At 49.6% G+C, this 72,089-nt stretch overlaps 1 pseudogene; it reads left to right on the top strand.

Moving 5' to 3' along the window:
• The first annotated feature begins 20,786 nt into the window (after positions 1–20,786).
• LOC103642364 (sucrose synthase 4-like) lies at positions 20,787–48,353 on the top strand (annotated as a pseudogene).
• The last annotated feature ends 23,736 nt before the right edge of the window (positions 48,354–72,089 follow it).

Below are 72,089 nucleotides of genomic sequence, written 5' to 3'. Positions count from 1 at the left end.
TTGAGCACTCTCCATTAAGCAGTGGGAACTTTGATTCCACCACCCTGAGCCAGACGTCAGCATCAAGCAGATCTTCCACCCTGGTGAACAACGGTGGCTGAATGCTGAGGAAGTCCTGGTAGGTTGCTGCTGCCGGGGCACGCTGGTGGTGATCACCACCCCAAAGTGCTGAGGCGGTGGTTGACGCTGCGTGAGCTGTCGTAGAATCTCATTCTACTGAGCCATTAGCTCCTGCATGGTGGGAGGTTGCGGCGGTGGTGGAGGAATGCGCTCATTCTATCCACGGCGCGCTCTTCCTGCTATTTGAAATTTAGAAGTTTATGTCGTTATATTCAAAATCCGTGGTTGCGCAATGTGATAAAATAAATAAGTAGCGAGATTTGCAGGGGTTTTCACAACATGCTCTTCCTCGCTTTTCATGACTGGTACCAACAGGATAAAATTCGATTCATATTCTTAAAAATTAAAATCATTCATCTTTCATTTTTCCCAAAAGAAGTTTCCAGGGGTTACATCAGGTTTGAAGGACTCAACTCTCTAGCCTAGTACATCCAAAGTGCAAAAGCTAAGCCATTTTGAGGAGTGCTACTTCAAAACACTTCTACCCTAACCCTAAAACTCAATGCGCAAAAGAGGCAACGCTAGACTCGGGGGAAGGTGGTCCTCCAGAGTGAGATGAGCTCGCATTGTCCAGGCTAGAAGCGGGCTCCGGCTCCTCCTCTCCCTCAATGTCTACATCCTCTCGGCCCCGTCTGCCTCCATGGCCTCTATCTCCTGATGGTGCAGGTCCATGTGCTAGTTTGCCTCCTCGAGCTGCTGCTGGGTGGTTTGGAGCTGGTCTTCCAGAACCTCGATGGTGTTATCTATCCATTTGTTCAACTTGGAGATCCTTCTCCACCAGCTCAGTAGACAAGTCTACGACAAGGTCCTCCCTGTTATCGAGGGTGATCTTGGTAGACTCCACCAGGCCCATAAGCTGGGACATCGCCTTGCCCCGTAAGGCCTGCAGACGATATAGGGCACTCATGCACCGAACCGTCAAGTGAGCGGTATGTCTAGGGTAGAGTGACCACACGTCCTTGGCATGGTCAACCCGATCCTTCCACATCGGGTCATCCTCCTTCTCAGCGGGGAACAAGCCGATGGGTGGGTTGACATTTCCAGGGGGTGAAATCCACAGAAAGTCGTCAGCACGTGCATGGTTGTGGCCTCTGTAGTGTCCTCGGCCTGGAAACCGAAGGATTCAGAGTCCAGTGAGCACCACCCTGGCTGCAGGGGATGAGGCTCCAGAATCATTCTCACCCTACAACGAGGTACACAGTATTCCTCGAACAGGTGCACCGTGTACTGGGGAGGTGTAGTGTACCCTGCTCCCTGCAGTACCTCCCACAAGATAAGGGGAAAACCCTCTCATGCGAGACCGTCCTTGTGGGAAAGTGCGTCCCCTCCATCAGTGGGTACATGGGAAGTCATATGTGCAAGGGTAAGTGTAAGCGAAAAAAAGAAAAAGAACCGAAATAAGAGGTGCTAAGTGCAAAAGACTAGAAAATTTTCAAAGGGTTTGTCCTTTCTAGGTTCAAGTTGAGATTTCCCTTATTAATTTATAATTTACTACGGGTGACTCATTGTTTATGTAATTTCCTGTTAATAATGAAATTTTTACTAAGTTGATGGTGATAATGATGCATGCATGCTCGACCTAAGCGTCCTCACATCAAGTATAGGTGTATAGAAATTCCCCACCTATATCATAGTAGCTTGTGCGACATACTTAATTAGCCACCTAGCTACCCATCTAATGTCCTAAGGTTTCACGTCCTAGGTCTATCCTGATCGTCCTAACAATCTAACCGATACTGGTTTCTAGGCAAGTTTTACTTTTGAAAAGTTGGTATTTATGATTTATTGACTTCTCTGAAGTGGTAATCGCTCCGATACCAGCTGTGGCGGAACCACCCAAATTATTTCAACTTAAGTGCCCAAGTCATGCCTTGAAAGTAGCAACACACTTAAACCGGAATAACCCGTCAGTTCCTCGTATCTAGTCCGATAAAGCCACTAACAGGATCGAGTTTTAACCTTGCAAGGTAAACCTAAACACACGACGTGGCGAGGCACTCCGTCCCCACACACATCAACCGTCCCCATCGATTCCCTGTCAACAGAAAGGGGCTCACCGCCTTGGCATACAATGCCCCACTGACCCCAGCTGCCGCCGTGCAGTGACCGCACTTGTACCCACCATATTCGGAATGGGAGACCATGTCTCAGGACGAGTGAGGAGGGCAATCTGCGATCAGGTTCACTCAGGTACTAGGCTTACCGATTTACCATATTTCTCGGCATGAGTTTAGTACGTTCAAACGCTTGACTCACGGTACCACACATTAATCCTTATTCCAATTTTTTTGTCTCGTAGACAACACAATGCCTATGGATCGTTGTCCACAGACCATCATCATTCCGATATAAAAATGGATACAACCAATTCCTGACCTCGCTCGAGTGCTAGAAAAATCACTCGACTTCTACCGAGATCCCTAATTAGCAAAGCAGCTACTCGACCTAGCATACTAGTATCCATCTCAAAAGGAATCCTGAATTCATGCAACTAGGGTTTCAGGCAACTCCTTTACTTAAGTGCATAGTACAAGCCTACAAACATTAAGTGCAGTAAAATAGCATATATAATGGTTATGCATAAAACCGGGGCTTGCCTTCAAGAGATGGGGCGGGGAGATCCTCGGTGACAGGCTCCGGTGCTGGCTCCTGGACTCCCTCCTAAGCAACTCCTTGCTACGAAATGAGCACGTACTCTCCGTCAGCGAGGTTACAATCTATCGAATGCAATGAATAAGATACATGTATGTTAATGATATGCAAATTTAGTAACTGATGCATGGTGAAGTAATACTAAGGTAGTTGGTAAACTAGGGTTTCTTTGTCGTACAAAGTTCTTAGTGGTTTATACTTACCAGTCTAGGTTTTGAGTGGATTTAGATTTTGATCATCCCTTAAAGTTTTAGTGGGCACTTAGGGAGGTATTTTTGTAGTGGTGAGTGTAACATTATTTCCTTCCACCAATTTCCCTTTCTATTCTCTATTTATGCTTTTAAGGTGGGTTTGAACTACCATGGTGATTTAAAATTTTCGAAAACTTCTATAGAAATTACCGTGGGTTAAAATTGGTCACTGTAGTCTATCCTATAAATTTGAGGTTAAAAACCATTGGGATAAATCCTAGACAAAAATAACAAAAGTTAGGGCAGAGGGTCACTTTGCACTACAACTCTTATCTAGGTGGGGGTTCTGTACTAAGAGTTATTTTTGCTGGTACCTATGTGTAATAACATGATTCTATGCCAACAATCACAGGGGGTGATCTAGTGGTTATTTAGTTGTGATTTTATAAAGTTTAGTGCCAAAAAGACACTTATAACTAACTTGCTATTTGAAAAATGTCAAACAACAGAACTTGTATTTTCCTAGATTCTTATTAGCATAAGAGTAGTCATTCCTAAGGTTGGGGTGTATTCTCCTTAGGAATATTTTTATATGACTTTTCAAAGTTCTCTCTGCCTTCATTAAATAAATTGTGGTGCATTTTCTTTGCACTAGATTAGGGCTTAGCAAATTTTTCTTATGAACTACATCACCTAGGCAGGTTAGGAAAAATATGGTTGCTCTCTGGTTCCCATTTTTAATCCCCTTTTTCATTTTCTTATGGTTTGGGAAAATACAAGTTTTAGTGAATAAACTTTCCTTAATCTAGTATACTGGGGAGTTTAATATTTTTAAACAATGTAACTACTAGTTAAGTATATCTCCAATTTTTCTCAGCCCTAGTCCAAAAGTCTTTCTATTTTTCCTCTTGTTATTAAGTTTTGGGTAGTTTGCTTATTTAAATCAAAACCCTAAAAAGTATTGCAGGAACCATGGTGTCTATTATTTTTGCTAGATAATTCATAATATGTAGGTTCTAACAAAATTTGTTTGACCAAATTTGGTTGAATATAACTCAAGTTATGAATTTTTCAAGTCCACTGCTCATTTGAAAAGAATAAATCTAAAAGTTTAAAGGAAAACAACTTTGCATCGGGGTCCCTAGAATTTTTCTTAACCGAATTGTTTAAACTGTGCCCCTGGGGAACTATTCACATGAGTCACTGACTTAGCACATAACCCCCTGGCGTTTTCCCCTCTTTAACCCGCGCTCCTTCCTTGCCGGAACAGTAGCCGAGGAGAGAAAAAGCGGTGGCGCGGCGTACAGGCGATGGTACAGGTCCGGCGAATGGTCGGGTGTTGGGACTGGCTCTCCCGAACAAGTTGATCCAACGGGGGAGTGAAAGCAACGTAAACAAGGTTTCAATTCGAGATGGCAAAAGCTCTGTTAATCTAGCCTCTCAAGGGCACAGTGCGGGGGTATTTATAGGTATCTGAGTGCCCAGCATCCTGAGTTAAGGACCCATGTGCCCTCAGGTGCCTAGGTTATTCCCAGAATATTCCCATAAAGCAGGGTTACAGACTGTAATTACAGGGAGACCTTTACAAATTAGGCCCGTAATGCGCAGCGGCCACGAAGGGCCTGTTACAATGGGCCGGATCACACGTGGGCCTCCATGCTGGACGAGGCCGCGAGATGGGACGACCTCGTCACAGGCCTTCGTCCGGTGACACGTGGGACGAAGGGTAAGTCTGCCAGTCGTCTTGTCTCCGTTGGTGCAGCGAGGCTGGCGAAGGCATCGAGCGAAGGGTGGCGTCTTCGCCTTCGCCCCAACATTTGCCCTCTGAGGGACCAGTTCGACTAAGTCATCTGGTGCCGAAGACGTCGCTAGATGGTGGAGACGCTGCCCTCGCTCGAAGTGGTTCCGCGGGGGTTTTTGACATGACCGTTGATTGACGTCGTACTGTTGGATTGCGGGTTTCCCGAAGCGCCGCGCCCTGTGTATAAAAGGGGGCTGGGGGCGGCGCGTTTTGAACTTTATCTTTCCGCGCTCCGCGACAACCCTAACTTCCTTCTCAAACCGCTCGCTGCTCGTCTTCCCTCCTTGCTCTTGCCCGTCGGAGATCTAGCCCGTGTGAAGCAGACCGCCCGCCTCCGCCGACGGTACGTAGCCATGCTGTCCTCTTCCTCTTATACTGCCGATACACCGCCGGCCGGCGCGTCGTCCGAGGAGACGATGAGCAATGTGGCGGTGGAGGAGTTGCGCACCGGCGACACAGTGGAATTCGGCGTGTCGCGGATGTCCTCGGTCCGTGTGCAAGACATGCAACAGCTTGGGTATTTTGGCGGCGGAGTGGCACGTGTCCCGGGGGCAGAGGAGGTCCTCGAGCCGGAAGGCGAGTTGGTCGTCTTCGAGGCTTTTTTCGTCGCTGGCCTTCGTCTGCCCGCGCATCGATTTGTGGGAGAAGTTCTACGTAGATTCGACGTCCAGGTCCACTAGCTGACGCCGAATGTCGTGGTGGCCCTGGCAAAATATGTATGGGCAACGACTTCGTACGGCGGGCAACCCTCGGTCGAAGTCTTCGCGAAGTATTATTGTCTGCATTGGTAGAAAAGGAAAATCGGAAATAAGATTGCTCAATTTGGATCTTGCACATTTACGCCGAAGACCGGCAAGACTTCGATGGAAGTCGTTGAGTTGGTTCCCTGCGCCCACAATAAATGGGGCAACTGGTGGGAATTTTGGTTCTACGTTGCCGAAGGCACAGTCGAAGACCATCCAGGGCTCCCCGTGGCCGTCATGTGTTCGCATTATTACTCAGCGTACCCGCAGTTTGAGGTAGCGGAGGAGGATGAAGACGAAGGGGCCCTTCGGTGCGCGGCCCGCATGAGTAGCGGACGCGATCTGGTTGAGGAGTTTGTGGGGTATGGGGTATGGCCCTTGGCGCGTGGCTGGGCGCTGGGCGAAGTATGCCCTCGCCAGATGCCTTCCCGCGACGGGATGCTGGTGCGGAGTCCTGCCTTCGCACTGGATTTGCATGGCCGAGATCCTGCCGCATTCGTGCGTGAGGCGGAGGATGGGGCGGTGCGAATTGTTGGTCGCTACGTGCCAAAGACGGAGGCCCAGCGGAGTTGGGATATACGTGGATCCAACGACCGCCTGAATAGGGTCTTCGAGTTGAATTGTTTGCCGTATGGCGGTTATCCCGGGCAAGACGTTGTCGACCACCGCGGGAAAAAACCGGCGGCTGAGACTGAAGACGACCCCGCGCCGGAGGCCGCCCCATCCACTAAGAAGAGGAAGCTAGGTACTGCGATGGGGGAACTGGGGGTCTCTGATAGTTTTGCTATGGAGTTGTTGGGGACATGCGCGGCCCCCGGGGGAAGGATGTCTTCGCCCGAGCTCCGGGAGTCTTCGGCGCGGATGCTGGAGGTTACCGGGGGTCGATGGCCTAAGAACGTTCATATCCCCTGTGCAGCCGGCGAAGACTTCTTTACGTCTCGCATGGCTCGTGACTTGAGAGTGTTTCCTTACGGACGGAATATTGCTGCTGTTGTGTCGGCAGTGATGAACAAGGATCACCAAGAAGTTGCGCAGAAGCGTCGGGCGGTCATCAGGCTCCCCGAAGCTAGGCCGAAGAGGGCGCGGGGGACTGTGAAGGCTACCGTCCCCGGCGGTAACCAGCCGACGCTGGCGACGAAGTCGGCCGCCCCTGGGTCCAGCAAGGTGTCGGAGAGCATGAAGGCGGCCGGTGCCGGCGGAACCAAGTCTGCCCCGGACGGGGCTGCGAAGGTCCGGGAATTGCCTTCGCCGGGGAAACGCGTTGCCGACTTCAGCACAAATATTAGCGTGGATGACTACCTCGTTGGTAAGTTTTTTTTAACTGGTGATGCGTTGCAGGATCGGGCGAGGGGCAACTTGCTGTTGTTCCGCCTGCGGTGGCGACCACGGTGTCTGCCGCGGTGCCTGGGGTGAAGGGTAGCGCTCTCAGCGCTGGCGGTGAGATTTCGACGGTCGCTGCCGTCAAGGACGAAGCGGGTACTGTGTCCCGCCGGCGAAGGGAGGTGTCGCAGCGGCTGAGTCAAGTAAGTGGAGCTGGACTTCGGTGTTTACCGCTTTCATGGGGATTGTGGTCTCATGTGTGTCTGTTAGGCGGCCGACTTCGCCGACCGCGTGGCGTCGGGGGCCCTTACTGCAGATGTGTCTGCCGAAGTCGAGAGACTTTGGGCGCAGCATGCTGACATCGTCCGGGAAAAGTCGGTTGCGGATAGCAAGTGCCGCAAGCTGGCGAAGAAGGTGGCCGCCCTGGAGGGCGAGAGGACGGACCTCCGGCGCCAGCTGGTGGAGGAGAGGAGGGAGGCCAACCAGGCCATCGCCAAGGCGCAGGCGGCGCAGGCGGAGGCCAATTTGGCGCAGGTGGAGGGGAGTCTCGCCAGCCAGCGCGCCGAGGAATGGGAGGTGCGGTTCCACGCTCTGCAGGCCCGCATGGAGAGGCCAGAGGCCTCTACGCGCTCGGAAGTTGAGCGGACGTGCAAACAGCTCGTGGACTCATATCGCGAGCTGGGCGTGCGGACTGCTGACTTCGAAGTGCCCGACCGAGAGGCGGGCCTTCGCTTCCTCGAGTGGCTGCAAGAGGAATTGTTGGCGCTCCTGACCATTGTGGAGGGATTTATGTCCTTTGCCTCCCTCGTCACCTGCGAAGGGGCGATGAACGCGCTCTCCCGCGAGGGGTGCAGTCACTATGAGGTCTTCGACCGATCTGATGAAGATTTTGAGCGCGAGATTTTTAAGGTCGAAGACCCTGTGGTGAAGGACTCTGCGGGGGCCCTCTTCGACCGAATGTGGGGGCCTTACTGTCGGGAGGTGGTTAGGGAGCGGTCCGACCGGGCGAGGGATCAGGTAAAGTTTGTCTTTTGTTTAGTGTCGTTGAATGTGCGTATACATGGGCTTGCTGAATCGGTGTGCTGTGTTTGTAGGCGGCGCGTGCCGAGGACGTGGAGGACTTCGGACCCCTGAACAGCGCGCGGCCCGAAGCGGAGGCCAACCCGGTGGTGGCCGAGGCTGAGGTCGACCCGGCACCGCCCCCAAAAACCGGTGAAGGCTCCCTCGCTGCCCCTGCGGCTACTGTGTCCGGTGGTGGCTCGTCGCCATCTGCTGTGCCGAGGGCGGAGGATCCCTCGAAGGCGGCGACGGAGCTGGCAGCGGAGGATCCCCCGAAGGTGGCGACGGGGCCGGCAGCGGAGGATCCCATGGCGGCGGCTGGGTCTTCGCAGGTGGCGTAGTGGGTGTGGGGTAGTTAGAGAATTTTGTCTATGTTACTGAACCTTGGTTGCTGCGCAGGTTCAGGATTTTGGGCCTGCGCACGCAACCGCTACTGCTAATTTTGTGGCGGCTTCGACCGTGGTCGCTGGGAATGAATCGGATGAGTCTACGTCTAAGTTTTCTGATTTTGGTGACTCTTGGAGTTCGGTTGAGTGGACGGAAGAGTCTTCGGATGAGGACTTGGATTACTTTGCGGCCTTGGATGTGGCTGCGGCGGAGGCTTCGCCGCGTGTTGCGGATGCTGAAGTTTTGCCTGGTCCGAGTGCTGGGCGTAGGCGGCGAAGGGCGGTGGCGAAGCGTAGAGTGAGTGAAGTGGATGGCGGTCGGCTTCGTGTCGGCAGGGCTGGCAAGCAGGAATTGTTGTCCTCGCCGGTTGGGGCGAGTGTAGGTGAGGGGGAGTTGCGAAGTCTTTTTGAGGGTGAGGAGCTTAGGATAATGCTATTTAACTATAGGGAGATGGGAATCATTCTGAAGGTTGAACCAATGTAAGGTGTGATGCCCTCGCTGTACGTGTGTAACTATAGTTTGTATGATGAGGCTGTGCGCCTTCGCGCATCCGACTATGTCCATAGGGGCGTTGCGCGCTTGGTCTAGCACATTTATTATGTTGGTCCGGCTGCGCCTGTAGTTGGTCTGTGCGCGGACAGTTTCCTGGTGTAGACTTTTGCACGTATGTGATGCGCTTGCGATTTGGCGCGCTTGTTCAGCTAGTCCGGCTGCACCCTTAGGCAACTTTTGCACGGATAGTCTTTTGAGGAAGACTTCGATTTTGTGCAATTGTTGTGCTAGTCCGGCTGCACCCTTAGGCGACTTTTGCTCGGATAGTCTTTTGAGGAAGACTTCGATTTTGCGCACTTGTTGTGCTAGTCCGGCTGCACCCTTAGGCGACTTTTGTGTGGAGTGTCGCACGCGAGGGTAGCTAGCGCTGCCCCTCTCGGTGACTTTGTATTGGTTGAATGTCGAAGACCGTCGACGCGGTCTTTTTTCGACGTAGGTTTTTGCGGGGGATTTTTCGCTTGTATATTACATGGCTCCGCCTCGTTAAAAACCTCACCCCCCGGGAGGAAAAGAGTGCGGGCCAGAATAAAATTGTTTTGTGAATTACAAGGGCGAGCTGGCCCTGAGGAGTCAAATAAAAAATTTGCGGAGATTATAAATGTTCCAAGAATGCTCCAAGTCCTCGCCGGATGGCGTTGTGAGCCTGTACGCGCTGGGGGACGCCTTCGTCTTGACGATGAAAGGGCCCTCCCACTTGGGCTCCAGCTTGCCCCTGGACTCTGTCCGAGCTGTCCGGACGAGTACGAGGTCTCCTTCGCTGAATTCCCTCAGGATGACTGTGTGGTCGCACCATGCTTTTGTTTGGGCTTGGTATTTGTTTAGAGCCTGTAGGGCGAAGACGCGGTCTCCGTCGATGAGGTCCTTCGAAGTGGGCTCGTCCACGTCGGGGACGGCTGACGGGACTGTCCATGGTGACCCATGTTTTATTCCTTGCAGGGTCATGGCCTCCGATCCATATAGAAGGCGGAAAGGGGTGAACCCGGTCGCCCTGCACTCAGTCGTGTTTAATGCCCAGACCTCTTCAGGTAACAAATCGGCCCACTTGCCCTTTTTATCGTCGAGGAGCATCTTCTTGACAGCTGTGAAAATTTTGCCATTTGCGCGTTCCACAACTCCGTTGGATTGCGGGTGGTATACTGAGGCGAAGGCAAGCTTGGTGCCAATGGAGAAGCAGAAATCTTTGAAGTCTTGGCTGTCAAATTGCTTGTCGTTGTCAACTGTGAGTTCGGACGGGACTCCGAAGCGGCAAACGATGTTTTGCCAGAAGAATTTCTGGGCAGTCTTGGATGTTATTTTGGACACAGCCCTCGCCTCGATCCATTTGGTAAAATACTCGACAGCGACGAAGGTGAACTTGAGGTTCCCCTGGGCCGTGGGTAGGGGCCCGACAATGTCCAGGCCCCAGCGTTGAAGAGGCCATGTGTGGGCGATTAGCTTCGTGAATTGCGAAGGGCTTCCCGAGCGTGGGGAAAATTTCTGGCAGGCTTCGCAGGACCTTGTGACCCGATTTGCGGCGCAAATCATGGCGGGCCAGTAGAAACCTTGATGGATTACCTTTGCGGCTAGTTCCCTAGGCCCTGCGTGAGAGCCGCAAGTCCCGATGTGGACTTCATGCAGAATTTGGACGCCTTCGGTCTCGGTGACACATTTAAGCATGGGTTGACTGACCCCCTTCTTGTAAAGTTGTCCTTCGATTAGTGCGAAGTCCCAGCTTCGATGTTTGAGGCGCTTGGCCTCATTGATGTCGGTTGGATGATAGTACCCCTGCAGGAACAGGGTTATTGGTGCCTGCCAGTCTTCGGTCATGATAAGGTTGACTATGCGGTGGCCCTCGCTATCATTGGTTATTTGGAGCCCCTCTGGGCTGCGGACGGCTGGCATGCCGATGACATGGTAGAATACGTCGAAGGGCAGGGCCTCGCCTCTGGCGGCTGCCTTGGCCAACGCGTCGGCCTCCTCATTCTTGGCACGGTCCACATGCTGCAAGGTGAAACCTTTGAATTGCCTCTCGAGACTACGGATAGCTGCGAGGTACTGCATAAGTGCGGGGTCCTTCGCTGCGTAGTCTTTCTCGACTTGGCCGGCGACTACCTTGGAGTCCGTTCTGATGATGCAGGTGGTGACGCCAAGGGCCCTTAGCTTGCAAAGGCCGAGGATGACAGCTTCGTATTCTGCTATGTTATTGGTGCATCTGTCAGACTCGAAAGCAAAGCTGAGGCATGCTGTGTATCTGTGCTTGACCCCTGTGGGTGAAGTAATGACTGCAGCGGCTCCTGCCCCCGCATGGCACCATGCGTCGTCGCAATGGATTGTCCACACCTTCTCTGCGGACGGGTCCGGCTGTGTTATTGGCCCAGTCCAGTCGACGACGAAGTCTGCTAGGACTTGTGACTTGATGGCTGTCCTGGGTTCAAATGTGATGTGGTAGCCGGAGAGTTCGGATGCCCATTTGGCAATCCGGACTGATGCCTCCGAGTTTCTGAATAATTCACCGAGTCCCCTATCTGAGGTGACCCGGACCTTGAATGCTTCAAAATAATGGCGCAATTTGCGCGAGGCCATAACAACTGCATAGGCTATTTTCTCCAGTTCCGTCATATTACATTTGGATGTCGTAAGTACTTCGGAGACATAATAAACTGGATATTGCCTGATTGTGACCTCTCTGCTCTGCTCTTGAACCAGCGCTGCGCTGACCGCATGCGGCGAAGCCGCGACGTAGAGCAACAGGGGTAGCGAGGGGTCGGGGCTTGTAAGAATCGCCAATTCTGATAGGTACTGCTTCAATGAAGCGAAGGCCGCTGCCTGCTCTGGCCCCCATTCGAAGTCTTTTGCGCCGCGGAGTGTTTTGAGGAAAGGGAGGCTTCGCTCTGCGGATTTGGAGATGAATTTGTTGAGGGCAGCCAACCTGCCTGTCAGTCATTGCACATCTCTGGCTGACTTTTGGATTGGCTTCAATCCCGCGGTGTGACACCAGGTAGCCCAAGATTTTCCCCTGGCGAACACCGAAAACGCACTTTTCGGGGTTCAGGCGAAGTCGTGCGTCCAGCATGTTCGCAAAAGTTTCGGTGAGGTCGGCCAGATGGTCTTCCTTGCTTCTGTTGGCCACGACGATGTCGTCCACATACGTGAATATATTTCTGCCAACTTGGCCCTCGAGCACCGTTTTGGTGAGCCGAGAGAAAGTGGACCCGGCGTTCTTAAGTCCCTCCGGTATTCTGATGAAGCAATACGTGCCGAAGGGTGTTATGAAGCCGGTGCTCGCCTTGTCCTCCTCCTTCATGTATATTTGATGGTAGCCGGAGAAGCAATTGAGGAGTGACATGACTTCGCACCCGGCCGCACTATCGACGATTTTGTCGATCCGAGGCAGTGGGAAGTTGTCCTTGGGGCAGGCCTTGTTAAGACTGGTGAAATCGATACACATTCGCCATTTGCCACTCTTCTTCTGTACCATCACTACGTTGGCGAGCCATGTAGGGTAGGCAATTGGCTCGATAAATTTGGCCTCCAGCAGGCGATGTACCTCGGCCTTGGCGGCCTCTGTCTTCTCGTCGGACATCTTGCACAGCCGCTATTTCTTCGGCCTTACCGAAGGGTCAATTCCCAAGCTGTGCTCGATGATGGAGCGACTGACTCCGACCAGGTCGAGAGCGGACCAGGCGAAGACGTCTTTATTCTTGTACAGACAGCAGAGGAGTCTCTCCTCGTCATGCGAAGTGAGGTCTTCACTGATGGTGACAGTTTGCTTGGGTGTTGCCTTGTCGAGGGGTACAGTCTTGGTTCCGTCGTTGCTTTGCAACTGTGCTTTGTCATGTTCTTTGGCGGTTGGGCTGGCAGATTCGGGGACCTCGCGCTGGGCCGTGAGGCAGTGTACGTTTCTTTGTCCGGGAACGAAGTCTCTTTCTATGTTACGCGTAGCCTGCTGGTTGCCGTAGACTGTGATGGCGCCTTGCGGACCTGGGATCTTCATGCACAGATAAAGTCCGTGAATGGCTGCCTCGAACTTGTTGATGGAGCCCCGTGCCATTATGGCGTTGTACGGGTACACCATGTCGACGATGTCGAATGTGACTTGCTCACTCTGGGCATTGGGTGCTACACCGAAGGAGAGAGGTAACTCTATTTTGCCGACAGGAAAGGTGCCCTTGCCGCTGAAGCCGTACAGCGGGTTGTCCGAAGGTTTGAGCAGACTGTGGCTTATGCCCATGCGATCGAAGGCATGGAGGAAAATGATATCTGCCTGGCTGCCATTGTCGACTAAGACATTGTGCAGATCCCATCCTGCCACGCTGCAGTTGATAACCATGGCGTCGATGTGTGGTGCGCTGCGCAGGTCGACGTCGCGGGCGTCGAAGGTCAATGGTACATGGGACCACTTTGTCTGCACGACTGGACCAGTGACGGCGACGTGGTTGACGCTGCGGTAATGGTCCCTCTTCTGCCGCTTTGTGTCGAAGTCTGCGCTGGACCCCCCAGTGATCATGTGAATGACTCCGCGATGCGGTTGATCGGCGAAGTCTTCTTGCTTTGGGGCTTGGGGTGGTTATGGTGGTGGACGTTTTGCTGTTGTTGGTGTGGGGGTGGTTGTGGGGGAGGTACGATTTGTACCTCCTGGTGATGTTGGTATGCGTGGTGCGGTGGGTGCGGAGCGGGGCCGTGGTTGTATGGCTGAAGGGGTTGCTGGTATGTGTGCGCGACAACTCTAGGGTTGTCGGCTGGTTGCGCTCGTGCCATCCTGTCTCTGGTTGCCTTCGTTTCTGGGCAGTCTCTTGTAGGGTGGGCGCAGTCTTCGCCGTGGAACAGGTAGTAAAATCTGCGCGGCTGCTGCGCGCGTCCCCGGCCCCGACCGCGAGTTTCGTTTCCGCGACCCTAGGGGGATACTCCTGGCGGCGAAGGGCCTCGCCAGCGGGGCTCTGGTTGGCGATGTTGTGCACCTGTTGTTGATTGCGGCCGTCCCGACCGGAGTCTGCCTGCGAGGTCCTCGTCCACGTGCGGCTGGGCTGTGGAGCGTCTTTGGGTTTCCTCTGAGACTCGACTTTGCGTTGTTGGAGCTCCTCGGATCTGGCGTATTTTTCAAATAGCTGATACAGATCCTGGAGGTTCTTGGGCGGATCCCTGATGCAGTGGCTGTAAAGGACGCCGGCCCGAAGGCCTCTGATGGCGTAGTGGATGGCAATCTGGTCATCGACCAAAGGTAGTTGTGACTTGAGGGTCAGAAACTTGCGGTAGTACTCCCGCAGAGTCTCTTTTTCCATCTGCTTGCAGAGTGAAAGCTCAGCCAAGGCATCGGTGTCTGGGCGGTACCCTTGGAAGTTGAGTAAGAATTTGTCCCGGAGACTTCTCCAGGAGTCGATGGACAGTGGGGGCAACCTGGTGTACCAGGTGAGGGCTGGGCCTTCGAGGGCGATGATGAATGACTTGGCCATGGTGGCGTCGTCCCCTCCGGATGATGCAACGGCGACCTGATAACTCATGATGTACCGTGTCGGGTCAGTGCTGCCGTTGTACTTGGGATAAGTCCCTGCCCTGAAGTTGGCGGGCCATGGTGACACTTGTAGGTGTGGCGCCAGGGGACTTCGCTCGTCAAGGTAGTTGACACCTTGGAATGCCGCGGCGTGCGGGATGGTGTGACCGTGCTGAGGGAAGTACAGGTCTTCGACTTGTGCGCGCTGCTGTATGGGAGGGCCGTGTTGTAGGCCGAGGTGGCCTTCGCGCTGCATGAGCGCAATCCCTTGTTCGAGCTCCTGGGCTTTCTGCTCTTCGTCGCGTATCATCTGTCGTACCTTAGCTTGCGCAGACACACGTTGGCGCTTGGCCTCAAGGATTTCTTTTTGCTTTTGGAGGTTGCGGTTCTTGATGCGCAAGGCGCGCAGCTGTAGCTGCTCCTCCGCTGAAACGCCGATGACTTCGCCGTCCTCGATTACGTCCGCGCCCTCCGGTGGAGCGAAGCCTGGGGGAAGTTGCGGTTGTCCTCCAGAGCTGCAGGTGCGGAGACTGCCTTCGGGAGTGGGTTGATCGTTGCGCTGCCTCTTGCTGAGAGCGTCGTCTTCGGTGGCCTCTTGGTGGGTGGTGTTGACGAGGGCCTTGCCCTTTTTCTCGGCCAACAGTGCTGCCTTCGTAGCCTCGTCAGCCTTCGAGCTAGCTCTCTTGGGTGCCATCGCGGGTGGGTTTTCTGTAGCACGAACGGTGGGCGCCAAATGTTGGGACTAGCTCTCCCGAACAAGTTGATCCAATAGGGGAGTGAAAGCAATGTAAACAAGGTTTCAATTCGAGATGGCAAAAGCTCTGTTAATCTAGCCTCTCAAGGGCACAGTGCGGGGGTATTTATAGGTATCTGAGTGCCCAACATCCTGAGTTAAGGACGCATGTGCCCTCAGGTGCCTAGGTTATCCCCAGAATATTCCCATAAAGCAGGGTTACAGACTGTAATTACAGGGAGACCTTTACAAATTAGGCCCGTAATGCGCAGCGGCCACGCATGGCCTGTTACAATGGGCCGGATCACACGTGGGCCTCCATGCTGGACGAGGCCGCGAGATGGGACGACCTCGTCACAGGCCTTCGTCCAGTGACACGTGGGACAAAGGGTAAGTCTGCCAGTCGTCTTGTCTCCGTTGGTGCAGCGAGGCTGGCGAAGGCATCGAGCGAAGGGTGGCGTCTTCGCCTTCGCCCCAACATCGGGCGAGGTCCGGGGGTCTCTGGTGGTCGCGTCGAGGTGCGGATCACCGGCGGTGGTGACCGGAGGAGGGCTGGCCGCGTGCGCAGGCAGTCGGGCTCGTCGGCGGCGCATTCTCCGGCCTGCTCACGACGATAGAGCTCAATCAAAGTGCTCGGGGAGCTTCACGGGAAGTCAGTGGTGTCGTGGGTGCAAGGAATTGGAATGTGGCTCACCGTGCAGTTCGGTCCACGCCGGCGGCGGTCGGCTGGAGTCCGGCGATGACAATTCGGGGCCTCCGGCGAAAAGGTGTTCGGTCTGAGGGCTCAAGAAGCTTTACGGGGCTCTAGGGAAGCTAGCCGAGGAGTTAGATTGAATGAAGGTTGGCCGGAGTGGCCGGTCCACGGTGGGCGGGCTCGGGCGGCCGATGGCACGCCATGCTCAGGGAGAACTCCGGCGAACTCGTGCTCGGGCAGGGCTGAGGGCGTGCGAGGGAGTACGGTCGTGGCCTTGGGCTGCTTTATAGGCGTGGGCACGAGCGAGGGCGCGGGGTCGGGCGTCGCTTGGCGCGGGCGCGCGGGGCCGAGCGCCGGGGCATGCTCTGGCGCGCCAGGACAGGTCGAACACGTGTACGTTTGTTTCTACCCTTGTTCAAACGTCTGCTGGTCGACCAAACGTGCAAATCTTGCCAAAAATCCTGTGTAAAGTCTCTTCTGTATGCCTAGGGCTATCTGTCTTGTGTGAGTTCCAAGTGAAGATATGGTCGGGTGTAGGAGATATGGTGGCGCCAAGTCAGGATATGCCTTCTAGTATGATCAACACTTGGTTAAGACATTGCTTCTCAATTTTGGTGCGTCTTTCTCAAACTAGGACACATGTGATAATAGGTCACAGGTGTATGTGTTGAGCAAAGGCCTTGAGTAACACCTGAGGTGTTAAAGTAGTGCATGTGGAGTAGTTATCTATCTAAATATATTTTATACATTTAGATGTAATTATGGACATTACTCCACAACTCATCGCACTCAATCAAAGAACCAAATCAAATTGTTATCATAAGAACAAACATTCAAGCGTATAGATACCTACAAGAATAGTTTTGTTTTTGTTCCTAAGATTAGGTCTCCTATTCCTAAGGGTCACTTTTGGTATAGGATTTCAATGTGTGAAATACATGTTTGTCTTTAGAACGGAAAAGGTAAGAGTAATCAGAGTAAAGCAGCAATAGATGAGAAAAGTTTAAGGAAAATTTAGAAAGAATTAGAGTAGCAAAGGTAAGTAGGTATGGGTTTTGTTCAGTTCTATCTAGGTTACGTCCTACAGTCAACATTCCTCTGATACCACGTCACACCTGGATTTAGGGGTCCAAACCCAGGCGCGACTCACATGTGTGCTAGGATCAAGTCTCACACATATGATGACTCATGGTACAGAAACGAATGTCCCATCTTTAATATATAACGGAGTTCTATACAAAATAGTTAAATAATTACATCATACAAAGACAACGATCCAGCAACCATAGTTGACTAGGAGACGATGGCCTAGATCTCTCACGAACTCATCACAGCATCCTTCATGCTCCTCATCCTGTGGTACCTATTGACCTGGGGGATGTGAGTACAGCAAGGGTGAGCTCAAATACATTCATCGCTCAACAAGTTGTGGGGAATAATGTGCATGAGCTCACTTACAGTGGGCTCATGTGAAGTGTAAGGCTTACCAAAGGAGATGGTTAAAGCTGAGCATTGCTTTTAAAGTTGGTCAAAATTTTATTAGCAGATACTAAGTGTAAGTAGATACCAACCCAAATAAATAAGAGATCAAATTAATAATAACGCCCATGATGCAATGCAAATGACAAATTAAGTTTAGTTCCATAAATTACTCATGTGAGGGTCCGAGCTGCTAATGACCGCGAGCACGGCTGATATACCAGTTTTGCACTGTGCAAAGGTTGTGCATCTTTACCCACAAGTCGTGTTACCCATTTGCTAAGGGATCGTGACTTCCCATTCATCTCTTCCGAGGAGACGAGGCAGGGTAGCACTACGAGGCCTTTACAAAGCTTCACTAGCTTCAGAAAACCCGCTACGGTTCTGAGAAGGGCAATATAGGAATCCCTCATCCGAAAAGCGATCGTAGCATGACCGACCCGAGAACCTCCCTATATGACAGCTCCTCTACCGCCCTTGCCCCTTTCGGGTAAGGTAGTCCTCCACTAGCTTTCTTAATTAGTCAGCCTAGGGCTTCCCATACCACCCTTGTGGTAGCACTGTTTTCCCAGGTGGTTCTCCATGTTCCAATTAACAGAATGATGTTATCATGAATAATAATTAAAACAACAACAAATTTGGAACATGATCATAATATAACATTAATTTCCCAAAACTATGTAGAGCAATAGCAAATCTACCCAATAGTTCTTTTTTGCAAGGTGTGGGATAAACAATGCTAGGGTAAATATTGGGTCCCATCAAATTAATCTGAGCATGTCACAGTGATTAACATGAATATTATTAGGTAGAGAAAAGAGATCAAGGGCACAACTTGCCTTAGACTCGAGATTCTAAGTACCAAGTTAGTCTTCGGGTTTCATGTAACTTCGCTGCTACTCGTAGCAATACATACAAATAGACAAGAAACACATAAAAATAACAGTACACCAACCATGAGAACAAACAACGTAAGAATATTCTACGCGCCGCTGAGATCGTGGGTTCGAGAACCACTAAAATCGGAGTTACGGTGAAAAAGATATGTTTTTCTTAAGTTTTAGGAGATTAAATAGTAAGAATATAATCTATGTTAATTAATAATATGTGAAATAATTATTTTAAAGAAATAACTAATCCAAATTATAACCTGATTAGAAGTCATATTTTAGTCAAATTAAGGATAGATCAAGTTAACTCTTGATTAGAATAGATAATCTAGTCAACATAAGCCATACCAACTAGTTATCTATTTTTGAAAACATATTATACGATAGCATAAGGTTACTGAAGTGTAGGCAAGATTATTATGAAGATAACACATTTTGAATTGACTAAAAAGGATTTAAAATGAGAATGTTGTGAGTTATGCAAGTTTCTATTCACTTATATAAATTTTATACTCCAAAATAGAGTCTATGGGTTAAACTGCAAATTCTAGAGATCAAACCGTAATCGTATTCCACCAGAGAGGGATGGCGAGTTTATTTTTCAAAACGGCTAGGGGCTCTTTGGCAATATTACCCCGACTCTTTACACACGCGCGATCCCAAGCCCTTAGATCATCATCGGACGACCCAAAACACATCCCGAAACGGTATGCGTCGCTGGTTGTTTGATTTCGGATCAGTGATCGAATTTTTATGAAGCCTGATCCACTCTCATCCCTCGGATCCAATCTCAACAGTCTGTGTTCAGTCCAAGCGAAGGGGTATCTCATTCTAATCTCAGGCGTTTATCTCAATTCGGACGACCCATGCTCATCTTCAACCTCATGCCTACCTAGCACTCTCTCTCTCTCTCCCTCTCGTCTATACTCAGACGATCGTGTTCATCACCGGCAGCGGCGGTGCCACGCGGCGAATACGACACAAGTGCCCCGATGACGAAAACTAAACACGGACAAGTTCTATGTGTAACAAAGAATAAATCTAGTTAGGGCGGTAAAAGCTCACCAACATCTGGGCGACAACGATGCTATCCATGGCGCTCAGTAGCTTCGGCGGCAAATTAGGCCGACACATTGTCACCCATGGACCAACCGTGAATTCGCCTGGGTGCAGAGCTCCCCTGTGATTCTCCCCGGATGCTCCCTGGTTGCTCATCGGCGGTGCGAAGTCGGATCACAGTGGTGGCCGCAACCCTCCATCACTTGGCACGCTTATCGACTAGTGATCGTCCCGGCGATGTAAAGTAGATAAAGGGAGGGCCGCGACTAGTTTATATAGGAGAGTTTTTTTCCTAGAGTTATAGCAACAACCCGGCGATCTAGGTGGGGGCTGCACCAAGGACAGTCGTGCCCGGGTTTCTCTCCGTTCGGTACAGTGGAGGAGGAGCTGACGCCAAGTCCCACCCAACAGGAGGCAGGAGTGGGCACGCGGGGTTGAGGGGCTACCATGGTAGGACCCACATGTACGTGGTATGAGCACGGGTGGGCTAGCGGGGAACAGCTGAGATGGGCCAAAATGTAGCAGAAACGGCCCATCAGGCTTCCTTCTCTTTCTCTTTCTCTTTTCTTTTATTTTCTATTTTCCATTTTCTATCTCAATTCTGAATTCAAATTTGATTCTGGTTTTGAATTTCAACTTTAAGTAAAATGCACATTCAGAAACCGGGAATGATGCAAGATATATATATTTATATTAATTACTTTACTCATTTTCCTACACAAATGTTGCAATTATGCAAAACACACATATTATTCGTTTTAGGAAAACATTATTTTGAATGTGTAGTTATATTACGAGTATATTCAAAAGTTCATATCCCTTTTTTGATAGAAAATATTTTCCACTGTCTAATCTTTATTAAGATACAATTTAACTAACATTGTTTTATTATGACCATTTATATTAGAAAGGGTGAATTCCAAAGTTTAATTATTCATAATTATTAAGAGTGTAAGAGTAGTCTGCCTCCTCTGGTTCTGCCGTTCTGCCATCCTGCAACCTCAACCGTCCATTCTGTTGTTCTGCAATTTCAACTGTTCGATCTCGCCCACCAGCCGCACGATCCCACCCCCGATCCTGCCGCCCGGAGCCCCGAATTCATCACGACCCTCCCTTTCTTCCTTCCCCGATTTCACCGTCGCCCGCCGTCTGATCCCGCCGCCCGACCCCCGCCCCGGAGGTTGGAGGTGCGAGGGATGGCCCCTGCCTCGGCGCCACCACCCCCGTTACTCCCGCCGCGATGCTCGCGTTCGTGAGGCATCATGCGCACATCGCGCAACCCAACCCCCTTCCCCACCCCACCCGCGATGCACCAAACCCCACTCAACACCATCCACCACTCCCCCGCGTGGAGGTCGGAGGTGTGAGGGATGGCCTGGGCCAGCACCGCCGCGACGAGTGATGCGTGCGCCGTGGCCAGCTGGAGATCTCGCCAGCCAACTCTCGGGCTTCCTCTCCTCCATCCCCGAGATCGTCGCTCGTGGAGATCTCGCCAGCCAATGCCCGGGCTCCCTCTCATACATCCCTGAGAGCGACGCTCGATCTGCAGCCCGGGGGGAAGGGAAAAGAGGCAGATATACAAACACGAAACCCTACCAAGGAAGCCCTCCACGCATAGGCATGAAGGGAAGGGGAGGCGATGGAGTACCCAGCGGCGGCCGCTGGATCGGGGGGCCACAAGTATTACTACCCGCAACAGCACTCGCACTCACAGTCGTCGTCCGCCGCGCCCCCGTCGCTCGGTGGCTCAAGCGATGGTGCGTTCTTGGCTTCCCTCCTTCCTGAAAGAAGAGAATTTCCGCTTCTTCTGACTGGAATTAACCTGAGCTAATCCATTGCTTGCACTGCATTGATTTTGATTACGCTTGTTCCCTAGGATCCCGCGGGATCTCGTGTCATTCGGCGGCAAATGCTCGCTCTTAAAGTGGGTCATAGGTACTAGCTGCCTGATTCCTACTAAATCTCCCTCCCCTTTTTTCTCCCCTCCCTTAGTTGAATCCCAACTCTCATTGTATGATATATTATTTTATTGCATCTGTGACAAGAGTGTAAGAGTGTAAGAGTAATAGTAGGATCCTCTTCCTCTGCAGCTACGAGAACTGCGGCAAGACCTTTGTTGATGTCAACGCACTCTGCAAGCATGCTCATGTGCATAATAAGAAGCAGTATATCTAACATCAGTACCACATACTTTTTGTTTGTTGTTGCAATAAAAATGCACTTGGGCCTTACTGTACTTGTCTGTTCTAAAACACAAAACATCTTGAGATGTTCTTGTTTAACTGAGTATGTTTACCACTCCCTGTTCCTTATATTGTCTACCACTTAGGATGTACCCGTCCAGTGTGTATATTTAGTTCCTGAGCAGTCCTGCTATTTATAATTGTATTGTTTCTCTAAGATTTACTTCTTAATTACATTGAAACCTATGGCAAAGTAAATCATAACTGAATTTGACGGTACATATCGTACTACGAAACCATAAATAGAACTATGCATTCAACTTTTCAGCCCTTCAGCCTTTTTCGTTTTCCACTGACATGGTACTCAAGTTCATAGCTTTATACCTTTGAGTAGTTTAAATTCAAGTATTAATTTAATGTCTATCACTTGGAGTATAAACTTTCCATGGAATACTTATATGATTATATTTATTATTCATTAGGTTACAGTTTTTTTCAGATTCTCCTGCAGCCACTGGATGGTGGCGGCCTTCGCGCGACAGCGTGGCTCAAGGAGTACCACGAGAAGGTGTTGGTGGAGATCTACAGGTCACCTCTCCTTCTCTCTGCCTAGATCCAGATCCATCCTATACCTCTGCAGCGCCACCCCTCTCTTTGCCTCGACGCACATCTATCCCATACCTCTGCGGCGCCACCCCTCTCCCTCCTCTCCCTTCTCTGTTTTCTCCAGTAAAAAAATCTTTGCTTGCCTGACTTACTATGCTATTGCGATCTCTTTAAGATCAATTTTTTTTTGAGTGCATACATTTTATTTCATCTTGGTTTCATGGTTGGGTACCTGCTATTCAATGGGTAAATAATTGTAGAATGGTATTATCAGATGTATGCATGAACAAACATATATACTCATGTTAAGTATTAGGCAAATGAGGATGTATAATAGGATGAATAAACTAAACCACGGAACCCCTTAACAAAAAAGCTCCCTCCATCTCAAAAAACAAGGCTCATAAAATTTTAGTTTTTGTCCCAAAAAACAAGGCGTACTACTACTTTTATCCTACTGTGGACGCATGTGCCCTTCTTCATTTTCCTACCAGTGCATACACGTTTCTTTATATGGCTGGAGACAAGGTGACACATGATTATTTGTCCCGGTCGAGTAGACGAGGAAACAAGATTTTTCTCCATGCACCCAATACCACAATGCGCAATGTCTGAAACACAATTAAAGCCGAAAATAATTACCTTACATTCCATGCAGCATGTGTGGTACCACCTGCTGAACCGTTAAGCCAAAACATAGGGCACCGAAGGAAAGATAAGTACTATAAAGAGCTGCACTAATATTCGTGAAAAAATATACGCCTTATTTTTTGGGATAAAAGGAGTATTGCATTCTACTCCACCTAAAAGTAGCTTTAGTTACATAGATAATTGGGTTTCGACGCCTGACTGTTCCTCAAGCTGAAGTGTCTTAGCTAAACCATCTAATGAGTGTGTTAGATTGACTGAGAAATAGCTCCAATTGAATATGCCTTAGATATATAATTATTTGAGCAGTAGGATGACTTGGACTGTTCAGTTTAAATTATGGATATTATGTGGATGGTATTGTCGTAGAGGTAACTGTTGTTTTGCTGTGATTGAATCTTGATGTTGGGAGTGAATTATGTGTAAGTTGTACATTGTGAAATTTGAACACTTTTGAGCTCTTAGATATAGCAAGTTATTAGGATGAGTGCGACATGGTAATTTAAGGTATTACGACTGATATCCATGTTTGCAATCTAAAATAGATGTTGATGCTTCAGATTACGTTATGCATGTGTTGATCCCAAGTCAATAGTGTGTGAGTCCTTCAAGGCTGGCCAGTGCCAGAAGTGTTTTAAGTGCAAATTCTCTCATGACCTGAATGAATGTCCAGAAGAAGGGTGAAAAGGTTGATATCTATACAGACAAGTGTGATGCAGGTAATAAATAAACATGATTAGATATCACCTTATGTGCAAGTTCTTATAATCGGTTTGTTTGAATTTAAGTTTGCAATTTGGTTCTCTACTGGAGATAAGTAATGCATATAAATCATGTATTGTGTACTTAAGAGCATAAACAAATTCTTTTTGCAAAGGAGAACTCGAGCACAATGAAATTTAGTGCCAGGTGAGGATTAGAGGTACATGAACCATGTGCTTATCCTTGGAGTTAATAAGGTTGGCAAAACCATATCCATCCATGAACTAATTGCATCAGAACCAAACTACATAAGAGTGATGGTTATTAGGGACATGTGAAACATTAGTGTTATTCATAGTCCTGCACGTAAACATGTGTATCCCCTACCCACCATTGATTATTCAAAAATGTCGATATTTACTCTACTTGACAAAAAATGCACAATAAAAGATAGTTTTGGTATCCTATATAGTTTTACTCTACTTAACATCGAATTCTAAAGGTATGTTGCAGCATTAGTTTGGTTTGTTTCAGATTGAAAACAATAAAAAGAGATGGAAAATCAATTAGAACTATCTCAAAAAAGATGGAAAAGAGATGTGATTGGAAACCTGTTTGTGTCAAGAAAGGTGAGTTGATTATGGTGTCAGGAAGGGGTAAATCTCTTACTAATACTATCCAACAACATAAATAGCTATTGTCAATCTGAACCTGTTATCATATTTGTTTCAGTACAACAAGCGGTAAATGGACTGGCTTTTTTGAATTATAAATAGGGGGTTTCTGTTTATCTCTCACATAAACTTTTTCACAAATTGTCTTGATGATTCCAAAACCTGTTAAACCTTGTCACATATTGCCCCGACGCTTCCAAAACATGAAAGCATGAAACCAAGAACGCACAACTGAACACAGACCTGAAGTAACAACTATTGTAATAAAAGGGTCTCATGAACACAGACTGCAAGAGGTCGTGGATAGTATTGTGATATTAAGATCGATAATAATGTGTATCATTATTTTTATTTAATCATTGTGAACTAATACTTTATCAAATATTTGTGTGCCATTGCAATGCACGGGAATTATACTATGTGGTCTAATGTGTTAGATTTGATCCATCCATAATCAATTTCTAGAATTTTCCCTTATACCATCTGCTTGAACGTTTGGGAGTGCTAAGTTACTTATGGTAGAGTTAAATATGTGGATTTTATGATAGTTGCAAAGGAGTTCATGGACATGGAAAAAGCACACCACAAAGTGGAACACTCAGGTCCTTCCCCGTTTTCTCTCCTTTGCAGTTTTTGGTTCCTGAATTATGCACTGTCAAACCCAAGCTATACATAAACAACTGATGGCTCAATATGCTAAGCAATTCTTTACATTGGGTATAATCAATATAGGGGCATTACAGGATATTAATTATTTTGGTTATATTTGATTGTTTGGAAATATTGTTGTTCTTTACATTCAGGGCTTGGTTGAGCGTATGTTTAGTGACAAAAAAGCATTGATCAGAGAAGCTTCAAATGTCCAAGTCATCCTCTTTCAGGGGAACATTTGCAGGTAGAGGATGTACTGCTTAATGGTTCTATTTACCAGTGCATTTGGCAGTTCTATTTGTCAGAGGCAAATGTGGGTGATTTCTCATATCTACTTGCTATACATCTTGTCAAAGCACTGCTAATAGAAGAAGGGGACCATCTTATGTCAAAAAAGAAGGGGGCTATCTAAGAATTATATGGTCAATTACAGCTAGCATCCAGTTTTACACAATTGGTCCTTGACATTATCTAAGTCACCTCATTGGACATGAAGGCGAGGGGTCCATCTTCCATATTATAAAGGAACTAGGTAAGTTTACTTCCACAAATGGTTGTTGTACTTACGATTTTGCTAACCTTATCTACTCGAGTATAGTCATGTCATCCTTTACTCGTCAACTTGTAACATATCTAATCTAACTACTATAGGATGGGTCGTTAACTTAATGCTAGAGAGAGCAATGGCAATAATGAGTTTTTTTTCTCAGCAAGCATGAGGCTCACTAATGCTGGTGATGGTCAGGTTTGATCCATATTATCTTAGTTGAGCTAGCATAACCATTTTCATTGGAGACACTTTGATATTACTTACGCCTTTTATGCTACAATTATTTTAGTATAATGTAGCACACATGGAGGATATTGTTCGGTTGATCTCCAAATATCTTCATCTGTTAAAGGAAGTCCGTTAGTGGATATTTAATGAGGTAATGGAAAGGGCCATGGTTTACATATCACGAGAAGCAAATGGTAAGTCAGAAGACCTGAAATATGTAACTAACTTGGACAAATTGCAAGAGGAGACTGGTGGTAGGAGCTTACAAAAGCAATCAAAGCCTTAGAGGGCTTGATGGAAGCAAATAGGGACTTTGAAGAACTAAAAGTATGTGTTCCAGTCTATATAATGTTTATTTTTCTTAGATTTTCATGTACGTACTTCTTTTGGGCACAAATCAAACCAGCTCCTGAACTGCTAGATGAGCTGTTGTCACACCCGGTTTTAGAAGGCAAACCGAATGCGATCCATGTACGTGCCAGGATCAGTTATTCACGTACACAGCAGTTACATAACATGGACATCATCACACAGTGCTCAAAATAGTATTAATAAGGGAAATAGTAGTCGATTATATCATACGTCTGAGACGTCCATATAGTCCTTACAATAAATCAAAGTGCGGAAAAGAAACGTAGATAACCGCGGCCTTCACAGGCAGCCGACTGGGGGTTGCCGCTAACCCACACCTAGAACTCGTCGTAGTCTTGAAACTCCTGGAAGTCTCCTTCCACAACTTCATCTTCGCCTGAGCAGTGGTTGCAATGCTGACAACCTGGGGATGGGGGGGTTTGGTGTGTAGAGCAAGGGTGAGTACACATCAAGATACTCAGCAAGTATCCTGTTTGGCTGTAGTGGACTAGCTGTATGTGGGGATAAGTCAAGCAGTTGCTTTTAGTTGGTCAGATTATTACTTACTAGTAGAAAGCCAAGTTTTAGCATTAACCCAAGTTATTAACCCAAATGTACTCCTTTCCAAACGGAAAGAGTACCACTTACCAGCATCATAGTCATAACCAAAACCATCAATCTCATAACCACCTGTACCAAAGTATCTCTGATCAAGTACCACTAATCACTGGAGCTCCCTTGGCCGCTCATAACCGCGAGCACGGCTGATATATCAGTTTTCAAACACTCTGCAGAGGTTGTGCACTTTACCCACAAGCCGTGATTCCCATTCTACCCGGAGATCATGACTCTCCATTGATCACTACCAAGGTGACCCAGCAGGGCATCACTACGTAGCCTTTACAAAGATTCCCCGGGACTGTAGCCACCCGTTAGGTTTCCTAAATGCACCGCACTCCTCCCCAAGGGGCGAACCCAAACTTGGCAGAGCGAGCCGCATACACCGAGCCCCATTGACGGCACGACGGCTAAGTGAACTACACCCCGGATCCTCTAATTATTCAGCTAAGGGCACCCCATTCCACCCTCATGGTTGCACTGTTTTCCCGGGCGGTCATCCATAGAACAGGTCCTTACGGAGAGGCACTCGAGAAACCGCTCGAGCCCCCTTGATGACCACAAGCATAACATCATAATAAGAGAGGGGAAAACAGCGTATCATAGATAATCTCATCATGTTCATTGATTAGAGTTTGAGCAATAGCATAAAGCTAAGCAGTAATAATCCAACCCAGATAGGTAAACAAGGACATGGATAACAAAAGCTAGTCAATCCTTAGGCATAAGTGTGTAATGCGGGAGGTGAATTAAATAATGAATAGGACATAGATAGGTCAAGGGACACTTGCCTCCACCAACTGACTGCTGCTCAGGGGCTTCTCCTGCGAGTTCCTCGGGCTCTTCAACCGGATCGTTCTCTATGCGATTGCAAACATACATACATCCACACATTTAATACAAAAGAACAGTACACCATACAATAGAATGCAATAAGTAAACAGACGTTCCATGCGGGCTCGCGAGTACGGTTAAGAGAGAAAGAGAAAAAGACAGTCGAGAAACGATCACGTTACATGATTATAAATTAACCACTCGCTTAATAGAAGGAAATTTAATGTAGACACTATGTTTAGCGTAAAGTAAAGTCATGTTTCATGTCTAATTATTATAAGCAGGTGGAGATAAATAAAAGGATGGTCGCGCGGCGAGACGCGCGACAAAGCTCTCTAAAACAAATTAAAAGTTAACGACTCGTCGCGCGACCGAGCACGCAACGAGACACTTTGCCTTAGTTTAAGAGGAGACGTTAAGCGTGGCACGACGAAGCGCACGACGGCATACGTCGACTAAACTGAGTCCAAAGTGGAACGTCGCGTGAATACACACGCGGCGTTACACCTTAAACAACCTGAAACAAAAATGGATCGTCGCGCGACGAAGCGCACGACGCAACACAAGATAGAATCTGAATTTAGACAAATTCGTCGTGCGACGAAGCGCGCGACGCAACACGCTAATTAACGAATAATCACCGCGAGCGCGGGCGAGCGAAGATACGGTCGGGCGAGGCCGGGACGGGGGAACGGGCGGGCGAGCTGGGGCCAGGGCGGTTGAACCGGCCAGGGGGGCGGTTGAACCGGCCAAGGGCGGGGGCGCGCGGGCGAGCGGGGCTCGCCGCGCCGCGGAGGGCGCCGGGCCACCACGGCCGGCCGAGCCGAGGGGCGGGGCCGCGCGAGGGGAGGCCGGGGACGGGCGCCGCCGCGCCGGGGAGGGCCGAGCGGGGGCCGAACGCCGCCGCGGGGAGGGGCCGAGCGGGGGGGCCGAGCGGGGGCCGAGCGCCGCCGGGGAGGCCGGGCGGGGGGCCGGGGCGCCGCCGCGGGCAGGGGGAGAAAGGGGCGCGCGTGGGGAGGAAGGAGAGGAGGGAGAGAGAGAGAGGAGAAGGGGAGGGGAGGGGAGCTCACCTCGGGGTCCAAAATCCGGTGATCGCCGTCTCCAAACCCTAGGGCACCACGGGGAGAGAGAGGTGGAAGAGGGAGAGGAGAGGTTGTTGCGCGGGAGATCCAAATGAGAGAGAGATAGAGGAAGGGGGGGGGGCGCATGGGGGGTTTAGGCGCCAGGGGCGCGCAGGCCGGGGCGGGCCGGGCCGGTTGGGCTGGGCTGGACTAGGTTGGGCTGGGCCGGGCCACTTCGCGGATCGAAAACCCACGACGAGCGCAGACCACTAAACGGAATTAAACTGCGAACCGAAATCCGGAACGGAACGAGACGAACACTCAACATCAGACAAAGAAATGCGCTTCAGCATGATGCAACACCCATGACACTTAGGTTTTGGTTTATACATGACACGGACACCTGCCGCTATACTGGTTTGAAATTGGGAGGAAGAGCAAAAGGGGAAAGAGAAAAGAGAGTAACGCCCGAATTTGGTGAGAGAAAAGAAGAAAAAATTCTACCCCCAAATTCAGGGCGTTACAAACCTATCCCCCTTAAAAGAATCTCGCCCTCGAGATTCAGGGTTGGCTAGCAAAGAGCTCAGGGTATTTAGCCATCAGATCATCTTCACGCTCCCAGGTTGCTTCTTCCTCAGAGTGGTGATCCCATCTGACTTTGCACATTCTGATGGTCTTCCTTCGGGTGACTCTGTCTGCAACCTCAAGGATTTGCACTGGCTTCTCAACGTAGGTCAAGTCCTCCTGGACTTCAAGACCTTCCACTGGCAACTGCTCTTCTGGCACACGCAAGCACTTCTTCAACTGAGACACATGAAAGACATCATGCACAGCAGACAAATTCTCGGGCAAACTGAGTTGATAGGCCACTTCTCCACGTCTTGCAAGAATCTGATACGGACCAATGTAGCGGGGTGCTAGCTTGCCTTTCACTCCGAATCTTCTGACTCCTCTGATCGGTGACACTTTGAGATAGACAAAGTCTCCAACTTCGAAACTCAGCTCTCTTCTTCTCGTGTCTGCATAGCTTCGCTGCCTTGATTGCGCTATCTTCAGATTCTCTCGGACCATCTTGATGTTCTCTTCGGCTTCAAGCAAAATGTCTGGCCCAAACACTTGCTTCTCTCCAGGCTGATCCCATTGCAACGGAGTTCTACAACTCCTTCCATAAAGCGCCTGAAATGGTGACATCTTCAAACTGGCCTGGTAACTGTTGTTATAGGAAAACTCTGCATAAGGCAATCTCTTGTCCCATCCGGACTGATCTTGCAACGCACAGGCTCTCAACATATCTTCAAGAATTTGATTGGTCCTTTCGGTCTGGCCATCTGTCTGCGGATGATAAGCTGAACTGAAATTCAGATGCGTGCCCAAAGCTTCATGCAACTGCTGCCAGAAATGAGAGGTGAACTGCGTTCCTCTGTCTGACACTATCTTCTTTGGCACACCATGAAGACAAAGGATCCGAGACATATACAATTCTGCCAATACTGCACTGCTGTAGTTGGTCTTGACAGGTATGAAGTGGGCTGACTTGGTCAAGCGGTCCACTACTACCCAAATGGAATCGTAGCCGGCTCGAGTGCGAGGCAATCCGACTATGAAATCCATACCGATTTCATCCCATTTCCACTGAGGGATCTGCAACGGTTGCAACAATCCAGCAGGTCTCTGGTGCTCTGCCTTAATTCTTCGGCAACTATCGCACATAGCCACATGCTCTGCGATTTCCCTCTTCATTCCGTACCACCAGAATTTCTTCTTCAGATCCTGATACATCTTCTCACTGCCAGGGTGAATCGAATAGGCTGTTTCATGAGCTTCCTTAAGAATCAACTCCCGAATGGACTGGACATTGGGAACACACAAGCGGTCTTTGAACCATATCACGCCTTCTGCATCTTCTCGAAAATCTTTGCCTTTGCCTTCTAGAATCAGTCGCCGGATCTCACTGATCTTCTCATCATTCTTCTGCGCTTCTTTGATTTCGCGCTCCAAGGTAGGTTCCAGCTCAACTGTGACCCCTCGCGAATTGTTCAGAAATCCGAGACTCAACCTGTCAAACTCCTTGGCCAACTCATAAGGCATCGGACGAGCGACCATCAGATTGACTTGACTCTTTCTGCTCAAAGCATCTGCCACTACATTTGCTTTGCCTGGATGGTAATGAATCTCCAATTCATAATCTTTGATCAACTCTAACCATCTTCGTTGCCTCATGTTCAACTCTGACTGAGTGAATATGTACTTCAGACTCTTGTGATCTGTGTAAACATCACATCTCTGTCCATACAGATAGTGCCTCCATGTCTTCAGTGCGTGAACCACTGCTGCCAACTCTAGATCATGGATTGGGTAATTCTTCTCATGAACCTTCAACTGACGGGACGAGTAAGCCACAACTCTTCCCTCTTGCATCAACACACATCCCAAACCTGTGTAGCAAGCATCACAATACACCGAGAAGGGCTTGTGCACATCAGGCAAGACTAGGACAGGCGGTGTAGTCAACTTCTCTTTCAGCGCTTCAAAGGCCTCTTGGCATTTCTGGGTCCACTTGAACTCAACTTTGTTGCCTAGCAACGCTGTCATTGGTTTCGCAATCTTCGAAAACCCTTCAATGAATCGCCGATAATATCCGGCCATTCCAATGAAACTCTTGATTCCTCTAGCATCTGTTGGCGCTTTCCAGTTCAAAATGTCTGCCACTTTCTTCGGATCCACAGCCAATCCTTCTTTGTTGATTATGTGACCCAAGAACAGGACTTCACTGATCCAGAACTCACACTTGCTCAACTTTGCATACAACTGGTGCTCTCGCAATCGCTGCAATACCATCCTCAAATGATCTGCATGCTCTTCTTCGCTTTGAGAATAAACCAGAATGTCATCAATGAATACCACCACAAACTTATAAGGTAATCCATGAATACACTGTTCATCAAGTTCATAAAGAACGCTGGCGCATTGGTCAAACCAAAAGACATCACTGTGAACTCATACAAACCATACTTGGAAATGAATGCCGTCTTCGGAATGTCCGAAGGTCGGATTCTGAGCTGATGATAACCTGACCTCAGATCAATCTTGGAGAACACACTGGCTCCTCTCAACTGGTCGAACAGATCTTCAATTCTAGGCAAAGGGTACTTGTTCTTGATCGTGACCTCATTCAAAGCTCGGTAATCGATACACATCCTTTTGGTGCCATCTTTCTTTTCCACAAATAGGACAGGGGCGGCCCAAGGCGAGGTGCTTGGCCGGATGTAACCTTTCTCTGACAGCTCATCAATCTGCTCCTTAAGTTCAACCAACTCTGGTCCGGATATTCTGTAAGCTCTCTTATAGATAGGGGCGGTTCCGGGAAGAAGCTCTATGGCAAACTCAACTTTCCGCTCTGGTGGCATACCCGGTAAGTCCTTTGGAAACACATCTGGGAACTCGGACACAACCTTGATACTCTCGATAGGGTCTGCTCCACTGCTATCAACAGCTATCTGATAACAACTTCCTTTCTTTGGCTCAGGCGGGACTAACTCGGTCACCACTTCCTCTCCTAGTGGGGACACCAACTTGATTGTCCTTTTATCACAACTGATAACTGCCTGATACTTATCTAGCCAATTCATCCCTAGGATGACATCTATTCCCTGAGTACCCATTACTATAAGGTTGGCGGGAAACGCTATCCCCCTTATTTCCACACTTATATTCAAACAAATGCTATCGGCTCGAATTCTACCACCGGCTGAGTCAATTTGAATGGGGGTTGACATGGTAGTAATTGGAAGATTATGTGCTTCTACCCATGATGCAGTAATGAAAGAATGCGTTGCTCCAGTATCAAATAACACTTCTGCAATATGGGAGTCGACTGGGAACATACCTACTATCATGCCGGGGGTCTCCTGAACTGCTTCAGCCTCCAAGTGGTTCAGTCTTCCATGATTATAGCGCGGCTGAGAGCGATTGCCTGCTCCAGGCTGAGGCACATTCTGCTTTGCTGGGGCATTGGGGCCTGACTGCTGCTGGGTTGCCTTCTTCGGACATTGCATCACCCAGTGGCCTTGCTCTCCACAGTGGAAACACGCTCTGTTTCCAACCTGAGCTGGTGCTGCCTGACTGTTCTGCTGGGCTGCTGGGGCAGGAAGACGAGGTGCCTGCTGATTCTGCCTTTGAAACTGACCTCCTGACTAATTGCTCTGACGGTTCTGATACTGATTCTGAGGGTACTGCCTTTGAAATTGCTGATGCTGAGGTGGACGCTGGTTCTGCCTGAACTGCTGAGGTTGATTGCCTGAGAAACGAGGACGATTGCTGCTTCCAGGCTGGGGTCCACTGATCTTGCGCTTACGATCTTCCATCTCCTTCCTCTTTCTCTCTGTCATGATTGCTCTGTCAATCAGGTGCTGAAATGTCGGGAAGGTGTGATTCATCAGTTGGTACTGCAGAGGGTCAACCAAGCCTCTCAGGAAACGGTACTGTCGCTTGGCGTCGGTGTTGACATCTTCAGGAGCATAGCGAGACAATTGCAGAAACTTGTCCCGGTACTCACTGACAGACAATGGCCCTTGCTTGAGAGCCAGGAATTCCTCCTTCTTCACTGTCATCAGACCTGCAGGGACATGGTACTGACGAAAGCTACCTCTGAACTCTTCCCAGGTGATGGCGTCAGGGTGGGCATGGGTGGCGAGGTAAGACTCCCACCATGACTGGGCTGCTCCTCTCAACAGACGGGGACCATACAGGACTTTCTCCCTGTCATCGCACTGAGCGGTATGCAACTCCCGCTCCACAGTGCGCAGCCAGTCTTCAGCATCCATAGGGTCAGAAGAATGAGCGAACGTTGGTGGATGACCTCTCATGAATTCAGCACGCTTGTCTCTGGGCATCTGAGGCATCTGAGGCTGAGGTGGGGCCTGCTGCTGCTGCTGCTGAATGGCGGCCAAAGTCTGACCGATGGCTTGAACTGCCTGAGTCTGCATCAGAAACATCTGCTCGATGGACATCGGGGGCGGGGGCGGTAGGTGCTGCTGCTGGGGCACCTCATCCTGTTGAGCGGCTCGCTCCTGCTGAGCACGCCTTCCTCCTCTGCGCCTGTTCTCTGACATCTGCAGAATGCAACCACACATCAGAACTGATCTGGCAAATCTTGCAGCATAAGGAAAGAGTATAGAATTCTTCAACAGCACTGAACAGATGAGCATCTTCACTGATCTCCAACACAGACCACACAGCTTCTCAGATAAAGAGGAAAGTGGAATAAAAGGTTTCCCAACTATATAACTAGCTCCATTAACATAATAGATAAACCAAAATGCAGGGGATACCCACACTCTGGTAACAGTCATTACAAAGATCCAAATCAAACATAGTTCATCATGACAAACATAAATGCACAGGATATAGCAAACTACCCTGTCTAACTAAGACTAACTAAGACCGAGACTAACGCTAAGACTGTAGCTTCTATGTATATATTTCGTATTAATTACAAGATCTAACTCTGACGATCTATGGTTCTAGAGTTATCTTGGTCTTGCAGTCGGGATTGCCATAAGACTGGTGTCCACGCTGAGGTGAGCGGTACGGGTGCTGAGTCCCGACGGGAGCGGGGGAACCACCATCCAGGTGACGACGTTCCGCGCGCTCAGCCCGCAGCAGGGCGATCTGAGCACGAGCCCTACTCAGCTCGTCTAGTGCATGGTCCAGCTCCGTGTTTAGCACGGCGGCTAGGTTGACTGTGCTGCTCAACCTAGGATTGCCCTCACCGACAGGTGAGACAATCACGCCTCCTGTGCTGCCAGATGGACGGCGGGGGTAATACTTCAGGTCAAGACCATCAGCTGCCCCACCGAAAACCGAGCAGTAGTGCGAAAGCGCACGCCGTGCAGCATCTTGCATGGCTGCCTCAGCTGAGTCCCGCTCAGAGATAGAATAGTGCTCTGAGCAGGCCTCCGCACCCTGGAGACTGTTCTCCGGGCAGCGCACCAAGCAAGTCGCCTCCCAGCGGTCCGGGTAGACCCCGCGACTGTGCTGGTAGACCACACAGCGATACTCGACGGACCAAGTATGCCGGTTAAATGCCTGACGTAGCAGGGTGTCGAGCGCATCGTGGAAGTGACACCCGCGAGCAGCGTCGCGAGTGATGGGTCGAGCAACCCATCCTTCCGGCTCAGGGTTAGCAGAGAAGTCGGTGTTGTGGCTCGAGCTGTCGTCGCCACCTCCGTTGTCTGGGTCTCCTCCAGCAGCTACTCCAGAAGCTGGGGCGCCCAGTGGTGGTGCAGGGGGCGCCTCCAGAGGAAGCACAGGGGAGCAACTCCTCACAGACTCTATCTCCTGGTGGAGCGAGAAGGAAGAGCTCTGCTGCTCCTGTCGTCGACGTTCCTGCTCCTCACGCAGGCGGTGGTGTAGTCTCTCCAAGTGGCTGGACTGTCCGGCCACGGGACGGCGAAGCGGACGCTCAGCAAGGCGGGAGGGTAAGAAGGGGATGACTGACTTTCGTGCAGTGTGTCTAAGTCGAGCCATCTACAAAAGACGTCGCAAGCAAAAGGGTGAGAACAGAACTAATATGACCAGCAAATAATGAATCATAAGTAAATGAAGGATTAGAATAAAACATGATTTTCAGCAAGGTATAATATATAGTAGAACATAGGTTTGGTCGGTATGACCAACTTTTGAAGGGATATCAAAGTCAAGGCAGAGACAGAGGTCTATAGTCCTTAGAACGACCATTCTACTCTAGGTTAGCGGTCCTACAGTCAGCACGGCTTTGATACCACTTATGTCACACCCGGTTTTAGAAGGCAAACCGAATGCGAACCATGTACGTGCCAGGATCAGTTATTCACGTACACAGCAGTTACATAACATGGACATCATCACACAGTGCTCAAAATAGTATTAATAAGGGAAATAGTAGTCGATTACATCATACGTCTGAGACGTCCATATAGTCCTTACAATAAATCAAAGTGCGGAAAAGAAACGTAGATAACCGCGGCCTTCACAGGCAGCCGACTGGGGGTTGCCGCTAACCCACACGTAGAACTCGTCGTAGTCTTGAAACTCCTGGAAGTCTCCTTCCACAACTTCATCTTCGCCTGAGCAGTGGTTGCAATGCTGACAACCTGGGGATGGGGGGGTTTGGTGTGTAGAGCAAGGGTGAGTACACATCAACATACTCAGCAAGTATCTTGTTTGGCTGTCGTGGACTAGCTGTATGTGGGGATAAGTCAAGCAGTTGCTTTTAGTTGGTCAGATTATTACTTACTAGTAGAAAGCCAAGTTTTAGCATTAACCCAAGCTATTAACCCAAACGTACTCCTTTCCAAACGGAAAGAGTACCACTTACCAGCATCATAGTCATAACCAAAACCATCAATCTCATAACCACCTGTACCAAAGTATCTCTGATCAAGTACCACTAATCACTGGAGCTCCCTTGGCCGCTCATAACCGCGAGCACGGCTGATATATCAGTTTTCAAACACTCTGCAGAGGTTGTGCACTTTACCCACAAGCCGTGATTCCCATTCTGCCCGGAGATCATGACTCTCCATTGATCACTACCAAGGTGACCCAGCAGGGCATCACTACGTAGCCTTTACAAAGATTCCCCGGGACTGTAGCCACCCGTTAGGTTTCCTAAATGCACCGCACTCCTCCCCAAGGGGCGAACCCAAACTTGGCAGAGCGAGCCGCATACACCGAGCCCCATTGACGGCACGACGGCTAAGTGAACTACACCCCGGATCCTCTAATTATTCAGCTAAGGGCACCCCATTCCACCCTCATGGTTGCACTGTTTTCCCGGGCGGTCATCCATAGAACAGGTCCTTACGGAGAGGCACTCGAGAAACCGCTCGAGCCCCCTTGATGACCACAAGCATAACATCATAATAAGAGAGGGGAAAACAGCGTATCATAGATAATCTCATCATGTTCATTGATTAGAGTTTGAGCAATAGCATAAAGCTAAACAGTAATAATCCAACCCAGATAGGTAAACAAGGACATGGATAACAAAAGCTAGTCAATCCTTAGGCATAAGTGTGTAATGCGGGAGGTGAATTAAATAATGAATAGGACATAGATAGGTCAAGGGACACTTGCCTCCACCAACTGACTGCTGCTCAGGGGCTTCTCCTGCGAGTTCCTCGGGCTCTTCAACCGGATCGTTCTCTATGCGATTGCAAACATACATACATCCACACATTTAATACAAAAGAACAGTACACCATACAATAGAATGCAATAAGTAAACAGACGTTCCACGCGGGCTCGCGAGTACGGTTAAGAGAGAAAGAGAAAAAGACAGTCGAGAAACGATCACGTTACATGATTATAAATTAACCACTCGCTTAATAGAAGGAAATTTAATGTAGACACTATGTTTAGCGTAAAGTAAAGTCATGTTTCATGTCTAATTATTATAAGCAGGTGGAGATAAATAAAAGGATGGTCGCGCGGCGAGACGCGCGACAAAGCTCTCTAAAACAAATTAAAAGTTAACGACTCGTCGCGCGACCGAGCACTCAACGAGACACTTTGCCTTAGTTTAAGAGGAGACGTTAAGCGTGGCGCGACGAAGCGCACGACGGCATACGTCGACTAAACTGAGTCCAAAGTGGAACGTCGCGTGAATACACACGCGGCGTTACACCTTAAACAACCTGAAACAAAAATGGATCGTCGCGCGACGAAGCGCACCACGCAACACAAGATAGAATCTGAATTTAGACAAATTCGTCGCGCGACGAAGCGCGTGACGCAACACGCTAATTAACGAATAATCACCGCGAGCGCGGGCGAGCGAAGATACGGTCGGGCGAGGCCGGGACGGGGGAACGGGCGGGCGAGCTGGGGCCAGGGCGGTTGAACCGGCCAGGGGGGCGGTTGAACCGGCCAAGGGCGGGGGCGCGCGGGCGAGCGGGGCTCGCCGCGCCGCGGGAGGGCGCCGGGCCACCACGGCCGGCCGAGCCGAGGGGCGGGGCCGCGCGAGGGGAGGCCGGGGACGGGCGCCGCCGCGCCGGGGAGGGCCGAGCGGGGGCCGAACGCCGCCGCGGGGAGGGGCCGAGCGGGGGGGCCGAGCGGGGGCCGAGCGCCGCCGGGGAGGCCGGGCGGGGGGCCGGGGCGCCGCCGCGGGCAGGGGGAGAAAGGGGCGCGCGTGGGGAGGAAGGAGAGGAGGGAGAGAGAGAGAGGAGAAGGGGAGGGGAGGGGAGCTCACCTCGGGGTCCAAAATCCGGTGAGCGCCATCTCCAAACCCTAGGGCACCACGTGGAGAGAGAGGTGGAAGAGGGAGAGGAGAGGTTGTTGCGCGGGAGATCCAAATGAGAGAGAGATAGAGGAAGGGGGGCGCATGGGGGGTTTAGGCGCCAGGGGCGCGCAGGCCGGGGCGGGCCGGGCCGGTTGGGCTGGGCTGGACTAGGTTGGGCTGGGCCGGGCCACTTCGCGGATCGAAAACCCACGACGAGCGCGGACCACTAAACGGAATTAAACTGCGAACCGAAATCCGGAACGGAACGAGACGAACACTCAACATCAGACAAAGAAATGCGCTTCAGCATGATGCAACACCCATGACACTTAGGTTTTGGTTTATACATGACACGGACACCTGCCGCTATACTGGTTTGAAATTGGGAGGAAGAGCAAAAGGGGAAAGAGAAAAGAGAGTAACGCCCGAATTTGGTGAGAGAAAAGAAGAAAAAATTCTACCCCCAAATTCAGGGCGTTACAGCTGTGCATTGTGGTTCGTTATAGCTGAAGCACATTTCATGAATAAGGTATAAAATTGATCATTCTATTTCCAGTCTATAAGATATTGGGTTTTCAGGATGGTTATGCCTTGCTTTCTAGGTTGAAGCCTTATCGAGGGTAAACCATAAAAATCTTATGAACCTTGTGGGTTATTGTGAAGATGAAAACCCTTCATCTGGATGATGGTCTTCGAGTATGTTTCAAATGGATCACTATTCGAGCGATTGCATGGTAAGTTTAATTGTGGGGTTACCTTTATCTATTTTGATGTGTACATCACATGGTACTGCGAATCCGAAACACCCTGGTTAACCGCTATTAACAATTTTCAATTTATTGGTATTTTCAATTTATATCTTGAAATAGCATATATCTAAACCTAAGTGTCGGTAATTTGATATGACACAAACTAAACTTCAGTTTGATTATAAATCTAATTACACAGATGAACACTAAAGTAGAAGACATATTTATTAAACATATATTTAATATATATAATTAATATTCAAACATTTGATATGACATGAACTAAACTTCAGTCAGGGGAACCAAACACTGGCTAACAAGTAGAGTAGTTGCACAGACGATGTTCTTTTCTGGTCACATGCATGGAAGCGCGTGCACAAACTGGCCTAGGTTTCCAGTGAGATGGGATGTCGTCCACCTAAAATTAGGGGATTTGTTTTTATTTTATTGGTATTTGCTTTTGTGGTCTCTTAGTTATTTTGGTTCATAATTTTCAAAAATCAATGGCCACGATTTGTTCGAGATATTACTTTTTATGGGGTATCAGACCCTAGCAAGGCTCATTTAATTATTTACTTATTTGTTTTAGGTTACTCGGCTGATACCAGATGCAAAAGGAACATCATGCAATCAACGGCTTGAGAGAATTAGTGGAACACAACATACTTACATTTTACGAGTTCCCTTCAGAAATGAAAACGGGATACTTAAGAAATGGATATCAAGATTTGATGTGTGGCCATATCTGGAAACATTTGTTGAGCTTCTTTTAATGAAAAAAAATCTGAGGAAAGTACCTTATGACTTCATGGTACAATGTAAAATTTGTGAATAGTTAGTTAGGAGACGATATTTGATACCCCTCAATTTCAAATTGTAATTCGGTTTTTTTTCTAGATTTGTAGTTTTACTATGTGTTGGGGACTTGTTCTCAAATGCTAAGAGTTAAGAACAAGGCAACATAAAAAGTGTTAAATATCAAAGTCCTTCGTCCTTATAAACATTATGTCCCTTCGGATATAATGAATTCTGGACGAAGGTTACAAGGGAAAAGACCTTCGTAAGTTCGATAGATGATGAAGAAGAACACATATATGAAATACAAATAATAATACAGATATTATCATCAACTTATTTTTACTATCAAATTCATGAAAACAAATTATAAATGTACCTTCGGACTGATGAAAAGTAAAGGTACAGGCGTGATGCAAAAAGCGAATGCCGAGTCAGCGTGAACAGTACGGGAGTACTGTTCATCTATTTATAGGCGCGGGACGCAGCCCGTGTAGAATTTCATTAATGCCCTTTACATTTATCAATAACTCTATAATAATTCTTCGAGGTCTAATTTGGCTTTTCATCTTTAAGTCGGTTCCTCTTTTCTGCCGTCATACCGAAGCTTTTCTGCACATAGCTTCGTGATCATCTTATCCTTCATCATGATCGCCTTCCGTCCCGCTTAAGCTTCGTCTTGACCAGACACTTGTATACCCGTAACCTGATTCCGAAGATACCTGTTCACATATTTCACTTGGAAAACATTGTCAAATCATGTTTTTGAGGACCTTCAGAAGCCGAACGCCCCCAACAGTAGCCCCTCGCAATATTAATTTGCTGTAATGATAAATTCATATTGCAACATGGACGAAGGCTTTAAGCCGAAGGTCCGAAAAAACACCTTCCCTTTGCTAGAATAGCAACAATCATTGACAGGCGGGACCCTCCTGATCTCGACGCACTGGGTGTATAAATAAGAGCTCAACATGATTTTATTTGGCACGCTCTCTTGCCATCTGCTCTTGCTTACCCAACTTTTAGCCTGTGCGTAACAACACTTGCTTGGCTTTTTAAATTTTTAAGCTTCAGTTTCGAGAGCACTTTTCTCAGCGTTTGTGAAGATGTCTGAAGATAAGAAATCTGTTGCTGAATCAAAGCTGAGCCTTTCTGAGGAGATGCATCTCGGCTTTCTTCAGTCAATAGCAAAGACCAATACGGAAAAGATCACTAGGGAGACCTTGGAGGGTTTATCTGAAGATACTGGTGACAATGACAGTTATGATGTAGAAAGTGGGGGTGAAGACTCCGAAGATCGACCGTGGCGACCAAGTCACACAATCTTCGGTAAATCGAGTATTAAGCAGAGTCATCTTGATTCCATGAAGGGAAGGTATTTTCGAGATATGTCTATTGTGAGGGCAGATGATGGGGAGAAAATTGTGCCTACTCCCGAAGAGAATGAAGTCGTAATCTTCCAAAGCTTCTTGAAGGCTGGACTGCGATTTCCCTTGAGCAATTTTTTTGTGGAAGTACTGAAGGTATTTGAAGTCTACCTTCACCAACTTACTCCCGAATCAATCATAAGAATGGGCATCTTCGTCTGGGCCGTGAAGAGCCAAGGTTTAGAACCAAATGCAAAAAGTTTCTGCAATATACATGAGTTATTGTACGAGACGAAACCTTGGGGTAAAGAGCAGTATCACAACAATTTTGGCTGCTACAGCTTCGGCGCCCGATCTGGGTCAAGTTGTCCCGTGCCAACTTTTCGGAAAAGATGGCCCGACAATTGGATGACAGAATGGTTTTATGTGAAGAATGATTTAAAAATTCGGGAAGATATTAAAGGTATTATTATGCGCCCTGTTTGGCAACGCTTCGGCCTTCGGAGGCCGAAGGTGGAGATGGATAAAACAGCCGAAGAATGCCAAAGAGCCTTCGGCGCAGTGTGCTCTTTTATTGGGACAAGGGATTTAATGCAAGAACACATTGCCTTCAGAGTATGGCCACTTGCAGATAACTGGGAAATGGCGAGGGAAACCGTTAAGGAACCTGACGAAGGTGGACTAGTTAGGCTAAAATACACATTCAAGTACGGAGATAAATTCGTTTAGCCAGATGATGACTGGCTAAAAAGCATTGAGACTGTAAGTGATGAATTGCTTGGGGTATACTCAAAGGCCGAACATACTGCATTATCAGCGGCCTTCGGAGGCCAAAAGAAGAAGAGGCTCAACCGAGTATTTGATGCAATTGGGTTTGTCTACCCCGACTACCGTTATCCAGCGCGGGGTCAAAAAAGAAAGAATACATCTTCTGCGAAGGAAACTGCTTCAGCCGCTCCTAGCGAGCCGGCGCCGAAGAGAAAAAGGGTAAAGGTTCTTACACACCGGCCACGTTATATTGAACCGGCCACAGTGCCTGAGTTTGCCGGTGAGACCTCTTCGGCCACCGAAGCTAAAGAACCAATTCCGCTGCCAAAAATCGAAGAACTGGCCGAAGTGCCAGCGACAGAAAAGATAGAAGAACCAAGGACTGAAGAAACTAAAGCGTTAGAAGTTTTAAGTCCTTCAGCAAAAATTGAGGCAGTAAAAAGCCAAAAGGGTCCAGCAGTGACCCCGAAAAGAAAAAGGATGGTTAACGTGCTGGATGTTTTGGAGACAATTAAATCTTCAAGCACAACTCCGAAGCAAACTGTGAAAACTTCTGAAGTGCATACTGAAGCCTTTACTGCTGAAGCTTCAAAGCAACAATCTGAAACTGAAGCTGGGCCTTCAGATCCCACCAAGGTAAAACCCTTGGAAGCCGAAAAAATAAAAATGGCAGAGCCAACTTTGGTTGAAGAAACTGACACTGCTGCCCCCGAAGCATCCTCCTTAGCCCTTGATTATATTGTACGACATGCTTCGGGAAAAAGATTATCTGAAGAAGAGATTTTTGAAGCTAATCATTATGCCCGAGAATTGAAGTATCCAAAGGGGGCCTTAGTATTCAATGGCACAGACGAAGATGACTTCTTATACTGCCTCCCAGACAACAAAGAATTATCTGTCTGCCGGGAGATGGCCAGGAGTATGGGGTTTTCGAAGCTTGAAGCTGGCCTCTGCGCTATGACAAAGGACGATCTTGCAGATAGCCTTGCATATAATAGTCTGAAGGTATACAAATTGTATATTTGGAAATTTATAATTTTTGAATTATTCTTTTATTCTTATACTAATTCTTTTCATATAGGGTTTAATACTTAACAATGCTTTGAGAGCGCAAAAGAATGCTGAAGACGAGAGCTATAATATTGCTTTTAACAACCTACGAACAGAGGTTATTAAGCTAAGAAACGAAGCTTTGGAAAAAGATAAAATTCTACTTACATTGGTGGATAAGATAAAGGAAGACAAAGCTACTTCTAAGGCTCAAGCTGAGGCTCAGAAGCTCGAAATTGAAGATCTTCGGAAACAGTTAGCCAGAGCTAAAGAAGAGCGCATACTTGAAGAGACAAAACGAGAACTTAGCGATCAGTGGGCAAATCATTTAGAAGGAAACGTTCAAGAGCTTCGGGCATCCAAGAAAAGGTGCTATGACAAATCTATAGAGTGCGCTAAGAAAATAAAAACTAGCTTTGCCAGCGTCGGCGCATTCTCGAGCGAGGAAAACTTCACAAGGGGTAACCCCGAAGGCCCGATTGAATGGATCAGTCACGAAGCTGAGGCCTTTGAGGAAATTTTGAATAGTCACGGAGACATATGCGCCTTTTCGGGTGCCAGGGGGATTGCTACTATTTTGGAGAGGAAAGGCTGCGAGCATGTGAAATCTTTAGCACGATCTGAAGCTGCCTTATCCTTCGAAGATATTAAAGACCCTTCAGCCGAAGCAAGCCTGGTCGGTGGAAAATTTTTCACCGACATCTGGGACAATGGCGGCCGGGAAATGGCCCAAGAAATTATTCAAAAGAGCGAAAAAGGCATCCATGATGCTAGAAAAGTAGCAGAGGCTGCTGAGAAAAGCGCAGAGCCCGAAGGGTAAATAGGTATTAATTAGTGGTTTTTGACTCTTTTGTTGTAATTTCTTGATTTCGAACTTGTTCATGGTTTGTAATAGTAATATATATGTATCTTCTCTTCCCTTAGAACCTGCTGAGCTATCTCCGGGCCCCCATATGAAGGGGGATGATGAAATTAGACAGATGGCCGAAGCCATAATGGATAAAGTAGTTGATCAGCTTCTAAACGAAGCTGCAGAAGTAGTCTTAAGGGAAGATTAAATGCTGCTGTAAAAACATTTAGATTGTAATGCTTGTTGAGAATCATGTGTAATATTGTGTAACTTTGGATGTAATATATTAGCTGTTTATAATTCTATTCTTTACGATGCATGAAACATTAGATACATACCGTTTTTGAGCCTTTGGTGAAAAAACACCTTCCCTTCTTTTCGTGCTTCGTAAATAATATCCATGCTCTTATAAAATCAGTAACCAATCCTCGTAAAATCAATAATCAATAGATCTTTCAATTTCAGTGTTTTGACGAGGATATAACTCTCCAATGGCTATTGTTTGTGCCGTGTCGCTATTTCTTCAAAAACGATCTTCGAATAACAATTTTGAGACCCCCCTTCTTGCGTTGTTGATGCACTATGATGTATGATGTTATGCTATGCAAATGATGTAATGATGTGATGTTATGCAAAATGATATTTGCCGAAGGTCGACATCTATTTTTCATTGTAAGCCTCCCTTAGGAGCTTCTTTGCCTTTTACTTCAACGGAATCAGCGTTTATTTTTCGCTGTAAGCCTCCCTTAGGAGCTTCTTCGCCTTTTACTTTCAGCGGAATCAGCGTTTATTTTTCGCTGTAAGCCTCCCTTAGGAGGTTCTTCGCCTTTTACTTTCAGCGGAATCAGCGTTTATTTTTCGTTGTAAGCTCTGCATTCCCTTCGGAACGACTTTTGAGCAGAAAACTTACACTGCGCTCCCTTAGGAACGACTTTTTACTACTTCGAAGAAATTACACTGCGTTCCTTAGAACAATTTTTTGATAATTCGAAGGTCCTCCGTGCCACCATAAATTCTTATGCTTCGGCCACTCAAGCCTATGGAGAAGATATATTTTCATTATGATAAAAAGCGAAACTATTACAAGAGATTGAAAAACAATAAAAGACACTTAAACTTCCCATAATTGTTCCTTACTAAAAAGAAAGTAATACTGAATGCGAAAATGCGAAAAGCTGCTGTCGAGGTAGGATATTTGTCAGTAAATGTGCTTCGACTCTGGCACATTGCTATTGACTATGCGAGCTTCGGACTCCTCTCTGAAGTCTCACTGGAGGTGAGTGTGCTGACTCCCTTCTGGCTGCTGACCTCGTTGTGTTGGTGGTGGCGGTGGAGGCTGTTGCCAAGATGCTTGGGGTTGGCTTGCCGAAGCGACAGAAGCTGCAGGGTGATTGCCTACGTATTCTGGAATGTAAGGCGAATGGTACGAAGCAGTATGCATGACCTGCTTCGGCTGACTCTGTTGTGCTGCAGCGTCTGCTATCTCCTTTTGCTTCTGGATGGTAACATGGCACATCCTGGTGGTATGGCCCTTGTCTTCACCACAGAATAGGCAGTAAAGTTTTCTTGGCTGATCCCCAAATCTTCCCCCGAAGCCCCTGGCGCCTCTGCCCCTTGGCGCTGGTGGCCGGAAAGAGCTTTGCTGCTGCCCCGAACCTTGCGAGGAGTATTGTGGTCTTTGCTGTTGACTCCCTCTATCATCAGTTTGAGTAGAATTGTGAATTGACCTGACATGCCTCGGATGGAATCTGCCTCCGAAGCCCCTGGTCATTTCAGAGAACCTGAATGCTTCCTCCCTTCTTTGGCGAAAGTCATTGTCAGCTCGAATATATTCGTCCATCTTCTGGAGCAGCTTCTTCAAAGTTTGAGGAGGCTTCCTGGCAAAGTATTGAGCTAAAGGTCCCGGCCGAAGTCCTTTAATCATGGCCTCAATGACAATTTCATTGGGCACTGTTGGCGCCTGTGCCCTCAGACGCAGGAACCTTCGGACATACGCCTGAAGGTACTCTTCGTGGTCCTGGGTGCACTGGAATAAGGCTTGAGTAGTGACCGGCTTCGTCTGAAACCCTTGGAAGCTGGTTATCAACATGTCCTTCATCTTCTGCCATGAAGTGATTGTTCCTCGCCGAAGAGAAGAGTACCAGGTTTGCGCAACACTCTTGACGGCCATGACGAAAGACTTTGCCATGACTGCAGTATTGCCACCATACGAAGATATGGTTGCTTCATAGCTCATCAAGAATTGCTTCGGGTCTGAATGACCGTCATACATGGGGAGCTGGGGGGGGCTTATAAGACTGGGGCCATGGTGCAGCCTGCAGTTCTGTTGACAGGGGAGAAGCATCATCAAAAGCAAAATTTCCATGATGGAAATCTTCATACCAGTCGTCCTCGTTGTAGAAGCCCTTCTGATGAAGCTCTCTACGCGGAGGCCTTCGGTTCTGGTCATCTTGAGCAAGATGGCGAACTTCTTCCGAAGCTTCATCTATCTGCCTCTATAGGTTAGCTAGACGAGCCATCTTTTCCTTCTTTCGTTGAACCTGTTGGTGGAGCATCTCCAAGTTTTGGATTTCTTGATCCAAATCATCCTCCGGAGGCGTCGGACTAGTGGCCTTCCTCTTCTGGCTTCAGGCCTCCCTAAGAGAAAGGACATCCTGATTGGGATCCAGCGGCTGCAGAGTGGCAGCCCCTATGGCTGAAGCTTTCTTCGGCGGCATGACGAAGGTGATGCTAGCCGAAGGTGTTCAAAACTCAAGAAATGGACGTGAGTTCACCGGAGGTGGGCGCCAATGTTGGGGACTTGTTCTCAAATGCTAAGAGTTAAGAACAAGGCAACATAAAAAGTGTTAAATATCAAAGTTCTTCGTCCTTATAAACATTATGTCCCTTCAGATATAATGAATTCTGGACAAAGGTTACAAGGGAAAAGACCTTCGTAAGTTCGATAGATGATGAAGAAGAACACATATATGAAATACAAATAATAATACAGATATTATCATCAACTTATTTTTACTATCAAATTCATGAAAACAAATTATAAATGTACCTTCGGACTGATGAAAAGTAAAGGTACAGGCGTGATGCAAAAAGCGAATGCCGAGTCAGCGTGAACAGTACGGGAGTACTGTTCATCTATTTATAGGCGCGGGACACAGCCCGTGTAGAATTACATTAATGCCCTTTACATTTATCAATAACTCTATAATAATTCTTCGAGGTCTAATTTGGCTTTTCATCTTTAAGTCGGTTCCTCTTTTCTGGCGTCATACCGAAGCTTTTCTGCACATAGCTTCGTTATCATCTTATCCTTCGTCATGATCGCCTTCCGTCCCGCTTAAGCTTCGTCTTGACCAGACACTTGTATACCCGTAACCTGATTCCGAAGATACCTGTTCACATATTTCACTTGGAAAACATTGTCAAATCATGTTTTTGAGGACCTTCGGAAGCCGAAGGCCCCCAACACTATGTAACTCAGTGAAAATTATATACCTAGAAAGCAAGACAACTTACAACTTGTAATGGAGAGAGTGCATATTAAGAAAAGGTCCAACACTCAAAAGGTAAGAATCCAAATTATTTCCAGTAGAGTTGCATGAAAAAGCAACATTTCTGCCTTTGCAAGTGTTGATTTCTTATATGCAAATTTTCTGTGTACCGGTTCTTTTTTTACATGACATTTTCTACTTCAATGGTCTTCCCCATTTGACAAAAGCTGTATTTTCCTTTGTTATATAGGATGTTGCTGGTGAAATTGCTGCTGAATTACAAGGTACTCCAGACTTCATAATTGGAAACTACAGTGATGGAAATCTTATGGCATCGTTGCTATCTTACAAGATGGGAATTACCCATGTATGCCCTGTTAATCATACTTGAGGTCTTACATTTGTTTCGTTACTAACCATATATGCATGGTCCTTGCAGTGCAACATTGCTCATGCTCTGGAAAAGACTAAGTATCCAGATTCAGACATATTTTGGAAGAATTTTGATGAGAAGTACCATTTCTCCTGTCAGTTCACTACTGATATAGTTGCTATGAACAATGCTGATTTTATCATCACCAGCACATACCAAGAAATTGCTGGAAGGTTTTTATTCTGTTTCCGTCTTGTTGGCCACTGTAGATTTCTTCTGGGACTTAGCATTCACCAATTAATTTGCATGCACACTGAATCATGTTTACCTCGCTCATGCATATACTGTTCTGATGTTAAGTTACTGTATTGATTGTAATTATGGTAACATGCAATCCATGCTTTTTCATGCATTAATCTTGCATGGACTGTGATCACATATGGATAATAGCTATTCTAAATTTCCTACAAGACGCTCATATATATACGTATTCTAATTTTTTTCTCATCAAAAATACTGTTGGACAGTATGAGAGTCATATTGCCTTTACTCTGCCTGGTCTGTACCGAGTTGTCCATGGGATCGATGTCTTCAATCCAAAGTTCAATATAGTCTCTCCTGGAGCTGACATGTCCATATACTTTCCACATACCGAGAAGGCCAAGCGACTCACCTCTCCATGGTTCAATCGAAAATTTGATTTATGACCCGGAGCAAAACGATGAACACATGTGAGTACTTTCTGCTATCCTGCCTGGTCCTTTGAGGCCTTTTGGGTTGTGACATGGACGTCCTTCGCAGTATTCTCTTCTAATTCGATTCAAGCTTGGAAATTTCTGCTGATGATATTGTTATCACTAATTCGCAGTGGGCATCTGGATGACCGGTCAAAGCCCATCCTCTTCTCCATGGCAAGACTCGACAGGGTGAAGGACATAACAGGGCTGGTCGAAGCTTTTGCTAAGTGCGCTAAGCTGAGGGAGCTGGTAAACCTTGTTGTCGTTGCCGGGTACAATGATGTCAAGAAGTCCAAGGACAGGGAAGAGATCGTGGAGATAGAGAAGATGCATGAACTCATCAAGACCCACAAATTGTTCGGGCAGTTCCGCTGGATCTCTGCCCAGACAAACAGGGCCCGTAACGGTGAGCTCTATCGCTACATCGCTCATACCCATGGTGCTTTCGTACAGGTGTATATATATGGCTTTGGATTACAATCTAGATTATATAGAGGTTTCATTCCATACCTGGCATATGTATGGTCCGGTCGTTGTCCAGCAACAGCGGCTTACGTACCGACTTTAATCTTGGCATGTTAACTACAACCGACCTTCTATGAAGCGTTCGGTCTCACTGATATAGCTGAATATTTGATTTAATATGTAGGCAATGTGATACTGTCCATACTACAATAATGAGTTGTTTTATGTAATGCTAATACTTAACATAACTACCTCACATGCCTGATCTATTAATATGTGCATTGTATATGTTTGGTTTTTCTTTGCTATGTCCATATTCAGTTTTTTTAAAAAATCTCATGAAATGAGACAATTAGTGTGGACATAGGATTGTATTTTGTTGGTTCTTGTTGTGATCTCCAGATATATTCTTGAACCATCTTTTTCCCCTTGTTAATAATTTCTATTTAGAGTCATTAATCTAGGACACCTGTAACATCATCAAGTTACTCCTTGTGTCGATGACTTTCTGTATTTTGATTTTTGCATGCTTAATGATATTGGTGTTACTCTAATGACTATAGAAAATGGCATCGGATTTCCTGGGTACTTCTAGATTTGGGTTGATGCGACTTGGTTTGTCTATACAATTTATGTATGGATAGGATAACAAATGTATTAAGAAACCTTTTCTCATAGCAGTACCGTGGTATTATGTGTTTCCGTTGCAACGCACGGGTACTCAGCTATTATTCATAAAGAACACTCTTTTATTTCTTTTTCCAATCCCAAAATCAGGATTTTGGGTGTTACACCAGGTGCCCACATTAAATTCTTAATAGATAGATATAGATATAGATATAGATATAGATATAGAAGTATAGACTATTGTTTTTCTAAACACTAAGGTATGTGTGGTGTGGTGGTTAACCCAAATTTCTGAAGCAAGGGTGGGGTTCGAGTGCTCGTTTTGCACTATTTTTTGCGCAGTGTGGTGGGTGCGCCCAGAGTGTCAACGCGGAGGGTGAAGCCGTGGTATCACCAGGTGCCCACATTATGTTCTTAATAGATTACTAGGTATATGTCCGTGCGTTGCCACGTGGTGGGGGAGCAGGTGGAGTGGCGCCTAGACTGCAAATATAATTATAGTTTATTTATAAACACTAAGGATAGCCCCAAATTTCTAGAGCAGTGGATGTGGGTTCGAGTGATCGCTCTTCAATAATTTTTGCACGAGCTGTGCGGGCGCTGGGCGTGGGGATGGTAAAGCCGCGTGGTAGCACTAGGTGCCCACATTAGGTTCTTAACAGAGTAGTATAGATTAGTATATATTGTTTATTTATAAACACTATGGTATGTGTGGTCTGATGATTACCCCAAATGTTTAGAGAGGGGGTGTGGGTTCGAGTGATCGTTTTGCACTATTTTTTGCACGGTTTGGTAGCGCGGAGGGTGAAGTCGTGGTATCACTAGTGCCCATATTAGGTTAGATTACTAGCCAGTTGCCCGTGATTTGCTACGGTTTATATATATATCATATAAATAGGTATTAAGATATTTATTCAAATATAATTATTGTTTATTTATAAACACTAAGGTTTGTGTGGTCTGGTGTTTAGCCCTAAATTTCTGGAGCTGGAGGTGTGAGTTCGAGTGCTCGCTCTGCACTTTTTTACGCGGTGTGGTAGCTGCGTGGGTGGGGTTGGGTGCTGAGCTGGTGCAGTAGATAGCTATGTGGGCATTGGGATCTGTCGGTGTTTTAGGTCCGACCGTGCACCCAGGGTTACCCCTCAAGGTGCTTTTAGGAGTAGGACGATGTTACCGACTGTAGCTCGATGGTTTGTGCTGGGCGCATGAGAAATAGTAGACAATGATGTACAGGTTTGGGCCGCTTTGAGATGCGTAACACCCTACGTCCTGGCGAGAGTGCTTTATGTGATGGGTTACAAGAGAGTTCTCTAGTGCTGGAAAACGTAGAGAGCGGGGTGGACGGCTAAGTAATGAATGATGTCGATCGTCTTGAAGGGGTGCCCCCTAGGCCTTATATACTCGACCGTGGGGCATTACATGCGGATACGATAACAACGTGTGCCAAAGTAATAGTGAACTAACTGAGTCTATCTTCCTATAGTTCAGCCGACTCATCCTCGCTCAGTTCCGATGTACGGGGCCCCTGCGTGGAAGGTCGGGTCACTGTTGCGATTACTGCTCGAATTTGGTGGGCCGTCTGGGCTTGCGCCGACCCGGCCTTGTGTTAATCCGTTCCACTGGTCGTTCCTACAAGGCCCACAGGGGGATGACCTTACGAATTATGGGGCCCTTGGGCCTTTCGTGAGGTCTTTTATCCCTCTAGTGGACCCAGGGGATATCTGTCCCCCACAAGCCCCCGATCTTTGTGCTGATTTTGAAATAAACGGCCCAAAGATCCTAGGTCCAACTTGCATTGTTTGATTTTAACAGGGAATGCTTTGGAAATAAGTCTGCCGGGTCACTGCTTCTGAATTCTGAGTGATCCGGTTAACACGTTTTCTTTTTACTGTCTTCTTCTGCTATTATTCCTCGAAATTTGGTGTTCTGTCTCAGGTTCATGCTTCGGAGGTCAGCATTTTGCACTGTTGAACTTCGAACTTCATTGGGTGCACCCCAATGGGTGTAGCCCCCGAGCTTCGAGTGGATTTTCGCAAACAATCCACTCGAAGGTCTTCACTTCAAGTATTATCAGAAATCACTTTCATCTTCCACTTTTGCTTTTTCAGAGGTCAGCTTTGTCTTAATTTTGCCTTGTGCTTTAGTGGTCAGCATTTTGCTTCTTTAGGGATGATGATTTATTGGGTGCACCAAAAGTGCACCCAATGGGTGTAGCCCCCGAGCTTCGAGTGGATTTTTGAAAATAATCCACTCGAAGGTCTTCATTTCGTGCCTTTTCTTGGGAATCATCCTTTCCTTTTGTCGAATGCCTTCGGAGATCCGCATTATATTATTAACACTATGCTTTAGAGGTCAGCACACATTTTTGTCTTTGAGGCTGAGTACGCGATCTGTCCATATCTTGCTAGGTCCTGCAATTTATTTGATCTGCGACTGATTGGACGTTTGATAGATGGCCCTTGACTAGTCTTCATGTCACTTCGTGCTTTGATGCTTCTGTCGATTAGACTTGTACCTTATCGGCTATATTTGGCTTTCCTTTGATCCTTGCTGATATCTCTCTTCTGTCTTGGAGTATTCATTGCATATACTGTACGGATGTGACAGTTTTGGAAAATATACTGATAATTTCTGGGCGTCCCCCCCAATGGGTGTAGGCAAGGGACGACTTGGTACGCTGAGCGTTTAGCAGACTGCTTCTAAGTAGTAACTTGATGTGACCGCGGGTGTAATCATTGTTGGGGAGGAGGCGAAGACGCCACCCTTCGCTCGAGGCCTTCACCGTGGTCGTTGGTCCAACGGAGACAAGACAACGGGCAGGGACACCCTTCGCCCCATACGACATCGGACGAAGACCTATGACGAGGTCATCCCACCGTGCGGCCTCGTCCAGCATGGAGGCCCACGTGTGATCCGGCCCATTGCAACAGGCCCTGCGTGGCCGCTGCATGTTACGGGCCTAATTTGTAAAGGCATCTCTGTAATTACAGTCTGTAACCCCGCTTTATGGGAATATTCTGGGGATAACCTAGGTGTCTGAGGGCACATATGTCCTTAACACAAGACGCTGGGCGCTCAGATACCTATAAATACCCCCGCACAGTGCCCTTGAGAGGCGAGATTAACAGAGCCATTGCCATCTTGCGCGAGAACCCTGTTTACGTCACCACACAGCATGGAGGCCCACGTGTGATCCGGCCCATTGCAACAGGCCCTGCGTGGCCGCTGCGTGTTACGGGCCTAATTTGTAAAGGCATCTCTGTAATTACAGTCTGTAACTCCGCTTTATGGGAATATTCTGGGGATAACCTAGGTGTCTGAGGGCACATGCGTCCTTAACACAAGACGTTGGGCGCTCAGATACCTATAAATACCCCCGCACAGTGCCCTTGAGAGGCGAGATTAATAGAGCCATTGCCATCTTGCGCGAGAACCTTGTTTACGTCACCACACCTCTCGTTGGATCCCCTTGCAACAGAGAGCCAGTTCCAACATTTGGCGCCCACCGTTCGTGCGATGAAAAAACCACCCGCGATGGCACCCAAGAATGTTAACTCGAAGGCTGACGAGGCTGCGAAGGCAGCACTGCTGGCCGCAAAAAAAGGCAAGGCCCTCGCCCTCACCCACTCCACTCACCACGAGGCTACTGAAGACGATGTTCTCCGCACCTGCGAAGACGATGCTCTCCGCACCTGCGGCCCTGAAGGACAATCGCAACCCCCCAAGGCTTCGCCCCACCGGAGGGCGCGGACCTCACCGAGGACGGCGAGGTCCTCGGCGTCTCGGCGGAAGAACAGCTACAGCTGCGCGCCCTACGCCTCAAGAACCGCAATCTCCAGAGGCAAAAAGAGATACTGGAGGCCAAGCACCAGCGCGTGTCCGCACTAGCCAAGGTGCGGCAAATGATACGCGACGAAGAGCAGAAGGCCCAGGACCTCGAGCGGGAGATCGCGCTGATGCAGCGCGAAGGCCACCTTGGCCTGCAGCATGGGCCACCCCTGCAACAGCGCGCACAACTGGAAGACACGCGCGAAGGCCACCTTGGCCTGCAGCATGGGCCACCCCTGCAACAGCGTGCACAACTCGAAGACACTCGCGAAGGCCACCTTGGCCTGCAGCATGGGCCACCCCTGCAACAGCGCGCACAACTGGAAGACCCGCGTTTCCCCCAGCGTGACCACACCTTCCCGCACGCCCCGCCATTCCAAGGGGTCAACTACCTCGACGAGCGAAGTCCCCTGGCACCACATCTGCAAGTGATGCCTTGGCCCACCAACTTCCGGGCAGGGACCTATCCCAAGTACAACGGCAGCACTGACCCAGCACAATACATAATGAGTTATCAGTTCGCCGTTGCATCTTCCGGAGGGGACGACGCCACGATGGCCAAGTCTTTCATCATCGCCCTTGAAGGCCCAGCTCTCACCTGGTTCACCAGGTTGCCTCCGCTGTCCATTGATTCCTGGAGAAGCCTTCGGGACAAGTTCCTGCTCAACTTCCAAGGGTACCGCCCAGACACCGACGCCTTGGCCGAACTCTCGCTCTGCAAGCAGCTGGAAAAGGAGACTCTGCGGGAGTATTACCGCAAATTTCTAACACTCAAGTCGCAGCTGCCCTCAGTCGATGACCAGATCGCCATCCACTACGCCATCAGTGGCCTTCGCGCCGGCGTCCTCTATAGCCACTGCATCAGAGATCCGCCCAAGAACCTCTAGGAATTATATCAGCTATTTGAAAAATACACCAAATCCGAAGAGCTCCACCAGCGCAAGGTTGAGTCTCAAAGGAAGCCCAAAGAGGCTCCACAGTCCAGCCGCACGTGGACGAGGACTCCGCAGCAAGACTCCGGTCGAGACGGCCGCAATCAACAGCAAGTGCACAACATCGCCAACCAGCACCCCGCTGCTGACGCCCCTTGCCGCCAGGAATATCCCCCCAGGGCCGCGGAAATGGAACTCGCGGTAGGGCCCGGGGGCGTGCGCAGCCGCCGCGCCGATTCTACTGTCTCTTCCATGGCAAAGACTGCGCCCACCAAACCAAAGACTGCCCAGAAACGAAGGCCACCAAAGACAGGATGGCACGGGCGCAGCCAGCCGACAACCCTAGAGTTGTCGTGCACACTTATCAGCAACCCCCTCCACCCTACATCCACGCCCCCGCTCCGCATCCACTGCACCACGCATACCAACACCACCAGGAAGTACAAATCGTACCTCCTCCACCGCCACCTCCACACCAGCAGCATCAGAACATCCCCCACCCACACACCCCAAAACAAGAAGACTTCGCCGATCAGCCGTATCGTGGAGTCATTCATATGATCACTGGGGGGTCCAGCACCGACTTCGACACAAAGCGGCAGAAGCGGGACCACTACCGCAGCATCAACCACGTCGCCATCACCGGCCCAGTCGTGCAGACGAAATGGTCCCACGTACCGCTAACCTTCGACGCACGAGACGTCGACCTGCGCAGCGCCCCCCACATCGACGCCATGGTTATCAACTGCAGTGTGGCAGGCTGGGATCTGCACAAAGTCCTAGTCGACAATGGCAGTCAAGCAGACATCATTTTCCTCCATGCCTTCGACCGCATGGGCATAAGCCACAGCCTGCTCAAGCCTTCGGACAACCCGTTGTATGGCTTCGGCGGCAAGGGCACTTTTCCTGTCGGCAAAATAGAGCTGCCTCTCTCCTTCGGTGTATCACCCAATGCCCGAAGTGAGCAAGTGACCTTTGATATTGTGGACATGGTATATCCGTACAACGCCATCATGGGCCGGGGCTCCATCAACAAGTTTGAGGCAGCTATTCACGGACTGTACCTGTGCATGAAGATACCAGGTCCGTTAGGCGCCATTGCGGTCTACGGCAATCAACAGACCGCGCGCAACATAGAGCAGGACTTCGTCCCCGGACAAAGAAACGTGCACTGCCTCACGACCCAGCGCGAGCTCCCTGCGTCCGTCAGCCCAACCGACAAAGAGCACGACAAGGCACAGCTGCAGAGCAACGACGGGACCAAGACTGTCCCCCTCGACCAGGCCACGCCCAAGCAGACAGTCACTATCAGCGAAGACCTCACTTCTCATGAAGAGGAGAAACTCCTCTGCTGCCTGTCCAAGAACAAAGATGTCTTCGCCTGGTCAGCCCTCGACCTGGTCGGGGTCAGCCGATCCATAATTGAGCACAGCTTGGGAATCGACCCTTCGGTGAGACCGAGAAAACAGCGGCTTCGCAAAATGTCCGACGAGAAGACAGAGGCTGCCAAGGTAGAGGTGCACCGCCTCCTGGAAGCCAAATTCATCGAGCCGGTGGCTTACCCCACGTGGCTCTCCAACGTTGTGATGGTGCAGAAAAAGAGCGGCAAGTGGCGAATGTGCATCGACTTCACCAGTCTCAACAAGGCCTGCCCAAAGGACAACTTCCCGTTGCCGCGAATCGACAAAATAGTCGATAGCGCGGCCGGATGCGAAGTCATGTCACTCCTCGACTGCTTCTCCGGTTACCACCAGATATACATGAAGGAGGAAGACAAGGCTAGCACCAGCTTTATAACACCCTTCGGCACATATTTCTTCATCAGAATGCCGGAGGGACTCAAGAACGCTGGGTCCACCTTCTCCAGGCTTACCAAAACAGTGCTCGAAGGGCAAGTTGGCAGAAATATATTCACATATGTGGACGACATCATCGTCGCCAGCAAGAGCAAGGAGGACCATCTCGCTGACCTCGCCGAGACATTCGTGAACATGCGAGACGCACGACTCCGCCTAAACCCGGAAAAGTGCATCTTCGGCGTTCGCCAAGGCAAAATATTGGGCTACCTGGTATCACACCGCGGCATCGAGGCCAACCTAACCAAAATTCAGGCCATCATAAACATGACGCCTCCGCAGTCTGCCCGAGACGTCCAACGCCTGACGGGCAGATTGGCTGCCCTCAACAGATTCATCTCCAGATCCGCTGAGCGAAGTCTTCCTTTCCTCAAAACTCTCCGCGGCGCAAAAGACTTCGCTTGGGGACCAGAGCAGGCAGCGGCCTTCGCCTCATTAAAACAGTACCTGTCGGAGTTGGCAGTCCTTACAAGCCCCGACTCTTCGCTACCCCTGTTGCTCTATGTTGCGGCTTCGCCGCATGCGGTCAGCGCGGCACTGGTGCAGGAGCAGACAGTTGAGGGCGTGATCAGGCAGTGCCCAGTTTATTACGTCTCCGAAGTGCTGACACCGTCCAAATGCAACATGACAGAACTGGAGAAGATTGCCTACGCAGTCGTTATGTCTTCGCGCAAATTGCGCCATTATTTTGAAGCATTCAAGGTCCGAGTCACCTCAGACAGGAGACTTGGCGAATTGTTCAGAAACTCGAAAGCATCGGTGAGGATTGCCAAGTGGGCGGCCGAACTCTCCGGCTACCACATTAATTTCGAGCCCAGGACAGCCATCAAGTCACAAGTCCTGGCAGACTTCGTCGTCGACTGGACTGGGCCAATAACACAGCCGGACCCGTCTGCAGAGAAGGTTTGGACGATCCACTGTGACGGCGCATGGTGCCATGCGGGGGCAGGCGCCGCTGCAGTCATCACCTCACCAGCCGAGGTCAAGCACAGATATGCAACACGCCTCAGCTTCGCTCTGGAATCTGACAGATGCACAAATAACATAGCAAAATATGAAGCAGTCATCCTCGGCCTCCGCAAGCTGAGGGCCCTTGGGGTCACCACCTGCATCATCAGAACAGACTCCAAGGTAGTTGCCGGCCAAGTCGAGAAAGACTATGCAGCAAAGGACCCCGCACTTATGCAATACCTCGCGGCCATCCGAAGTCTCGAGAAACAATTCAAGGGATTCACCTTGCAGCATGTGGATCGGGCCAAGAATGAAGAGGCCGACGCATTGGCCAAGGCTGCCGCCAGAAGCGAGTCCCTGCCCTCCGACGTGTTCTTCCATGTCATCGGCACGCCAGCCGTCCGGAGCCCCGAGGGGCTCCAAATAACCAATGACAGCGAGGGCCACCGCATAGTCAACCTTATCATGATCGAAGACTGGCGGGCACCAATAACTCTGTTCCTACAGGGGTACTATCACCCAACCGACATCAACGAGGCCAAGCGCCTCAAACATCGAAGCCGGGACTTCGCACTGATTGAGGGCCAACTTTACAAGAAGGGGGTCAGTCAGCCAATGCTTAAATGCGTCACCGAAACCGAAGGTGTCCATATCCTACGCGAAGTCCACAGTGGTACCTGCGGTTCTCACGCAGGGCAAAGGGCCCTAGCTGCTAAGGTGATCCGCCAAGGTTTCTACTGGCCCGCAATGATCTGCGCCGCAAATCGGGTCACAAGGTCCTGCGAAGCCTGCCATAAGTTTTCTCCTCGATCAGGCAGCCCCTCGCAATTTACAAAGTTGATCGCCCACACATGGCCTCTCCAGCGCTGGGGCCTGGACATCGTCGGGCCCCTGCCCACGGCTTAGGGGAACCTTAAGTTCGCCTTCGTCGCTGTCGAATACTTCACCAAATGGATCGAGGCAAGGGCTGTTTCCACAATAACATCAAAGACTGCCCAAAAATTCTTTTGGCAAAACATTGTTTGCCGCTTCGGAGTACCGTCCGAACTAACAGTTGACAACGGCAAGCAGTTTGACAGCCAAGACTTCAAGGATTTTTGCTTCTCCATTGGCACCAAACTTGCCTTCGCCTCAGTCTATCACCCGCAGTCCAACGGAGTTGTGGAACGCGCCAATGGAAAAATCTTCACAGCTGTCAAAAAGATGCTCCTCGACGAAAAAAAGGGCAGGTGGGCCGATTTGTTACCCGAGGCGGTCTGGGCGCTAAACACGACTGAGTGCAGGGCGATCGGGTTCACTCCTTTCCGCCTTCTATATGGATCGGAGGCCATGACCCCACAAGAAATAAAACATGGGTCCCCGCGAACAGTTCCGTCAGCCGTCCACGACGTGGACGAGCCCACTTCGAAGGATCTCATCGATGGAGACCGAGTCTTCGCCCTACAGGCTCTAAATAAATACCAAGCCCAGACAAAAGCATGGCGCGACCATGCAGTCATCCCGAGGGAATTCAGCGAAGGGGACCTCGTACTCGTCCGAACAGCTCGGACAGAATCCAGGGGCAAGCTGGAGCCCAAAAGGGAGGGCCCCTTCATTGTCAAGACGAAAGCTTCCCCCAGCGCTTACAGGCTCGCAACGCCAAACGACGAAGACCTGGAGCACTCCTGGAACATCGACAATCTCCGCTTATTTTGTGTTTGACTCATCAGGGCCGATTCGCCCTTGTAATCGCAACAACAATTTTATTCTGGCCTGCACTCTTTTCCTCCCGGGGGGTGAGGTTTTTAACGAGGCGGAGCCATGTAATATACAAGTGAAAAATCCCCCGCAAAAACATGTGTCGAAAAAAGACCGCGACGACGGTCTTCGACATTCGACCAATACAAAGTCACCGCGAGGCTCAGCGCTAGCCACCCTCGCGTGCGACAACTCCGTGCAGAAGTCGCCTAAGGGTGCAGCCGGACTAGCACAACAAGTGCGAAAAATCGAAGTCTACCACGAAGACTATCCGTGCAGAAGTCGCCTAAGGGTGCAGCCGGACTAGCACAACAAGTGCGAAAAATCGAAGTCTACCGCGAAGACTATCCGTGCAGAAGTCGCCTAAGGGTGCAGCCGGACTAACACAACAAGTGTGAAAAACTGAAGTCTACCGCGGAGACTATCCGTGCAGAAGTCGCCTACGGGTGCAGCCGGACTAGCACAACAAGTGCGAAAAATCGAAGTCCTCCGCGACGACTATCCGTGCAGAAGTCGCCTAAGGGTGCAGCCGGACTAGCACAACAAGTGCGAAAAACCAAAGTCTACCGCGGAGACTATCCATGCAGAAGTCGCCTACGGGTGGAGCCGGGCTAGCGCAACAAGTGCGAAAAATCGAAGTCCTCCGCGAAGACTATCCGTGCAACAGTTGCCCAAAGGCGCAGCCGGACGAAGCGTAACGAAAGCGAAAACGACTACACCAAACTGTCCGCGCAAAAACCGACTACATGCGCACCAGTCCAGCATAACAAATACACCTGACCAAGTACATAACGCCTTTGCGAGCATAGCCGAATGTGCGAGGGCACACAACTTCATCATACAAGACATTACACATGTACAAGCGAGGGCATCACACTCTACATCGGCTCAACCTTCGGAATAATTCCCATCTCCCTATAGTTAAATAACATTATCCTAAGCTCCTCACCCGCAAAAAGACTCCGCAATTCCCCCTCACCTGCACTCACGGCGGCCGGCAAGGACAACAGTTCCTGCCGGCCAGCCCTACTCACACGAAGCCGACCGCTGTCCGCCCCACTCACTCTACGCTTCGCAACCGACCTTCGCCGCCTACGCCCAGTACTCAGATCGGGCACAACTTCAGCATCCGCAGCGTGCGGCGAAGCCTCCGCCGCTGCCACATCCAAGGCCGCAAAGTAGTCCAAGTCCTCATCCGACGACTCCTCAGTCCACTCAACCGAGCTCCCAGAGTCACCAAAATCAGAAAACTCAGATGCAGACCCATCCGATTTATTACCATCATCCACGGTCAAAGCCGCCAAAAAATTAGTATTAGTGGTTGCGTGCGCAGGCCCAAAATCTTGAACCTGCGCAGCAACCAAGATTCAGCAACATATCCAAAATTCCCTAACTACCCACACCCACTACGCCACCTGCGAAGACCCAGCCGTCGCAGGCTCCTCCACTGTCGACTCCGCCGCCACCTTCACAGGATCCTCAGCCCTCGGCGCGGCAGTTGGCGACGGGCCTCCGCCGGCTGCAGTGGCTGCGGGGGCATCAGGAGCGCCTTCGGCGGTTTCCGAAGGCGGCTGCAGGGTGGCCTCGGGCACAGCCTCCGTCGGGTTCGGCTCTGGGTCAGGCAGCACGCTGTTCAAAGCCCCAAAGTCATCCACCCTCTCGCCACGCGCCGCCTGAGACACATCACACAAATTCAGCAAACCCATACATAGCCCACATTCAACAAACACCAAACAAAAGCCAAACATTACGTGACCCCTCGCCGTCTCGGTCCGCTCCCTGACCACCTCCCGACCGTAGGGCCCCACATCCGGTCGTAGAGGGCTCCGGCGGATTCCTTCACTATAGGGTCCTCAACCTTGTAGATATCACGCTCGAAATCCTCATCAGCTTGGTCGAAGACCTCATAGTGTCGGCACCCTTCACGAGAGATCGCGTTCATCGCCCCCTCGCAGGTGACCAGGGAAGCATAAGACATAAACCCCTCCACGATGGTGGGGAGCGCCTGCAACTCCTCCTGTACCCACTCCAGGCAGCGAAGTCCGGGCTCTCGGTCCGGCACTTCGAAGTCAGCGGTCCGCGCGCCCAGCTCATGGTATGAATCCATAAGCTGTTTGCGTGTCCGCTCAGCCTCCGTGCGCGTCGCGGCCTCGGCCCTCTCCACACGGCTCTGCAGAGCGCTGAGCCGCTCCTCCAACTGCTCGGCGCGCTCCCTGGCAAGGCTGCCCTCCACCCGCGCCAAATTGGCCTCCGCCTACGCAGCCTGCGCCTTGGCGAGGGCCTCATTGGCCTCCTTCCTCTCCTCCGCCAGTTGGCACCGGAGGTCAGTCTTCTCCCCCTCCAGCGTGGCCACCTTGTCCGCCAGCTTGCGGCACTTACTGTCGGCGGCCGACTTCTCCCGGACGACGTCAGCATGTTGCGTCTGAAGTCTCTCGACTTCGGCAGACACAACTGCCGTCAGGGCCCCCGACGCCGCGCGGTCTGCGAAGTCAGCCGCCTACAAGACACACATAAGACCACAGCCCCGGCGAAGCCGGTAAAAAAAAACAAGGTCTACCTCAACGTACCTGACTCAGTGCCTCCTTCATCTCCTTCAGCCGGCGGGACACAGCACCCGCCTTGTCCCTGACGGCAGTGAGTGCCGGCATCTCGCCGCCGGCACTAAGAGCACCGCCCTTCGCCCTTGGCACCACGGCAGCCGCGGTGGTCGCCACGGCAGGCGGAACAACAACAAGTTGGCCTTCGTCCGACCCTGCGACGTATCAACAAATTAAAAAAAAATCGAGCCAATGACTTACCAACAAGATAATCGTCCACACTAATGTCGGTGGCGAAGTCGGCGACGCGCTTGCCCGGCGGCGGCAACTCTTGGGCCGCCTTCGCGGCCTCCGGCACCCTGCTGGACGCCGGTGCAGCGTTCGCAGCCGCAGCCTCCGACGCCTTGCTGGATATAGAGATGGCCGACTTCGCCGCCAGCGGCAGCTTGCCTCCGCCGGGGGCAGCAGCCTTCGCAACCCCTCGCTGCCTCTTAGGCCTGGCTTCATGAAGCCTGACGACCGCCTGGCGCTTCTGTGCAGCTCCCTGGCGATCCTTGTCCATCATTGCCGACACAACAGCAGCAATATTCCGCCCGTAAGGAAACACTTTCCATTCACGAACCATGCGAGATGTAAAAAAGTCTTCGCCGGCCGCGCGGGGGATAGGAACATTCTTAGGCCACCAACCCCCGGTAACCCTCAGCATCCGCGCCGAAGACTCCCAGAGCTCGGGCGAAGACATCCTTCCCCCCGGGGCCGCGCATGTCCTCATCAATTCTCTAGCAAAACCATCGGAAACCCCAAGTCCTCCCATAGCAGTACCTAGTTTCCTCTTCTTAGAGGACGGGGCGGCCGCCGGCGCGGGGTCGTCTCCAGACTCTACCACCGGTTTCTTCCCGCGACGATCCACATCGTCTTGGTCGGGATAACCGCCATACGGCAGACGATTCAACTAAAAAACCCTGTTCAAGCGGTCATTCGACCCACGAATATCCCAGCTACGCTGGCCCTCTGTCCTCAGCACGTACCGACCAACGATCCGCACCGCCCCATCCTCCGCCTCACGCACAAAGGCGGTCGGACCGTGGCTATGCAGATCAAGCGCGAAGGCAGGACTTCGCACCAGCTTCCCACCATGGGAAGGCATCTAGCGAGGGCACACTTCGCCCAATGCCCAGCCATGCGCCAAAGGCCATACCCCTTACGCCACAAATTCCTCAACCAAATCGCGCCTGCTGCTCAGGCCGGCGGCGCACCGAAGGGCCCCTTCGTCCGCATCCTCCTCCGCCACTTCAAAAGGCGGGTATGCTGAGTAAAAATGCGAGCACATCTCGGACACGGGGAGCCCCGGATGGTCTTCGACTGTACCCTCCGTGACGTAAAACCAAAACTCATGCCAATTGCCCCACTTATTGCGGGCGCAAGGAACCAACTCAACTACCTCCATCGTGGTCTTGCCGGTCTTCGGCGTAAATGTACAGGACCCAAACTGGGCAACTTCATCTCCAATCATCCTCTTCTCCCAGTACAGGCAATAGTACTTCACGAAGACTTCGACTGATGGCTGTCCGCCGTACGAAGTCGTCGCCCAGACATACTTCGACAGAGCCACCACGGCATTCGGAGTCAGCTGATGGATCTGAATGTTAAATCTGCGCAGGACTTCTCCAAGAAATCGGTGCGCAGGCAGGCGGAGACCAGCGGCGAAGAACGCCTCGAACACAACCAACTCGCCCTCCGGCCCGGGGACTTCCTCCGTCCCCAGGACACGAGCGACTCTGCCGCCAAAGTAACCCAGCCGCTGCATATCTTGCATGTGGACAGACAACATCCGCGACACACCAAAATCCACCGTATCGCCGGCGCGCAACTCCTCCGCCGCCACAGTACTCAGCGTTTCCTCAGACGACGCGTCGGCCGGCGGCGTAGCGGCAGCAGAAGAAGAAGAGGTCGGCATCGCTACGTACCGTCGGCGGCGGCGGGCGGTCTGCTTCACTCGAGCCAGATCTCCGGCGAACAAGAGCAAGGAGGGCAGACGAGCAACAAGACAGTGGAAAAGGCGGCTAGGGTTTTCACGGAGCGTGGAAAGATAAAGTTCAAAACGCGCCGCCCCCCGCCCCCTTTTATACATAGGGCGCGGCGCTTCGGGAAGCCAGCAGTCCAACAGTACGGTGTCAATCAACGGTCATGTCAAAAACACCCGCGGAACCACTTCGAGCGAGGGCAGCGCCTCCGCCATCTAGCGACGTCTTCGGCACCAGATGACTTAGTCGAACTGGTCCCTCAGAGGGCAAATGTTGGGGCGAAGGCAACGACGCCACCCTTCGCTCGAGGCCTTGGTCGTGGTCGTTGGTCCAACGGAGACAAGACAACGGGCAGGGACACCCTTCGCCGCATACGACATCGGACGAAGACCTGTGACGAGGTCATCCCACCGTGCGGCCTCGTCCAGCATGGAGGCCCACGTGTGATCTGGCCCATTGCAACAGGCCCTGCGTGGCCGCTGCGTGTTACGGGCCTAATTTGTAAAGGCATCTCTGTAATTACAGTCTGTAACCCCGCTTTATGGGAATATTCTGGGGATAACCTAGGTGTCTGAGGGCACATGCGTCCTTAACACAAGACGCTGGGCGCTCAGATACCTATAAATACCCCCGCACAGTGCCCTTGAGAGGCGAGATTAACAGAGCCATTGCCATCTTGCGCGAGAACCTTGTTTACGTCACCACACCTCCCGTTGGATCCCCTTGCAACAGAGAGCAAGTTCCGACAATCATATCGCCCGCATAGTTGACTGGAGTCCCAATGGGTGTCGTGTTACGTGAAACGACGTCAGTCGCCTGACGTGTCTTTAGACGGTTTGAATTGCATATTGAATTTTTGCGACTGTTCGGTGGCCGTGGTAGGAGGTGAGCGGTTGCCTTCTTCTTCTATAAATAGTGTTCTTGCTTCTCCGGTATTTTCACATTTCTTGCTGCTACTTGTTGTTTCATCTCCTCTCCTTCCTTCCACTCCGCCATGGGCAAGAGCAAGAAAGGTGGTGGCTCTTCGCATCACTCTGGCGACAAGCGCAAGCGCGAGCCGACTCCTCCCTCGGAGGACTTTGGCGACTCGGAGTACTCGGAGGAGGAGTTCTCCTCCAAGTCTGAGGGCTCTCCGGCTCCTGCCTCTCCCCCGGTGTCGTCTGATGATTCAGACGACTCCCAGGGATCGCCGCGGAGGTATGGACTTACATCCGGGTCGTCGAGCGCGCCGGGCTCGAGGGCTCGGATGAGTCGGAGTACTCCTCAGACGAGGAGAATTCCTCCGACTTGTCCAAGGAGGGCAGAGGCGGCGACGGCAGTGACGGCGACGACAACGAAGGCAACGGTGACGGCGGCGGCGACAGCGACAAGGGCGGTGACGGCAGCGACAAGTGTGGCAGCGACGATGGCGGTGGCAAGGGCAGCAGCAAGGGCAGCAACAAGGCCAGTGGCTAGACGCCACTGGTTTTAGATGTTAGTGTAGTTTAGTAGTAGAAATAGTATTAGCGAAATAATGTAGTAGTAGCTAGTAGTATAGTTAGTGAAATGTAATGTAGTAGTGGGGAAAGCATCAGCTAATAATGAGTTGATTTGTAAGTTCGGTAGTGCTTCCCGTATAATGAAGAATGATTTCGCTCCATCTTGTGTGTATCATTTTGCCTTCTTGCTGATCCCCCGGATCCTATTAATGCCTACTTTAGAGGCTGTTTCTGAACGTAATGCTTGAGTAGCGACTTAGAATCATTGAGCCGTGCTTCAGACTGCCTTCTTCACGATGCCAGCGCTTTAGTAGTGGTGGCCGAGTGATTATCAGCGATGTTGGGGCTTTTAGGAGTGATAGCCGAGCGATAGCGGGGCATGTCGGTGTTTTAGAAATAACGACCGAGCGGTTACTGGCGATGTCGGCGTTTTAGAGGTAACAGTCGAATCTTCTGGAGCCACGTCATTGTTTTAGGAATAACAGCCGAGTGACTGCTGGCGACGTCGGCGTTTTTAGAAGTAACAGTCGTGTGATAACGGATCACGTCGACCGCTCTGGAAATAGTGGCCGAGTGATTACTGGCGATGTCGGTGTTTTAGAGGTAACAGCCGAATCTTCTGGAGCCATGTCACTGTTTTAGGAATAACAACCGAGTGACTGCTGGCGACGTCGGCATTTTAGAAGTAACAGCCGAGTGATAACGGACCACGCCGGCCGCTTTGGAAATAGTGGCCGAGTGAAGTCAGGTAACGTCATCATTTTTAGAAATAACAGCTGAGTTAATTTGGGTTGCGTCGGCCGTTTTGGAAATAGCGGCCGAGTGATGACATGGCACGCCAGCGTTTTAGAAATAACGACTGGGTGATGACATGGCACGCCAGCGTTTTAGAAATAACCACTGGGTGATGACATGGCACGCCTGCATTTTAGAAATAACCGTCGGGTGATGACATGGCACGCCTGCGTTTTAGAAATAACCGTCGGGTGATGACTGGGCACTTTTTGGAAATGGCGTTTGGCCCGGGAAAACCCCATATGTACTGCACTGTCGCACGCCTCCACGTTTCGTGCCGTAGTTTCTGCTTTTCTGCATCCAGGCTTTCTCTGCTCTCCTGCAATATTGCTTCTGCTCCGTTTGCTAGCAAGGTTGAGATGGCGCCCAAGCGGAAAGCTTCGAGTTCGTCTGTCGCAATCATTCCCCCCATCGATCCCAACAGTCAGTTGCCTTTCGCAGGTAACCATATGTCTGTTGTCTCTGAATCTGATCTTCTTCATCTCGTTTCTATCGGAGTTCTTCATTGAAGGAGCTCTGTTCGTGGCGGATCTGCCGTGGGGTCACTGTTCCGACAGAAGACACCCACGAATCCGTTATTTACGTTCCTTTTCTTATCCGCGGACTTGCTCTTCCCATTTCTCCTTTCTTCCGCGGTTTCCTTGATTTCTATCGCTTGAATCTGACCCATCTGAATCCCAATTCCATTCTGCAAGTTTCTGTTTTTGTTCATTTATGCGAAGCCTTTCTTGGTGTTTTGCCCCACTTTGGCCTTTGGAAGTATTTGTACCACTGTCGGCCTGGGATGGCCGGAGGGCAGCACCAGCTGGTGGGGGGCGCGAGCTTGGAGATGCGCCGTGGGAGGAAGACTGATTACCTCGACATCCCACTCAAGGATAGCATCAAGGGATGGCGCCTGGAATGGTTCATCGTGGAGAATCATGGGAATTCCCTCCCCCCACGATCAGGGAGACAGCCGGATGTTCGCACCTCGAGCTGGACCGAATCCCCCACAGACCAGGAGGTGGGCGAGGCAGGGGCTCTGCTAGCTGAAGTTGGATTGTTGAAAGAAAGGGGTCTGACTGCAGAAGCTGTGGTCGCTGACTTTGTTTTCAAGAACATTCAGCCGCTGAAAGACAGAGCATATCCGGCCTATCTGTACCGAGGCTTGACTGATTCAACCCGGGTGACCAACAGAAGAATTCCTGCTATGGACTTGGTGAGCCAGCTCGAAATGATACTTAGAGGCAAGGTGTCGAACATCGGCGCTCCTGTTGCATACTCGGCCTGGAATCTGCCTCCTTCCCAGGTCTTTATCGGTTTCATGTCAAATCCTCCTGCTGGTGATAGCGGTTTGGGCCTTAGAGTGCGACCCTCTCCCGAAGAAGTTAGTGCTTTGGTTGCCTCACTCGGAGAAATTCCTGACGACGAGAGGCAGGTTCATTTTGAGGTGCCTTTGAATCCAAGTGATGCAGAGATAAGTGCCATGCTGGATATGTTAGCTGAGGATTCTTCTGATGCCGCTCCTCCTGAAACACTGGTGGTGGCGTCCATCCCTGAGGCCGGCAAAGCTTTGGATGCTCAGAGGTCTGACAGTGTTCGCCCGAAGCGTTCTCGCCGAGACAATCAACCCACTTCTCCTGCTGAGGGTAAGAAAAAGAAGAAGAGACGTCTTCGTCGAGTGTCTAGCTTGGATCAGGATGCCGGTCCTTATGTTCCTATTGCTGAGGAAGTTCCAGTGCCTGAATTTGCTGAAGCTGACCCCAATGGGTGTGACCCGACTGCTGTGGATCCCAATGGGTGTGATCCTGCTGAAGTTGACCCCAATGGGTGTACTATCCGTGTTGTTGATGAAGATGATGAAGAAGAGGATGAAATCCCTCTGATTCGGAAGAACAGCCGGCGTTACATAGCTAGTGGGGAAAGTAGCGGTGTTCCTTCTCCTGCTTTGTCTGCCCTCATTGGTCTGCAAGAATTATCTCTGACGAACTTTGATCAAACTATTGAAGACATGGTCCCGGAAGATCTGTTGTCAGAGCCGGCAGATGGTGGCGCGATGGATGTTTGTGCTGATGTGCCCGATGTCGGGTTGGGGTCATCCCGAGCAGCGTCCCGTGCCTCATCGACCTTAGAGCGTGGTCTTGAGGGTCAGGAGGCTGGTCTGGATTGCCCTGCTCCCACGGAAGTGACTGAGGGTCCTTCAGCCTTAGAGGTGGCTATTGCAGGAGACTCGGCCCTCAAGGATGGTGCTGGCGCTTACCCAGCCCCCGAGGGTGTTGCCGGAGATGATCCGGCTCGGATGGGTAGCGCGAGCTGTGACCCAGCCCCCGAGGGTGTCTGAGTGGGTTCTCCCTCCCACACTTACATGGATGTTCACGTAGGGTCTTCTCCTCCACATTCTGGTTGCATGGCGATAGCCCAAACCTTGGGTCAAGGAGTCGCTTTAGAGGCCAGCGCACCTGATGACAGAGTTCTGGCTTCTGCTGATGACACTGAATTGGTTCCCACTGATGCGTTGCGAGTTGTTCCGGTTGGTGATCCTTCGTCAAGGCGTCAATTGACATCTCGCGACTTGGGGGTTCCCTCATTCTTCTCCAACCTCCAGGTATTTTGGTTTCTTCTGTTCTGACTTTACCCCAGGCAGATGATTGTTCTCATGCTTGTCTGTTTTTAATGCCAGGCGTTGGTTGATGAGATGTCTAGTCGGCTGATCTTGCAGGGTGCCTCTGTCCCAGAAGGAGCTTTGTCTCTAGCGCACTGGAATCCAGTGCTGCTTCAGCGGCGTGTATCTGATTTGGAGGTGGCAAATGCCGGTCGGTGCTCTTTTGCTTCCTTTTTTTGATTACTTGATTAATCTGCTTTTTAGCTGAACACCTTTGCTTGACTATTTCTTGACAGATATGGCTCGACGGTATTCTGATCTTGAGGAAAAATATTCTCAAGGTTAGACTGAACTGGCTCGGGTTTCTGCTTCTCTGAATGATGTTAACACGCTGAACTCCACTCTCAATGCTCAGCTTGAATATGAAAAGGTAGCTACTGAATCAAACTTTTGGTTGCCCTTATCTGCTATGCTCTTGATGTTTACTTGACGTTGGAGAAATTGATTCTCTACTGAGGAAAAACGTGCCCTTGCCACTTCTCGTGACAACCTTGACAAGCTATACCGCGATGCCAGCAATTCGTTGACCATCTTGGAGAGGAGTCATCGCTTCACCAGGGAGGAGTTGGATAATCATCGTTATAAGCTGCAAGAGTCCTTGGATGATGTGATTCGCCTCAGGCAGTTGGTGTCGACCAAAGATACTATCATCAAGGATCTGCGTGCTTCCAAGAAATCAGTCGCCCATGAGCTAGAAACTGCTCGGTTGGCTGTCAAGGCTGCTGAAGAGACTTCTGCTACTCTGAGGGCCCAGCGCGACAAAGCTATGGATAAAGCTATTCGCGCGGGGCGGATCCTGATGTGGAGACCCGGCATGGTTGTTCCTGATGACATAGTGGCTGACGTGAATGCCGCTCCTGATTCCTCGAGTCGTCCTTCTTCGTCAGTTGCTCCTGAGAAGAAAATTACTAAATAGAAAACACTGAATTATTTGAACGCGTGGTTAATGTGCTTAGATGTTTAGAGAACACTTTTGAATACTGAATGCTACTATTGTTTTCCCATTGTTAGAATTCCATAGTATCTACATTTGTAGAAGTAAATGTAGTGTGATGGTTTTGAAATTTTGTTGTGGGGCATAGAAGTTGCCCTAAGATGGGTGATTGCAAACGTGCCAAGCGTGTCGTGCCAATTTAAGTCAGTGCCAACTTAAACCGACCGCTCCGTTAGTAGGGCATAGTGGCCACCCTGAATTAAGTAAGCGTGGGCATGTCGCACCGCCTTAAGTCATTGCTGACTTAAGCCGATTGCTTTGTTAGTAGGGCATAGTGGTCACCCCGAGTTTAGTAAGCGTGAGCATGTCGCACCGCCTTAAGTCATTGCCGACTTAAGTCGATTACTCCGTTAGTAGGGCATAGTGGTCACCCCGAGTTTAGTAAGCGTGAGCATGTCGCACCGCCTTAAGTCATTGCCGACTTAAGTCGATTGCTCCGTTAGTAGGGCATAGTGGTCACCCCAAGTTTAGTAAGCGTGAGCATGTCGCACCGCCTTAAGTCATTGCCGATTTAAGTCGATTGCTCCGTTAGTAGGGCATAGTGGTCACCCCGAGTTTAGTAAGCGTGAGCATGTCGCACCGCCTTAAGTCATTGCCGACTTAAGTCGATTGCTCCGTTAGTAGGGCATAGTGGTCACCCCGAGTTTAGTAAGCATGAGCATGTCGCACCGCCTTAAGTCATTGCCGACTTAAGTCGATTGCTCCGTTAGTAGGGCATAGTGGTCACCCTGAGTTTAGTAAGCGTGAGCATGTCGCACCGCCTTAAGTCATTGCCGACTTATGTCGATTGCTCCGTTAGTAGGGCATAGTGGTCACCCCGAGTTTAATAAGCGTGAGCATGTCGCACCGCCTTAAGTCATTGCCGACTTAAGCCGATTGCTCCGTTAGTAGGGCATAGTGGTCACCCCGAGTTGAGTAAGTATGCCAATTGACAGCGAACAATTTGAGTGCCTTTGAAGTCCTTTTTATTGATGATATATTTCTCAATTTATAGAATACATCGTTGTCCCAATAGCTTCTGGGATGTAGCTAGGGGTAAAACTTCCTGAGGTGTTCTATGTTCCATGAGTTCCCAATTTCCGTGCCGTCCATCTGAGTGAGACGATATGATCCTGGCCGAGTGACTTCTGCTACTATGAATGGTCCTTCCCATAGAGGTGACAATTTATGCCGTCCCTCCCCCGTTAGAATTCGGCGGAGGACGAGGTCTCCCACTGCGAAGGATCGACGCCGTATGACCTTATCATGATAGCGCCTCAGAGTTTGCTGATACCGTGCTGATTGAATCACCGTATTCAGTCGCTCTTCTTCGAGTACATCAACATCCTCCAGCCTAGTAGCTTCAGCTTCTACTATGTTTTCAAAGATTAACCTCGGTGCCCCGAACTTGAGATCAGCAGGTAATACTGCCGCCGAACCGTAAACCATAAAGAAGGGAGTATTTCCATGCAGAGCTCGGCTAGGTTGAGTTCTCAGGCTCCAAACCACATACGGCAGCTCTCTGATCCACTTTCCTGCGAACTTCTCATTCTTGTCGAAGACTTTCTTTCTGAGTGCTTCTAATATCACCCCGTTGGCTCTTTCTACTTGCCCGTTGGCTCTTGGGTGCGCCACCGAGGCATATTTGATCTGAATGCTCTTTTGCTCGCAGAAATCGAAGAACTCTGAACTGGTGAAGTTGGATCCCAGGTCAGTTATGATGCTATTCGGTATCCCGAACTTGAATATTATGTCTTGTATGAATTCCACTGCTTTAGCTGAAGTTAGAGAATCAATGGGTTTGAACTCTATCCATTTAGTGAATTTGTCGATAGCCACCAGTACATGAGTGTATCCTCCTTGAGCTTTCTTGAAAGGTCCAATCATATCCAATCCGCAGCACGCGAACGACCAAGTTACGAGTATAGTCTGCAGCTGCTGTGCTGGTAGATGCTGCTGTTTTGACAAGTACTGGCAGGCTTCGCACCTCTGGACTAACTCGGTTGCATCACTCTTTGATGTTGGCCAGTAGAAACCCGACCTGAAGACCTTCCCAACCAGGGTCCTGGATGCTGCGTGTACTCCACATTGCCTAGCATGGACCTCATCCAGAAGTTGCTTTCCAGTAGCTGAGAGAATGCATTTCATGAGGACTCCTGATGCGCCCTTTCTGTATAGTGTTTCCCCAATGAGTGTATAGTGAGCTGACTGTCTTGCAATGCGCTCGGCTGCATTCTTGTCATCTGGTTCCTCCTAGTTCTTTATATATTTGATGATCGGCCTCCTGCAGTCTTCAGAATCTGACTCTGGTTGGCTCAGAGTATTGCATTCCTCTGTCCGATCCAGTGAAATGCTTGGGTGTAATATTTCTTGAACGAAAACTCCAGGCGGGACCTGAGTTCGACTGGATCCTAGCTTGGACAATACATCAGCTGCCGTGTTTCGATCTCTTTCCACATGGTGAAATTACAGACCTTCAAATTTGTCTTCTAGTTTCCGGACAGCAGTGCAGTATTTTCCCATGGAATCGTTCGAACAATCTCATTCTTTATTTATCTGACTTATGACCACCAGAGAATCTCCATATACCATCAGTCTCTTGATGCCCAGTGATATGGCAATGTTCAGTCCATGAATCAGAGCTTCGTATTCTGCTGCATTGTTAGAGGCTGGAAATAACAACTGAAGGGCATATCTGAGGCGTTCGCCCCCAGGTGCAGTAAAGAGGATCCCTGCGCCTGCTCCCTGCAGCTTTAACGAGCCATCGAAATACATTCGCCATACTTCTGCGGTTTCTGGGTTATCCGGTACTTGTTGTTCGGTCCACTCTGATACGAAATCAACCAGTGCTTGAGTCTTGATGGCAGTGTGAGGTCGAAATTCAATGTCATGAGATCCCAGCTCGCAGGCCCACTTGGCTATTCTCCCGATGGCTTCTTTGTTGTGAAGAATATCTCCTATCGGAAATCCAGTGACTACTATGACTTTGTGGTCGTCGAAATAGTGACGTTGCTTGCGTGCAGTTAGAAGTATTGCATATAATAGCTTCTGAACATGAGGGTATTTCTTCTTCGAGGGACCCAGAACTTCACTGATGAAGTAAACAGGATGTTGTACTGGGTATGCATGTCCTTCTTCTGCTCGCTCGACTACCAACGCGGTGCTCACCACGTGAGTCGTGCAAGAGATATATAACAGCAGATCTTCAGCTGGTTGAGTCAGCGTGGCTTGACGCAGTGGTTTCAGCACTGGTGGTGTTGTCAAGAACTTTTCCAACGCATCTAGAGCTTCCTGTGCTTCTGAAGTCCACTGAAATTTGTCCACCTTCTTAAGTAACTTATAAAACGGTAATCCTTTTTCTCCCAGCCTGGATATAAATCTGCTCAGAGCTGCCATACATTCGGTGAGTCTTTGCACTTTCTTTTGTGATCGTGGAGCTTCCATCTTCATGATGGCCTCAATATTTTATGGATTGGCTTCAATTCCTCGGTGACTAACAATAAACCCGATCAACTTTCCTGCTGGTACTCTGAAGACACATTTTTCGGGA

Source organism: Zea mays, chromosome 10, assembly GCF_902167145.1.
Source record: "Zea mays cultivar B73 chromosome 10, Zm-B73-REFERENCE-NAM-5.0, whole genome shotgun sequence".
NCBI classification, from domain to species: Eukaryota; Viridiplantae; Streptophyta; class Magnoliopsida; order Poales; family Poaceae; genus Zea; species Zea mays.
The sequence above is the reverse complement of the archived record's forward strand: the minus strand, read 5'-3'. Positions and strand labels throughout refer to the sequence as shown.